Source organism: Bos javanicus, chromosome 18, assembly GCF_032452875.1.
Source record: "Bos javanicus breed banteng chromosome 18, ARS-OSU_banteng_1.0, whole genome shotgun sequence".
In the NCBI taxonomy this organism is placed as follows: Eukaryota; Metazoa; Chordata; class Mammalia; order Artiodactyla; family Bovidae; genus Bos; species Bos javanicus.
Genome location: NC_083885.1, coordinates 25,523,068 through 25,594,040, shown reverse-complemented (window position 1 = coordinate 25,594,040; position 70,973 = coordinate 25,523,068). Strand labels below are relative to the sequence as shown.

Below are 70,973 nucleotides of genomic sequence, written 5' to 3'. Positions count from 1 at the left end.
GGCCTGTGCATAGCATATTCCCTACAAATAGTTGCAGCTCACAGGCTTAGTTGCTCTGCAGCATGTGGGATCTTCCTGGATCAAGGATCGAACCCTTGTCTCCTGCATTGGCAGGCAGATTCTTTACCCCTGAGCCACCAGGGAAACCTTGCAACAGGTTTGAATCGCCATTAAGTCCTAATCTGTAGAGACTGGGAAGCCAAGTTCCCTCAAATGGGGCATCTCACTCTAGGCTGCAGAACGGAAGGGAAGGATCCTTGGGAGAGAATGCCTCCGGCTCCTAGGAGAGTCAAGTCAGCTTGGAACACATGATCAGGGTCTGTCCTCAGCCAGGCCCTGAGCAGACATTCCATGAACCCCGTGGGCTGTGGGTGGGTCTCCTGGCCACCAGAGAAAATGGCCAATTGTCTGCTCAGTGCTCCCCAGGTCAGATTATGGGAGTTCCTTACCTAGAAGGAGAGTCCCATGCCCCTCTCCTCAACCTACATCTCATAGGGCCACCCTGGACTTTGATTCTGACATGCAGGATCTAAGCCTGGCTCCACCCTGTCCCTGAGCAACCAGCAGCAGCTCAGAATAACACACACCCACGTCTGCAATGGGGTGTGAGGTGCATTTGACCCCCTCACAGCCAGCTCTGTGTTACTCACTGAGCCATTACCATCATTTCATTACCAGCGATGAAAACAACAGCAGGCACTATTGTTTTTGTTTCTAACTGAAGGTTGGTTGATCCATATAACACCGTGTGAGTTCCAGGAGCACAACATAGTGATTCAATGTTTCTATGCATTATAAAGTCATCACCATGATAAATCTAGTTACCATTCATTACTGTACAAAGTTATTACAATATTGTTGACTACATTCCCCCACTCTGGACCTTTCGTCCCGGTGACTCATTCATTTGGCAACCTGGAAGGTTGTACCTCTTTATGTCCCTTACCTATTTCACTCCTCCCCCTGCCCCTTCTCCCCTCTAGCTGTCACATGTTTGTTCTCTGTGTCTAAGAGTCTGTCTCTGTTCTGTTTGTCCATTGGTTCTTTGGATTCCACATCTGAGTGAAATCTTATGGTATTTGGCTTTCACTGTCTGACTTATTTCACTTGGTACAATCCCCTCTAGATCCATCTATGTTGTCACAAATGGCAAGGTTTCATTCTTCTTAATGGCTGAGTAATATTCCATTGCATATACAGGGGTGGTGGTGGTGGTGGTGCTGGTTTAGTTGCTAAGTGGTGTCTGACTCTTTGCAACTCCATGGACTGTAGCCCACCAGGCTCCTCTGTCCATGGGATTTCCCAGGCAAAAATACTGGAATGGGTTGCCATTTCCTCTTCCAAGGGATATTCCTGACCCAGGGATTAAACCCAGGTCTCCTGCATTGCAGGCAAATTCTTTACCACTGAGCCACCAGGGAGCCCTCCATTGTTTGTATACCATACCTTTATCTATTCGTCTGTCTACAGACATTTAGGTTGCTTCCGTGTCTTGGCTATAGTAACTAGTGCAGCTACAAACATAAGGGTGAAAATATCTTTTCAAATTAATGTTTTTGTTTCCTTCAGATAAAGTAGAAGAAAGAATTAGAGTTGTTGGATTCCATGGTAGTTCTATTTTGAATTTTTTCAAGAAACTCCAGAATGTTTTCCCCAGTGGCTTCACCAACTTACATTCCCATCAACGGTGCACAAGTGTCCCCTTTCCTCCACACCCTCACCAATACTGTTACTTGCTGTCTTGTTGATAATAACCGTTCTGAGGCCTGAGGTGATGTCTCATTGTGGTTTTGATCTGTATTTTCCTAATGATTAGTGATGCAGAGCAGCTTTTCACGTGCCAAATGGCCATTTGTATGTCTTCTTTGGAAAAATGTCTTTTCAGTTCCTCTACCCATTTTAGGTGGCTTCCCAGGTGGCGCTAGTGGTAAAGAACCCGGCTGCCAATGCAGGAGACAGAAGAGACGTGGGTTCAATCCCTAGGTTAGGAAGATCCCCTGGAAGGAGGGCATGGCAACCCACTCCAGGGAATCCTGCCTGGAGAATCCCGTGGACAGAGAAGCCTGGTGGGCTATAGTCTATAAGGTTGCACAGAGTCGGACATGACTGGCTTGACTTAGCAGGCACACACACACACCCTTTTTTTAATCAGTTATTTTTTTTTTTTTATTGAGTCATATGAGATCTTTGTATATTTTGGATAAAGAAAGAAAGTGAAAGTGAAGTCGCTCAGTCGTGTCTGACTCTGCGACCCCATGGACTGTACCCACCAGGCTCCTCCATCCATGGAATTTTCTAGGCAAGAGTACTGGAATGGGTTGCCAGTTCCTTCTCCAGGGGATCTTCCCGACCCAGGGATTGAACCTGGGTCTGCCACATCTCAGGCAGACACTTTACTATCTGAGCCACCAGGGAATCCCATATATTTTGGAGATGTTAACCCCTAATTAGATATATCAGCTGCAAATATAATCTCCCATTTAGTAGGCTGCCTTTTTGTTTTGTTGATAGTTTCCTTCTCTATGAAAAGATTTCCAGTTTGATGTAGTCCCATTTATTTTTCTCTGTATGTTTATTCTTTAATTCTTCCAGGTCTTTGTTAGTTGATTCTTGCATTTTCTCCATTTTACTATCATTATTCTGACCATTTATTTGTTTTTGATTTTGTTTCCCTTTCCTGAGGAGACATATTAAAAAAAAAATTACTGAGGCCATTGTCAAAAAATGTACTACCTATGTTCTCTTCTAGGATTTTTATGGTTGTAGTTTTACACTTAAGTCTTCAATCCATTTGGAGCTTATTTTTGTATAGGGTGTGAGAGAGTAGTCCATTTTGATTTTTTTTTTTAAACTTTAAACAGTTTGATTTTTTTTTTTTTGCATGTAGTTGTTCAGTTTTCCCAACATCATTTATTGAAGAGGTTGTCTTTTCCTTGTTGCATATTCTTACTGCCTTTGTCATAGATTAATTGCCCACATAAGTCTGAGTTTATTTCTGGGCTCTCTAGTCTGTTTTGTTGATTGATGCATCCATTTTTGTGTGGTATCATAATGCTTTGATTGCTGCAGCTTTTAAAAAATATTATTATCGGTTTGACTATGCTGGGTCTTAGTTGTGGCGTCTAAGGTCTTCGATCTTCATTGTGGCATGCAAATTCTTAGTTGTGGCATATTAGATCTAGTTTCCTGACCAGAGATCAAACCCAGGCCCCCTGCACTGGGAGCCTGGAGTCTTGACCACTGGACCACCAGGGAAGTCTCTACTGCAGCTTTGTAGGGTAGTTTAAAATCAGGGCCATTTGTTGAAACCAACTCTACCAGGAGCAGTGCTCAGACTGTAATCTCATCAGCCCTCATGGCTCACCTGTGAAAGGAACCCATGATGCTCAACTAGACCATAGGATAAGGTCAGGTGCTCCTCCTTCTTCTCCCCCAAGGCCACTTTGGGAGGCTGGACTGCTTCAGTTCCTGGCTGGGGGAGTCCTCCCCTCCATGGCAGAACCACCCTGTGGGCAGGATCCTCTATCATGGCTTTGCTGTGTGACCTCAGGAAGCTCACAGACCCTTTCTGGGCCTGTTTCATTACCTGCAGAGAGGCTCAGGGGCCCCACCAAAATTTTAAATCTGAGAAAGATGGGATCTGCCCTTAGAGAACCTCACACGAGAATCTCTCTGCTTCTTAGAGTCACATCACATGTCAGAGACCCCTTAGCCCCACCCATTCCTCAAGCCACAGACCAGGAGGGTTCTCTCTGCCCCCAGTCTGTCCTGCTGGCTATATCCTCTTATCCCCAGGGCAAACTTTGGCCTGGAGACAGAGCCTGGAGCCCAGAGGAAACACAAAATTCCAGGGTTGCCTGGGGAGGGCCTGCGTCCTAGGAGGAGGCAGAGGGAGCATGTTTGCTGATGCAGGCCCTCCTGGGGGGAAGTCTGTAGACCCAGCATGCCCTCTACCCAGTGGCATCTGCCCACTGTCTCATGGCTGCCCCACCTCCCAATGAGGCCCCCATGCTCTTCTCTGCTGGACAACAGGGAACTGTTACCATGATGATTAGCAGTTTATTAACCATGAGGCTTCCCCAACCCCCACAGCTGGGGAAACTCCCTGAGTGGGTTTCGAGTCCCCTTTGTTTTTGCCACCGACTCAGAACTCTTCTCTGGAACAAGCCAAGTTCCCCTGCCCCTTCCAAGGAACAGGTTACATGAGAAGACACAAAGGATTCTGGACCAGCTCCGGGCGGGTGCAGCTTGCCTCGCTGGGGACAGAGAGCAGAGCAACCAAGGTGCCCCGGAGCCCCTGCCAGGTGCCTGGTGTGTGCTGGGGTCATGGACGGACAGAGTTCAGAGGCCAGCCCTGACCCCGGGGGAGTTCGCAGGAGATGAGGATGGAGAGACAAGGCCCAGCCCCACAGAGGAACATGTAGGTGAGACGCAGGGCCAAGGGGCCTGGAGTGGGGAGATGTTGCTTTTGGTTACCTTGGATGCCACAAGGAGGCTGCAGCCAGTGAGATGGGTCGGGTGGGTGGAAGGATTCATACCAAGGGAAGGAGGAGTGGGCATTTCACACCAGGGAAGCACTGAGCACAGATAAACGGGGGGAAACAGCTTGGGATGCTGCTGGAGCAAATGGCCTGGGTGTGACGCTGAGGCAGTCAGCTCCGTGGGGACGGGAGGGCGTCTGCTTTGCTTACCACTATGTGTGTCCCCAGCGCCAAGCATGGCGCCTACCACCCAGTGGGCTCCACAGTGAGGCTCGACCGAGTGAGCGCAGGCTGGAAAGGGAAGTTGATGACATGGAGCAGAAACGGAGGGAGAAGTCCTGGAGGGCCGAGTGCATCTTTCAGCCTTCCTTGGTAGGCAGAATGGACCAGGGACATTTTTGAGGTGGTTTCCTCACCGGGGATTAACCCGTTTATTCCTCTTTGGTTCTCCCAGCTGTGAGACAAACTCCAAGGGACCTTCCAGATGAGTGTCCTGGAGTCTGGGCCTGTGATCAGGGTCTCAAAAGACCTTTGAGGTGCTCTGAGGACTCTGGGGCTCCAAGGTCTGTCGGGGGCGGTGCTGGGGAACCAGGAATGCTCCCTGGAGGAAGTGACAGGGAGGGGCTGCTGGAGAAGGGGTGCAAGGGAGGGGGTGTAGGGGAGGGGTGCTGCAGCTGGAGGAAGGGAATGGGTACAGGAGGGAAGCAGGCCAGGTGCAGGCCTGTTGGGAGAAGAGCATCAAGGGGGAATCGGATCTGAAGGGGAGGAAGCAGCGATGTGGACTGTCTTAACACCTCTGACCCGAGCTGGCCAGACACCTGCCTGTTCACCTACGGACCCTCCTGCCCTAACACTGCTGCCACGGGGAGTGCCTTGAGGATTAAACCAGCTGGAGGGCTCAGTATCCCCCCAGCTTTAGCCTGAAGGGGTCAGACCGGCCTGATTCTGGTCTTCCACTTGAAAGGTACGGGGGGAGGGGTCCTGCCCCACCTCTGGCTCTACCACAGGCTGGGCGGGGACCATAGATGCAGCTGTCACACCTCCCAAAACTTAGCCCCAAGCCACAGAGCAGGGACCAGGTTGCTGGGGTGTGGAAGCTCTTCATCACCTTCAAATTGCACGTGACAACTGTCACTTGGCTGGCAAAGCTGTCTTGTGGGTTACTTGTGTCAGTTGAGGCTTCAGGAGGTGCGACGACTTGTCTCCTGCAGGACGTGTATGTAGCATTGTACACACTCGGCTCCGTCCTCTGGCAGCGGAAGCGAGGTTCATCCTGCCCCGCCCCTGGGGGCTGAGGTGCTCAGGTCTCCAAATTTATCTCCATCTTCCAATCCCAAGACGTGTCCCACTCCCTTGTCCAGAAAATCTGACCTGCTCACTGATGAATTAATTGTTCCTGATAGGTTATAGGTCTGCTTGATTCCTCAGGTCAGAAATCCAAGGGCAGTCCCTGCCCCAGGCTCTCCTTTCCCTCACCTTACTGAGTCAGCCACCCAGACATGACTTGAATCCATCTCTTTTTCACCATCCACATGGCCAGCCCTCCATTTGTCTCCTAGACCACGGTCCACATCCATCTCCCAGCTCCCAGCCTTGGCCTCCAAGTCCATCCTCACCAAAGCCCAGTCATCTTCCACAAACACAAATCTCAGCAAGGCTCTCCCCTCCCCAAATCCTTCAATGCTTCCTCATCACCTTCAGGATGGAGTCTAGATTCCCACCAACTTTTCAACTTTTGCCCCCAGCCCTGCCACCCATGTCACTTTGTTCCAGTCACATCAATGTTCTTTCAGTTCCTTGAAAAAGGCCAGGCTCTCACTGATACTCCTCAAGCCTTTGGACAAGTCTGCCCTACCCCTGCTTCCTGTCTAGAACACTCTCTTGCTCCCCACACCCTACCTCCATTCATTCCTACGCTCCTTCAGATCACAGCTTAAACCTTCACTTCCTTCAGCCCCAACTTTTCTCTGTGTCCTCAAAGGTCCCTGACTACCCCATTATGCTGTCTTTTCATTGCATTGTTATACCTGGCTTATTCCTGTGAACTCCTTGAAAACAGGAACTCTTTTGTCTTTCAACTTGTACCTCCAGGACATAGCACCCAGCTGATATGCCATAAAATATGTTTATTGTATGGATGAAGGGTTGGTGGTTGGATGGACGGGTGAACAGATGAGTGATTGGATGACGAATGGATGGACAGATGGATGTGTGGCTGGGTAAACGGCTTCATGGATGGATGGATGGATGGACACTTACACAGTTCTGAAGTACAGCTTGGACTCAGCTTCTGTTCTATCCAGCGGCTTCTTCACCCCAGAACAAGTGATTTTTGATCCAGTGTATGTGTCCCCTCAGCTCATGCGATACACCTGAATCCTCTGTTACGAATGAGGTGGAGGAAACCAAACAAGGCACTCTCTTGACTTTTTTTCCACCTAGTTCACAGCTTCCTTGTGGGTTGTGGCCATTTCTTGCTTCCTGCCAAACCTAAATTGCTTCAACTGTGGCTTTGATCTCATTCGTTCTTCGTCCTAGAAGGGTCTTCCTCCCTCCACATGCTCCCACCCCTTGGCTTCTGACACCATCCCACCCCAGGGTCCCCTTCCCCTCTGCCGACGACATGATCCCTTTTGCCTGCTTCCATAAAACCTCTCCTTGACCCCAACTCCCTTCTCCCCTAGCCTCCAGCACTCCAGCATGCTTTCCTCCTATTTCCCCTTTTATTTTTCCCCTTTTACGAATATGACCAAACTTCTCCGATGTGTGGTCTACACCTCCCACTACCAATTTCCTCTCTGTCCACATGTGATTGAATTCTTAGAATGTGGCTTCTGGTACTGACACTCCAGGGATGTGACTCTCTCTGGGCAGCTCAACCCCCACACCCTGAACTTCTCATCCTTTCCCAGAGGACAGAGTGGGGCAGTGGTTACCAGCAGATGCTCTGGGACCAGTGTCTACAGCCCTGGGCCCCAGTCTGTCATCTACCTGTTCCTGGTTATGTGACCCTGTGAACAAGACTAGGAACCTCACTGTCCTTGTCTGTAAAATGAGCATGTGGGTAAGATTCTGCCTCATGGTATTGCTGGGAAAATGAACTGAGATGATGAAGGTAAAGTTCTCAGTCTCCAGCTGGATGGATGAGTCCCCTTGTCATCACTGAGCACCCATTTCCCTTCTTGACATTCCTCCCTGTGGGATTCGGGACATGTTTTTCTCTCGCTTGAGCTCTGTGTGGACTCCTCTCCTCAGTAATGGGCTTCCCAGGTGGCGCTATTGGTAAAGAACACACCTGCCAGTACAGGAGACAGAAGAGACCTGGGTTCCATCCCTGCGGTGGGAAGATCCCCTGGAGGAGGGCATGGCAACCCACTCCAGTGTTCTTGCCTGGAGACTCCCACGGACCAAGGAGCCTGGCGGGCTAGAGTCCATGGGGCCCCAAAGAGTCGGACTTGGCTGAAGCGATTTAGAATGCAGGCACTCACACTCCTCAGTAGTGTGTCTGAGCTCTCACCACGGGCGGGGCAGGGTTCTTAGCAGTTACGCTGATTAGTTTCCATTGTCCTCGCAACAGCCCTAGAAGGTAAGAACTATTTTTATCTACATTTTACGGATGAGGAAACTGGGGACCAACCGCAATAGTTGAGAAACTGGTCCAAGGACACAGAGCTAGCTCGTGGTACAGTGTGCTTGGGACTCTGTCCTAGGATGTGTTTTCACCTCAAGCAACCCTTTCTCCTTCCAAGATGTCTCCACTCAGACCTTTGATCTCAGCACGGATGCTTCCGTAGCATGACAGAACAGACACACAGTCCAGGACCCCGCTGTCTCCTCTGGCGTTCTCCTGCCTGCACTCTCGGATGCCTTAGCTCTCTGCCTTGCCGTCTAGCTGGTTCTGTGTGCGTCTGCCACCCACACTGGACTGGGGGCTCCAGAGAGGCAGAAAACTGTGCCCTCATGGTTCTCGCAGCCTCAGGAACCAGAAAGGCAGAACCGAGTTCCCTCTCAACCGACTTCCTTTTTTTCTGTGTAGGTTAGCCTCATTCCCTACCTCCCCGTATGTCTCACTGGTCTGAAACTTTGCCCTTGACTCATTCCTCGCCTCCAGCCCCCACATTGCATCAGGCACAGACTCCACTCGGCAATGTCTTCAGGCAGCTTTCAGTTTTCTCACTTCCTCCTCATTCCCACTGGCTCAACTCACATCCTTCACACCCAGACAGTATACCAACACTCCCAGTATATTTTCTCCTCTCTGGTCCTGCAGACACCACCCACCTCCCTGCCTGTGTCTGGTGGGTCTTTCTCAAGCGCTGCTCTGACTTCGTACTGCCCACCCTCAAGAACCATCACTGATTCCCTGCTTCCTTCCACCTCCACTGGAAACTCTTCAGGCCAGTCTTTAAGCCCGGGCATCAGTCTGGTCCCTCCCTCCCTGGTCAGTCTCATCTCGAGTTTCCCCAGGGTTCAATTTCTACTCTGTGCCTGGGTTTGCAGCTCCTGTCCTCTCTTTTTCTGGATTTACCCACCTCCTATCCCCAAACCAAATTCTATCCATTTCTTATCTATATGTGTATTAGTCACTGCTGCTGCTGCTGCTGCTGCTAAGTCGCTTCAGTCGTGTCCAACTCTTTGTGACCCCATAGATGGCAGCCCACCAGGCTCCCTTGTCCCTGGGATTCTCCAGGCAAGAACACTGGAGTGGGTGGCCATTTCCTCCCCCAGGGGATCTTCCCGACTTATGCATCAAACCCAGTCTCCTGCATTGTAGGCAGATTCTTTACCATTTCTTATATATGGCATGCCATAAAAGATTAAGCAAGAAGGTTACTGTGGAGCTGAGGGGCTGGCAGTCAGATAACCCAGGTTTAAATTCAGGTCTGCCATCAGCAAGCTGGGGGACTTTCAAGAAGTCACTCCTCTCTGAGCTTGGGTTTCACATCTTTAAAATGAAAATAATAATAGTAACTGCATTAGAAGGTTTGGGTTTGCTTCAGCTGCCTTAGCACTATATCTGGCAAATAGTATGAGTTCCTGACTTTAAATATCATCTATATGCCACCGACTCCCAAATTCCTCCCGCCAACTCCAGACTTGTATTATCAGCTGCCTACTCAACATGTCAAACAGATGTCTCAAACCACCAAGTCTGAAGCTGCATTCCCCATTCCCATTCACCCCCATACCTGCTCCTCTCCTGTTCTTTGCCAACCCCTCCATCCTGTTACTCGGGCCAGAAACCTGGGTGCCATCTTCTACACCTCTTTCTCTCACCCTCTACTTCCCATCTGTCTGGTGATCGCCCAGCTCTGCCTTCAGAATCCAACCAGAGCCCAGCTTCTCTCTCCTGGATTCCTATACTGCCTTCTCCATCATCTCCCCACCTCTCTCCTCACCTCCTACAATCTACTGTCAGCACGGTTGTCAAAGGGAATGAGAGTGTCCTCTGATCAGAGCATCTCCGTGGCTTTCCATCTGACTCTGAGGAAAAACCAAGGACCCCACAGCAGCCAGAAGGTCCTGTGTGCTCTGCCTGCCTCCTGACCCTGTTAACTCTGGTATTTTCTTTCCCTGGATACTTGTGTGACTCATTCCTTCACCTCCTTCAAATTTTATTTAAATGTCACTTTTCAGTGAGGTCTGCCCTGTTTAAAATTGCAACCCACCCCACCTTTTCCTCTGCTCAATTTTTTCTTTTGCTTTTTGCTGTGTATTTAATACTTTCTGCCTTCCAATGCACTATATCCCATTGGCTTACTTATTCTGTCTGCTGCTGTTTGCCTGTCTCCCACTCATATCTCCCTACTCCCATCTCCACTGGAATGTAAGTTCCCAGGGACAAAGGCCTTTCAACAAAGCATATCCCCTGGCACATGGAGGGCCCACCATACATCCTGGTAGAATCCAATGAGAGGATGAATAATGGCTGGTATTGTTCCGGGAAGCACTTCTCATGGTGTCTCGCTCTTCCCTGTGATGAGCGAGGGGAATCTCACTCATGCCTGGAATCTCACTCACTTCATCTGGGCTCCCGCTCCAGCCCTGTAAATCAGTTCCTTTTATTCACTGCTAGAATCCAACTCTCTCTCTCAAGGGAGCACTTATCCCAGTTTCCAAGTATTTTCACAGGCAGGTGTTTGGTCTCCTGAAGGCACTGGGATCATTCTAGTTTGGGCTGCCAGTCCAAGGCACTTAGCCCTCAAGAGCAATGACAGACCTTTCATTTGGATGTCAGAAGTCTGCAGCAGCCTGCTCTGAGCCTGGAAGCCTGCCTGGCAGGGTCCTTCTTATCCAATCTGACACTTGTGCTCCAAAGGTTTGTTCAGCACCAGGGTCAGCTCTCAGAGCCCAGCATCCTGGAAAGAGAACATGGCACCCTGTCTAAGGAGCCTGGTGAACCTGGCCTCTTTGAAAGGCTAGAGGTTTCCCCACATTCCTGAGCAGTCTCAGCCACTGCAGACAAGCCAGCAGGGACAAGGTCAGCAGCACTGGGGTGTATGACACGTGGCATAGACCTACGTGGATTATGGCTCTCCCAGTGGGGGCAGAGGGTTCATAGCAGCTGTGGCCACATCTGAGCAGGACCCAGACCTGAGAAGTATGGGCCCCAGAGGAGGGGGCCCTGTTCCCTTTCTAGAGAGAAGCCAGCACTCTGCAGCACTCCAGGCCTGGCCAGATGGGTTGTGGCTTGTTCTGCCACACACAGGGCTTTCCCCTCAACCCCACTTGTCTCAGCATCCCTCCTCCTTCCTGCCTTGTCTCCGTTCCTTCAACACTCCAGTCTCAATTTTTTTTAAACTAAAACTATCCACACTAACTCCAAAAATAATTTGGCATTTTTATTGGGATCATACTGAAAGTATAGATGTCCTTAGGGAGCTGGGCGTCTGTCCCACCCACTCCCCATCCACTCCCTGAAGCCTCTCTCAGCCTGTCTAACCTCTCCTCCTCCAGCCAGCCCCTCCTCATCCCTGCCCTCCCCATGGGCTGCAGCCTGGGGAGTGGGGTGACTGGCTCTCTTCACTGTCTGTGGTTGGCCTCATTAAAGATGTGCTTCCAGGGTAGATAGGGAAGAGCATGGGAATGAGGGCAGGAAAGGGACAGAAACCCAGAGAAGGTGTGACTCCTCCAGGGAGCTTCTTTTTGGCCCCAGAAAGGCTCTAAAGTGAGAGTTAGAAGTGAAAGTAGCCAAGGTGAGTGGGGCTCGGGGTGGGACACCAGCACAGTTAACCAGGTAAGAGTCAATATTTCTGCTTAGGGAAGCCCCATGCATCTCTCCTAATCCATTCCTCTATGGATTAGAGGACTCTGGATGGGGCACCCACTAGTCCCATGCATTTCTTCCTATTTTACTAATATGTGTGTGTCCCTAAATCATATATATCACTGTTAATGCATGCTTTTATGCTTCATATTAATACTGTCATATGGTATCTGTGCTTTCACCTTTTGCAGTGTTGAACTTGAGAGTCATGTATGTGGACAGGTACCAATGTATTTCTTTGCTTTTACCATTGTATGCTATTCTGTACAATGACTATGCTACAATTGACAAAAAGAAGAGTAGGGTCTTTGAAGTTGGGCTGTCTGCCAGGTTGGTCAAGGTAAGTACCCTTAATCAGTCTGGGCCTCAGCACTGCCATCTCGAAAATGGGACTTCTATGGACCTCCTCTTAGAGCTGGAACAGGGATTAAATCAGAAAATTCATTCAAAGACTCACAGTGGTGTGTGACAGGGATGGTGAACCTCCCACTGAGGAGGCCAGTGTCTTAGTCATCGGTGTCTTCAGCAATAAATAAACTCTTCCTCTTTCCCATGCTACCCACCCTACCTGGGAGCCCCACTGCTTCTAATCCTGACGCCCTGGAAAGGCGACCTGGGGGCTGCCAACTGGGCATCTCAGTGTTCATGCGCATGGAACTCCAACTCTGTCAGGCTAATGGTAGTCATGATGATGTATAAAACCAGGAAACAGGCTGCACAGGTACAGTGAGAGCCAGGGGTGGGGAGGAGAAGGGAAGACCCAGGCAAATGTCCAGGCAGGCAGAAGCCTCCACAATGAGACGCCTGAGATCCCAGGGCTGCTGGATTCCCCTGCTCACTCCTCTGTGGGTCTGCATGACAGTCAGAGCCTTGACCCAGTCCAGGCTTCCTGGGGGCCCTTGTTGGGCCTGAGGAGCAATTTATTGATGAGGATGTGGTGGAGGAGGTTCAGAGGGCTTTTGGGGTGATCACATCTTCATAGAAGGCCACTTTAAGTCTCTGACATCACTTGGAGACAATTAAATATTTTCACCAGGAAAGGCCTTGAAATGTACCTCCCGCCCCCCACCCATGGATGGGTGGGCCTCCATAAATCAGAAGGGGCATGGCACAGGCATCAGGTCAGAGAGTGCCAGTGGACACAGATGGCTGTGGGCCCTGGCTCCACCCCTCTTTCTCTCCTTCCAGGACCTGTGGTGGGTGGTGGTCACTGGAGCACAGACCAACACACACAAATGCCTGCTCTCATGGATCTTACAGAAATTAGCCAGGTCACGTGAGGGTTATAATGAGGATGGGGGAATCAACATCAAGGGAAATGAACTGGAGCCAGCAGGACGGTTGAAATGCTCCGGGAAAACAAAAACACCGAAACGAACTTGTCAGTCCCTAGAACTGTGCCAGATTTCTGTGCCAAGAGGCCAAGGTTACCCTGGTTGGACTTCTGGGTTTTGGAGCTATGTTAGAGACTGGTTAGTCTAGATCATCTGGCAAACAGCTGGTGCTCAATCATTTTAATATTCTTCTCCACATTTACTTCCTTGTCTGCTGCAAGGGATCACCAGCATATCTGAGTCATTAGAACTCCTCAGCATCAGCGCATTTCAGAGGAGCTACAAAACGCTTCTTCTTTCCACGTCCACTCAGTAAGAATTCCAGATTAAATCCATTAATAGCTGACAGGCTAAGGGTGGCCTTCATTTTGTCTGCAAGCAGAGCAAGGATAGAGGGGCAAGTTTGGTCTTGGAAAGCCTGTTTACCCCAGTTAAGGAAATGGTTCAAGTTTTCAATAGTATCATGCAGGTAACTGACAAGTCATTCCTGCTAAGTCCAAGTAATATATTTCTTCTTCCTGACTGCCGCATCAATCAGGATAGGCTAGGTTACGCTGCAATGACAAATAGCGTCAAACTCTCATTGGTTTAAAACTGCAAAGTTCTGTTTCTTCCACATGGAGCTGCTGGGGCTCTTTCTGTGGCTGGAGGTTCTGAGTCACCCTCACTCTGGGAACCAGGGTAATGGATCAGTCAGTCATCATCTGGAATATTGCCAAGTTCTGGCTCCAGGAACTAAAAGTTCTCAAGGGTTTCTCACCAATAATTAAATGTTTGAATCTGGTTTGACAAACTTTACTCCCACTGCCAGCTCAGAATTGATTGTTTGGCACCTCACCAACCCCAAGGGAACAAGAAGAGTGGCCCTCTTGAGTGCTTAGGGGAAGCAAGCCAGAAATGCTCGGAGAAATTGATGTTGAAACTAACTTTCCTTTCTGTCCAAGTCTCAGATTCAGACATCTTGCTAGTCTGGTTCTAATTAGGATGCCAGTATTTTGACCTTGCCAAGTTCAAAAGCAATTTAGAAGGAAAAAAGTTCCATCAACTTGAACAGCATCCATTAGCTTAGGGAAAAAATTATGCAAGTCATAAATTATTTTTATCTGCTTGCTGACACTATATCATGTCTTTATCTTCCTTTACTGAAAACCAAGAAGACTGATATATATCTCTCTCTTATAATTCCACAGTCTTATTTGGGTAACCAATAACAAAACTGAGTAGAAAAAGGACGTTTCAAACTCTTTGATCGTGAATTCTACTTTACTAAAGTAGAACCAAAAGCCTGGAAAGATTAAGCAACTTTCCTAAAGTCACACAGCCAAAGATCACCATGTTACATTCCACTTCTGTATTGCTAAATAGCAAGATGCTCATTAGAAATAATTCTAGTTCTTTCCCCTGGGGACAAAAGATCCCTTGAAGGTAAGAGAGAGGCATCTCTTCCCACAGGTGCCCTGCTCTGGAATCCTCCTAGGTTCAGAGGTACCAGCTCTTCCAGCCAATTTGGTAAGGTTGATGAGATCCTGCGTGTGTCTGGCAGCTGAAGTTTGCGGTCATTTGGGGAAAGGCATTCTGGCCCTAGATCTCTTCTTTAATCCCAGTACACAGGAGCAGCAGGGCATGTGTACACACACACTTCATGGCTCCCAGGCGCTTACTATTCAGCTTCACACTGGAAATTCCCAACCATTCATTTGTGTGTTTCTGCCTGGCCTCACCCTTTTGGGGAATGTACAGAGGACACAGGAGAGGCAAAGGGGAATAACAGCAAAGGGCAGAGGGTGAGAGGGCTGCCGGTAGCTGTCACCCAAAGGACCCTGCACACCTAGGTGGGGTGGAGGCAGGCTGGCCTGGTGCGGAGGGCTCTAAAACTCTGGCTAGGTGCCAAATCCCCTAGTTTGGAAGGCGGGGAGGGAAAGAGAGGAGAGGAAGGCGGGAGGAAAGAGGCAACGGCTTTAAAGTGCAGACTCTCAGCTCTCCCATCCCTGAATTCAGCAGGACTGAAGTGGAGCTCTGGAGTCTCTACTTTTGACAATCTGTGGCTCATAATTTTAGAAACGGTGGTTAAGATTCAAGTCCTGGAGAAAGACTTCAGGTTCCAGTTCTGCTGCTTACAGTCTGTTTGACCTCAGGCAAGTCCTGTGGACTTTGAAAACCTTACTCTCATCATCTGCAAGTGGAAGCCCTGGTACATAAAGAATTTAGTGTATTGCCTGGCATGTGGTAAACATTAAATAAACAATGGCTATTTTAATAACAATAATAATATTACTATTATTATAATATGATATTATAAAAATATTATAACATAATAATATTCCTTGGAAGGGCTGATGCTGAAGCTCTAGTACTTTGGCCACCTGATGGGAAGAACCAACTCATTGGAAAAGACCCTGATGCTGGGAAAGATTGAGAGCAGGAGGAGAAGGGGATGACAGGGGATGAGATGGTTAGATAGCATCACAGACTCAGTGGACATGAATTTGAGCAAACTCCAGGAGATAGTGGAGGACAGAGAAGCCTGGCATGCTCTAGTCCATGGGGTCGCAAAGAGTTGGACACTACTTATCAACTCAACAACAACAGTGATAATAATATAAATAATATTATATTATTAGTAATAGTATATTATATCTCAGAGCCCTGATCACTCTATCAAAGTTTTCAGAGGCCTCAGGTGACTCAGATGGTTAAGAATCCACCTGCAATGCGGGAGACCCGGGTTCAATCCTTGGGTTAGGAAGATCCCCTGAAGAAGCAAACAGCTACCAACTCCAGTATTTTGGCCTCGAGAATTCCATGGACTATATAGTCCATGGGGTCGCAAAGAGTCAGACACGACTGAGTGACTTTCACTTCCACTTTCAAGTCTCCATCAAACTCTGCACTAATTGTGGGGAATCACTTCAGCTAAAGTTGAGCTCCACAACTGAAAGAGAAAAATCAAGCCCCAAATCCCTAGGGAGTTGGTCTGGACTGAAGGAGAATAAAAATTTCTTTTGCTCTCCATTCTCTTCTGGAACATGAAGAGCTTAACCTTATCTGAGAATGTGATGAAAAATCAGGGACAAATATTTTCATTTCAAAGCCACTGCTGGTGTTGCACGTTGCTGAAAGGGCGGTGTTCAGGTGTTGAGGGGTTATGACTTTGCCTCCAGCTCCTTCCTGGGGGTGGGAACGGGCAAAAGCAGGAGGGCCTGGACTTGGAGTGGAACAGGAAAGCTATTGTGTGCTGCTAAGGGCAGTACTAGAATTTGCAGGGACTTCCCTGGTGGTCCAGTAGTTAGGACTCTGGGCTCCCACTGCAGGGGGCATGGGTCCTATCCTGGGTCTGGGAAGTAAGATCCCACAAGCTGAGTGGCGAGGCAGCAATCTCAGATTCTTGCAGAAACTTCAAACCCAAATGTCTATGGGGCTCAGGAGGTGGTGAAGTGAGGGAAGCTGCATGTAAGAAAAATTAAGGGCCCATCATATGCTGTCTTTCCTGGTCCCGCTTTTGATGAAGACTTGGGCTAAGAGAAAAATATCCTCTCTATGAGAAAAACAAGAGAAGGGTGATGATAAATGGCAATTGACATGGCCATTGGAATCCGGAACGCCAAGAAGTGGAAGGGGTGGTAGAGAACTCAGGATTGTCACCCTGGCCTGCTCCATCTCAAGGGTCAGCCATGGCTCAGGCCCTACCCACCATCATCTTGGGGGTGACAGCACACAGTGGGGCTGAGACCTTCCAAATTACTTAAGAGAACCTAGAAAAGTAGGCTGGTGTGTGTAATTTCCTGTTTCTTAAGTGTTGCCTCTAATTAAAAACAAAAATTCCATGTAGACATCAAACCTAAAATGCCTCTAATGCAAAACATTCTGACATTTAATAAACTACTAGTAGAGAACAAAAGACCTGTCAATTAAACTGTGACAAGTCATTGACTGTAAGACACATCTTGATTCCAAAGGTATTACAACGTGAAAAAAGAAGTGTGTGTCTAAGAATCCATGCAATTATTTGTTCATTCGCTCAGTCATGTCCAAATCTTTGAGACCCCATGGACTGCAGCATGCCAGGCTTCCTTGTCCATCACTGTCCCCTGGAGTTTGCCCAAACTCATGTCCACTGAGTCAGTGATGCCACCCAACCATCTTGTTCTCCTTCTCCTCCTGCCAGCATCAGGGTCTTTTCCAATGAGTCAGTTCTTTACATCAGGTGGCCAAAGTATTGGAGCTTCAACTTCAGCATCAGTCCTTCCCATGAATATTCAAGACTGATGCAATACTGTATAATAAGCTGGACTTGGCCTTTGGCACGTTGCAGTTTCCAGTCTACGCAACTGTACAGAGCAGCTCATGATGCCACCTTGGGCACTGGCGGTTCATACTTGAGTCACACCTCTGAGTACCCAAGTCCCTTGAGAAGTAATCCTTCTTTGATCTTTATCTGGACCAGCAGTGAGTTGAGGCTGTAAAGAGGAAAATGTGGCCCAGTTTGCTCCCGTGGGTCACTAGATCCCTAATGGTGATACCAAGGCCCTCAAGATGGTTGTTTAGAGGCCTGCGCAGTGGGAGGGGGCAGGGTGGGGGACTTCATAAGGGAATATAATTCCTGCCAGGGATGGAAGCTGCTGGAAATCTCTCACCTGGTTTTTTAAAATCTTTAAAAAAAAATTTAAATTTCTTATAGTGAAGTATAGTTATTAACAATGTTGTGTTAGTTTCAGGTGTAGAGTGAAGTCTCACCTGATTTTATGCATGCCCAGTGTCACATACCTGGGCAGAGCAGAACTAGGCTAGAGGCTCAGCCGCCCTCACCCCTGTTCCCAGGGCCCCTTCTCCTGCTGCCCCTCTGCCCCAGGGGTCTCCAATGCTTCCATAGAGAGTCTTTTGTTTATTTTGGCCACACCGCCCTGCAGCACGCGGACCCCAGGGCCAGGGATCGAACCAGTATCGTCTGCAGTGGAAGCACAGAGTCATATCCACTGGTGTGCCGGAGAAGTCCCACTTCCCCAGACAGTCTTGGCTCCTCCTTTGTTCCATCTTCCCAGAGGCCTCGGTTGCTGAGTCTGACCCAGGAAAAACAACTATATTGCACACTCAAGACTTTTAAGTTTTATTAGTAAAATACAAAATGACACAGACGTTGGCGATAGGGTTGGAAAAGCAAAAGCATCAACCAACTCCTTCCAAAGCCCTCCCCAAATTGTCTTTGTTCCTGTCCTTCTCAAGAGGACCTCACAAAGTCTGTGGAAGGGGTAACTGTTGTCCCCAGCCGCATTATCACAGGTGGGAGCCCCATCACTTGGGCCCCATCCCTTGAAGGTTCCCCATCAAGAAGAACCCCAAAAGTGCATTCAGATCTGCTGTCCTCCTCTCTGAGTGGTCAGAGTGCCCCCAACCCAAGCCAGACCCTCACGGGCATGGAGGAGGGCCAGGCAGACAGGGAAAGCTGGCTTCCCTCTCTCTGTGGACCAGAGCCGCGTGTGCACTCTCTCAGCATCTGTCTGCAAAGGAGCATGCCACCTGTACATGGAAGAGCCTGGCCCATGGGAGGCTCCTCTGGTGGGGCGCAAAGAACACCTTCAGAGACAGCCAGAGGGAGGTGGGGAGCTGCCACCAGAGACCCTGAGGGGGTGGGACTTGCAGGTCTGGCTCTGATGGTGGGGTGCTGGCCAGTCCAGAAAGCCTTCAGCCCCACCCAGGCCTGCCTGAGTCTTCAGTGCCTAAAAGGGAACCTCTGACGTCATGTCCACAATTTCCCCTCCCCTGCCCATCTCTCCCCACAGGACAGAGTCCCTTTCAGAAATAAACATGGGAACCTCAGGTTTCCATGGTGGATTCTGATATCATGGAAAACATCATGGAAATGCCTGGCCCTGCCTGTGGTGGGGGTGAAGGGGAGGCAGGAAGAGCTCAGAATACAGAGGACAGTGTTTTCAAGGAGTGAGAGGTGGAAGAGGAACCCAGGCTGCGGGAAAGAAAGAGAAAACGCTGGACCTGGGTCCCTCATGAAGGAGTGGAGGAGGAAGGGGTGTGGCTACTGCCTGCAGCTGCTCCCTGGCTCCTTTCTTGGAGCCTGCAGGCCTCTGCTCCTCCCACAGCCTGTCACTTGTGACCTGGTAGGCTGTCACAAGTCGCCGGGGGGCGGGGGGTGGGGGTGGGGGCTGGACCTCCTGGTCACAGCATCCATGGATATGCCTGTCTCATCGATGCTTGAGAGCATCTCTACTGTGAAGGTTGAGAAGCTGCACCCAGGGTCTGCAGAAAGGGGTCTCTGGATCAACTAGTGATGCCTGACAGGGATAGAGGTTATTGCCACATATCTACCATCCCTCTTCCCTTTCACAGATGAGACACCAGAGTGATGAATGTCTTGATGGACTGGTGAGGGCCTGGGACTAAACTCCCAGCCTTTACATTTATAGTCAATGTTCCTTCACAGATGCGGAGGTCGGGGGTGGGGGGTGAGGGGTGCTGAGAGTGGAATCCAAGCCAGCAGATTACTTCATCTCTCATTCCCAAAATGCCTGCCCAAGGGCAGAACCTTCAATGGGAGCAGTCCCGGGAAACACCACACTAACCTCATGCAAGAAAAGACAGGTCCCCTCCTGGGGCATGGGGTCTGTACAGGGGACATGGAAAACTAGCACCGCAGGTGGCCGGGGTGGCTGGCGACCGCAGCGGGACCAAGAGACGCGATGAGGTCTGAGGGAGTGGGCAGGAGAGGCCTGACCTGAGGCTCATTTGTAAGATGGAATGTCCATGGTAACACAGGGGGCTGGGCGTTCAGTAAATAATTGTTCATGGGGGCTGGCATGGTGTCTAAGGGACCCTCTAACCAGCCAACAGCAGAGGGACATTTTTTGTCCTGGGACATTGGAGTGAGCTGGGGAGGCCACCTGTTCTGTCCACAGTAGGTCACAAATGGTCAAGGGTGGCCCCCAGGAGCTGGGAGAAGACCCACCCAGATGACCTTGCCTCCTTGCTCCAATCATCCCAGCTTGGGCCAGACCCTTGGGTGAGGGTGAGTGTGAGGATGGGGGACCCCGGGCCGCTGAGTTGAATGACTGGACAGACGCAGGCAGGAGGGGAGCTCACACTGGCACCAGGACGTACGAGTTACTGCCACAGCTCCGGGGGACATAGCAGATCCCTTCCACCACATCCCCCACCATCTTGTGAGGGCAGCTCTGCAGTCTCTGGTAGGCAAACATGGCCACCCCCAGGCAGAAGAGGAGACCGAGGAAGGCCAACAGCCCTACGGCCTGCCTTCGCGTGGCCACCTGGGAGTCGGGGACAGACGTCATAAGGATGCCCAGACTCCGGGGGCCTGCGGTGGTGAGAATGGGTTCCTTGGCCTTGGGGAGCTCCTCAGTCTCAGGGCCCCAGCTGCCCGAGGCCAGTGCATCCATGCTGGGGGTCCCTTCAGAGGCTACAGTGACCTCGAAGATGCTGGACACCGTGGCCGACCCCAGGAAGGCATCCGTGTGAGCTGAAGAGGGACTCATTTCTTTGGACCCTAGAGAGTTCTTTGAAGAGTCCTGTACCTTGATTCCCACAGTTAGGCTTCCAGGCCCACTGCTGTCCTCTAAGACAGCGTAGGAAAGAGTTGGGGCCTGGGTGGAGGGGTCCGGGGTGGAGGGGACCAGGGAGGGGAGGGTCTGGGTGGAGAGGGTCTTGGTGGGGAGGGTCTGGGTGGAGGAGGCCTGGGTGGAGGGGGCCTGGGTGGAGGGGACTGGGGTGGGGAGAGTCTGGGTGGAGGGGACTGGGGTGGGGAGGGTCTGGGTGGAGGGGGCCTGGGTGGAGGGGACTGGGGTGGGGAGGGTCTGGGTGGAGGGGACCAGGGTGGAGGTGGCCTCAGAGGCTTTCCCCTCAGTCCAGAGGCCTGCCTCAGGTTGGTCGGCAGCAGAACTCTGCCAAGACGTGGCGGTGGTGAAGGCAGCCTCGTTGAAAAGCTCAATTTTCTGAGTCCCTCCATCTGGAGCTTTTGAAGTGGAGGAGGACCTGGTCCCCATGGAACCAGCCACTCCTGGCGAAGTCCCCAAGGCACTCTCTGCCCCCAGACTACTGCTTTCGCCCGTGAAGTTCACCTCTGAGGCAGCAGACCGGTACATCTCCCTGGCGCCCAGGGTGGTCCTGGGCTCGCCCTCACTGGTTTGCCTCTCAAATGTGCCACTCTTTTGAGACACAGAAGCCTTGTGGTCTAGGTGCTTCATGGCTTTCTGGACCCATTCCTCCTTTGGGTCAGCACAGAATGATTTACCCTTCACAGTCTTCAGGCTGCAAGGAAGGAAGACAAGAGAGCCAGTGATGCTTAGATGCCACGTGGAGTAGGAGCATCACACAAAATCTCTGCAGGTGAGCTGACCTGGCTGGAAATCAAGTCCCCACCACTTACTAGCTGTGAGCTGTGAGCTTCTTACCCAAGGCAGCTCAGCTCACAGAACTTCTGTGTTCTCACCTGAGAACTGGAAAGAGAGTCCTGTCTTCTGCAGGGTGACCAACCATCCCAGAAAAACTGGGACTGAAGGGGTCTTTTTGTGACAATTCCAGCAAACCAGGACAAGTTGGTCACCTGCTTCTGTGTTATTGTAAAAAATGAAAAGGATGTGAAGCACCTGGTTCAGAGTGTGTGCATGAAAACTCAGTCGCTCAGCCGTGTCCAGCTCTGTGCAGCCCCATGGACTGATATGCACCAGGCTCCTCTGTCCATGGAATTTCCCAGGCAAGCATACTGGAGTGGGTTGCCATTTCCTACTCCAGGGGATCTTCCTGACCAGAAAGACAATAAAAATGTAAGTCATAACGTCATGAACGTGAAGATGGGGGCTCTTCGCTGTGAGTTTTATGATTGGGAGATATCCCAGGTGTTTTCTGCCACGAGGTGTGTGACTGGCAAGCTTGGTGGTGGAAAAGACTCAATGTCATAACCTCCTCTTCCTCCTCTCCTTCAGTTGAAGGCTGCCCTCTGGACCTCTCTCCTCTCCTAGAGTGTATCCTCAGGCTACAAGGGCCCCTAGGGTGCTACAACTCTCTATATGGTGGCCCTGATGGGGCCCTGAAAGTGAAATGTGAGTGAAAGTGTTAGATGCTCAGTCATGTCTGACTCTTTGCGACCCCATGCACTGTAGCCCACCAGGCTCCTCTGTCCATGGAATTCTCCAGGGAAGAATACTGGGGTGGGTTCCATTCCTTTCTCCAGGGGATCTTCCCAACCCAGGGATCAAACCCAGGTCTCCTGGATTGCAGGCAGATTCTTTACCATCTGAGCCATCAGGGAAGCTCAAAGAATACTGGAGTCGGTGGTCATTCCTTCCTTCAGGACCCTGAGTTCCATCCAAATCTTGAGCTTCCTTTGAAGCCTGCATGTGGCTTAGTACCAAGACTACAGCTCAGAACTGGCTGGGACCCCTGCTCCACACCCTGGCCTGTGCTGGAAATTTTGTCTGGTTAAACTTCATACCCTTTCTGCAAGATGGCTACTATATACATCCCCATTTTACAGATTAGAAAACTGAGGCTTAGAGGGGTAATAAAAATGTGCCTGTCTCCAATATGCTAAGAAGCCAGAGAGGTCCAGAAAGCGAGCATGACCCTGAAGGACCCACAGGCACAGTGCTGTCCCAGTGCTGTCATCCCCTCTCTGGAGCATCCCACTTCCCCTTCGCCTACAAAAGAGAAGCAAACATATAGGGTAGCGTGGGGGAAGTGAGGTTTGACAGATGAGCAGAGAGGTCAGGCTGTAGCACACTTGCCCTCTTAGTAATCAGTGGGAGGAAGTACAATTTTCTTTAGCTGGGCTAAAGAAAGCCTGCTTTAGCTTGGGAAACAGGCTTCGAACAGGCTGTTTCCTGTTGCCAGGAGTCAGGGTCTGGCTGAGACTGCTTTAGGACCCAAAGGTCAGTCCTGGGGAAAGGCCTGAGGGCTGGGCGACTGGGCAGTACCCAAGAGGGACCCCAAATGAGCAAGCAGCCAAGATGGCCAGGAGTCCTAACACCCACAGGTGAAGCCGGCTTGGCTTGACCCCTCCTGGAAGTCTGAAGTCTGGGAGGGATTCTGTTTCCTTATCTGTTCAATGGTGATTATAACCTTGGCCTCTCTTATTGTTAGCAGCTTCCAGGCACACTGCCAAGAGCTTTCATTCTCCTCAAAACTACCCATTTTAACAGATAAGGAAACCAGAGCCCAGAGGGTAGATAAGATCACAGGGGCCACCCAGACTGTAAGCGGTAAAGGCATTATTCACACCAGATCTGCTGGGGTCTAGAGCCTGCACTTTCAGAACACCATGCTTTTCCTCTCCCATGAAACCCAGCAGGTTCCAGTGCTGCATAAAACACCCTTTGGCCCAGTAGGAATTACCACCCCGGATGGCTTCTCCAGGCTATTCAGGAATGTCACGGCTCATGTTTGCTCAGGGCACGGATATTAAGGTCAGCGAGGAGGCCAGCAGGTCAGGAGCAAGAGGAACACTTGCCGAAAGCCCTTGGCCAGGAGCCCAGTTTGGGGTGACAGGATGTGGACATGGATTAGCAGAGACCAGGGGCTGAAAGGAATACAGAGGCTGAGAGGGCAGTACCTACATGACAGCTCCATCATTGCAGGACTCCCGATTTCGTTGGTAGCCGACTAGACGAGACTCGGGAATCTTCTGGGTCATTTTGTTGCAGAAGAGGTTACACTTGTTCACACCGTGTTGCTGCCCTAACCCCACAGAGGCCCCCAGTCAGCGGGACTGTCTGTGGACATCTGGCTTCCCAGCCCCATGCCAGCTTGTCCCAGACGCACCCTCCTAGCCAGAACCAATGCCCCACACCCTTGACCTCAGCCCTCTGTCCCCGGCCAAACTTCTCTAGGCCTCAGTTTCCCTACCTGTAAAATAGGGACAGCAGTAGAATCTACTTCACAGGTTTGTTGTAAGGATGGAGGAAAATGAATTCTTATAAAGCTCTTATTGTCTGGCACATCTTATTTAATTTTAAAATTCAGTTGCTGGAGTGGGTTCACCAGGGGAGAGGAGTGTGAAACTGACAAGGATCTACCTGAGGTTACACAGCCAGCAAGTGACAGAACAGGCTCTCCTGCCAGGCCTGGCTCCCGGCCCATCTGGACCCGTAACCCTGCCATTCCCCGCACCGTGCTCTTACTCTAGTAAGTCACCTGCTCAACTCTCACCCCGTCGCATCGGGATCCCATCCCTCCATCTCAGCCTGATCCATTTCCGCAGCCTCTGAGACACCCCTAGATCTCTGTCCATTCACATCCCATGTGTATTCCCTGTATACATCACGGTCACCGGCAACTACCGTAATGACACATATATATGCCCAACAACAACAACAAAAAACCACATAAAGGCATACATGCCACCAGGCCGAAGTAGCAGGTAACAAAAAATTTAAATATAAAACGATAACCACCTTCTAAGCAGCGTGCTGAGTAGACAATCCTTTGTTCTGCCGTTAAGAGTCAGGATGAGGGTTTCCCTGGTGGCTCAGTGGTAAAGAATCCACCTGCCAAAGCAGGAGTCACGGGTTCAATCCCTGATCTGGAAAGATCCCAGATACTGTGGAGCAACTAAGCCCGTGCAGTAAAACTATTGAGCCTATGCTCTATAGCTGGGGAGCCACAACTACAGAGTCTGAGTGCCCTCTGGCCTGTGCTCAGCGACAAGAGAAGCCACCGAAATGAGAAGCCTGAGCACCATAACGAGAGAGTAGCCCCTGATAGCCTCAACTAGAGAAAGCAGAGTGCAGCAAAGAAGACCCAGCACAGCCAAAAAGTGAATACAGAAATAAATAGTCTATAAAAAGAGCCAGGATGAATTGGGAAGCAGCTCCTGAGAGGAACCAAATGGGCCATTTGGATTCCCAAGACAAGCTGGGGCAGCAGGAGTAGGGAGGAGGGATAGAAATGGGGTTGTGCATGGGGTGAGGGCAGAATGGGATAGGCGGGGCCTTAAGATGGCTGGGTCCCACGTGGAGTCAGACAGAAAGCCCAGGACAGAATGACGGTGACTCAACAGACAGCTGAGAACCCAGATATTTTATATAAACATTCAATGTGGTTTGCACTGCATCTCTACCTTCCCCTAAAATCTCCAGCAAAATCTACTCTGCTTGGTATAAGTTCAAGAGGGGCAGGCCAAAAAATGAAGAGCTTGAGTTTCCGATCAGAGTCAAGGTCATTTGCAGCCAAAGCAAGACCTCAGAGGATTTTGAAAAATCTAGAGGTTAGGACTTCCAGGGCAGTGGAGCCGAAAGAACAAACTTATTTTATTTCTGCAGAGCTTGGGAGGTCCCCAGTGATCCCCGGGGTTCCACCAGAACACACATTGCTCTTGCACAAATACTTAATGCACGAGGACACAGAAACCAAATATGCTCTGCCTTCCCAAATACAGGCATGCACGCACACCTTCTAAAATCTGCCGCCTCTTCTCTCATCATACCCCCTGCCTCAGCCCACCCTGCCTTGTGGGGAGTAGGGGGAGTCAGGGCTTGCAAGGTCAGGGCCAGGCCATCAGGGGGCATCACTAGTAGCCCCCTGAGGGGGGCAGGGGGGCTCCCCGCAGCTGGTCCCTGAATCACCAGCTGCCCTTTCTCTCTGAGGAACCAGGATATGAAAGTTTCCTTGCCTTGTCACCCTACTTTCCCCACAGCAGGACCTCAAAATGACTCAGCAGCAGCCTCCCCCGGTCCTGCTGAGCAGAGTCAAGAGTCAGTCCTCTGGACTGGAGTGGCAGGTGACTTCCGGGGGGAATCCCCAGAAAAATGGTGCCTCTGATGACCTGGAGCCAGGGGGAGGCTGCCCAGTGGGCAGGAGGGACAAACTAGGGAAGCTCAGTGCCCTCTTCTGACTCTGCATCCACTATGCCCACTTCTAGGGCTTAATGAGCCACAAAGGCAGCCTGTCTCACAGTCCCCACCGTCTGCCATGGTGCCTGATGGCCTTGGCCAGGTTCTCTTCTCGCTTTTGCCTGGGAAGGTGGTGTAACTAACCAAGCGGGCTTTCCTTCTAGGAACTGAAGTTTTCTTTTCTGTAACTGGGGATAATGTCTCAACCAGCCAGTCGTCTATTAACTCTCGTGTGAATGCAGGAGGACAGGGACCTTGAATGTCTTGGTGTCACAGTGTTTCTCATCATCAAGCTTAAGGTGGATATAAATATTCATTGAATGAAATAATGTCTCAGTCTACTTACCCCTCCAGCCACCTGCCTACCTGTCTATCCATCCATCCATTTATCTGCCCCCTCTTGTCAATCTGCTACCCATTCCCTGCCACCCACCTGGCTACCTCCCACCCAGCCCTACTCACTCCAGTCCATCAATCTACCCGTGCCCCACTCACCTACCTACCACCTGTCCACCTAGGCACCCTCCACCCCCTTCATCTACCCATCCCTCCATCTCTCTCCAGCCCACTCACATATCCTTCATCCATCCATCCACTCCCTGATTTGGCCAACATCTGTTTGAGTTACTTTTGAGTATCTACAAAGACCCAGGCCCTCTTGTCCTTAACTCTGAACTCCTTCTCCCAGAGGTGCTGATGCTGAGCTCGGAGAGAGTACCTCAATCCCAATAAATGCTATCAGATCACCGTATTCACTTGGTCAACCAACAAATGCTGACTTGCCTCTGACCAGGCCCTGTGAGGAGCAGAGGGATGAAGAAGGCCCATCTCAGCCTCAGAAGTCTCTCAACCTGGTGGACGGCTAAGAGAGAACCACAGAGTATCAGAACTTTTCTTAGTAGACCACCTGTGGTGTATTGGACACTAGGCTCAGCCCACACACATCTGTTGTCATTAATTCCTGCAAAAAGATTACTTTTATCCTCATTTTAAAGATGTGGAAGCTGAGAATCAGAGAGCTTTAATGACTTGCCCAAGGCCACACAGCTGGCAGATGTGGCAGGTCAGGTTTTCCTCCCAGCCCTTAAGACAATCCACTATTCTGCTGCTGCTGCTAAGTCGCATCAGTCGTGTCCGACTCTGTGCAACCCCATAGACGGCAGCCCACCAGGCTCCCCCATCCCTGGGATTCTCCAGGCAAGAACACTGGAGTGGGTTGCCATTTCCTTCTCCAATATCCACTATTCTAGGCTGCCTTAAACGCCAAGAAAAAACACCATGTTCCAGAACAGACCTCAGAGAAGCTGCGGTTTACATGAGGGAGAGACCACCTGCAACTGCAAGTGGTCATGGAGGTTTCTTGGAGGAAGTGTACATTAGGCTGGAGCTCAAGGACTGTTCGGAGGGTTATAGGCAGGAAAAGATGGGAATGTTCTGGGTCTCTGGGAGAGCTTGAGCCATTGCTCAGCTGTGTGTCTCAGACGAGTCACTCAGGTTCTCAGAGCCTCCCATCCCTATAAAATGGACGTGATAATAACTGCTTCATGGGATGGTTATGAGAATAAAGCTTTTAAAATATCTGGACCCTTAGAGCAGAGTTTTCTCAACAGCAAATACCACTGACATTTTGGACCACGTGGTTCTTTGTTGGGGAGGCTGTTCCATGTACTGTAGGGCGCTTGGCATCACCCGTGGCCTCGATGCACTAGGTGCCTGAGTACCTCCCAACCAAAACGTAACAACCAAAAATGTGGCCAGAAATTGCCAAATGTCTCCTTGGGGGCCAACTCCAGCAGTGAGGACCACTGCCCTGGAGATACCCACATGATTCTTTCCCCTGCCCCACTCAATGCCCCCTTCTCCCCTGACTCCCTACATAAAATCTCAACATCTTCCACACCACCCTTCGATCCCTGTTTTTTTTTTTAATCACAGCATTTTTTTTCCCTTCTAACAGACCAAATCCTTTACTAATTCATTTTGAGTATTACCTGTCTTTTCCAGTTGATATTCAGCAACCCCAAGAGCTGGGATCACTGGCAGTTTTATTCACTGATGTGGCCTCAGCACCTAGAATTGTACCTGGCACATAGTAGGGGCTTATCTACCAAATGAATCAACAAAATGCACAAGGAAGCCACTTTGTACATGTAAAATCCCAACCAACAGGAAATAGAGGAATTTTTAATTTAGATTCGACCCAGGCCTGGATCTGACACTCTCAATTTATCCTCCTCTGCCTTTCCCACCCACCCCTACTGCTTAATCAGGGGGGGCAGATGACAGCAGCTTAATTCAGTTTTTTTTTTTCCCTCTTTCTTGTCAGAGCTTGAGTGGGAGTGAATGCGTCAGTGCTCAGGGAGGAAAATTCTCTGTTCTGACTTGTATCTGCAGGTTTGTTATATAAAGCAGAGGCGCCTCCTGCCTGACACAGCCCCGCAAACCCACATTTGGGAACTGACGCAGCCACCCTGCACCAGCCAGGGCGGTAGCCACAAAGTCCCCAGCTCCCCCTCTCTCTCTGCCTCTCCGGCTTGTGGTCCAGTCCCTAAGTCCTGTAGGGGCTCCCAGGGGGTCTCTCTGAGCCACACATGTCAGCATGGCTAAGAATTTTCAAGATGAACCTAGCCACATGCCCAGTTGTAAAACGGGAGAGACGGAGCCTCAGAAAGGTCAGAATAATGGGAATATCTCCCAGAAAAACCAGTGGCCAAGATTAGGGTGGGCCCCTGATGGTTTTGAAGCCTCAGGCTGCCGGATAGAGCTTCCAGAGTGCCCCCCACCCAGGATCCCTCCTCCATCCTAGCAGAGAAGAAACCCACCCCCCAACCCAGCTTAGTAGAAGCGATCCTCCTCTTTCTCCCACTTGCTAAGTGTCCTCAGCCTCACCACGCACATATAGGCAATAGCTATATTTAAAGGTGCAGCAGCTGGGACCAAAGAAGGCAATACTGTACTCAGGGTCACAGCTATGGCCAAGCAACCTCCTCCACCTGACTCCTCATCTTCCAGTCCTCACTGTCCCCATACACCTCAGGGCTCAGAAGTTCAAGCCCAGGAAGCAGGAAGGTCAGCAGCGCTTGGCCAGCACCATCTCCACTCACCTGCTCTCTGCCCCACCAGTGGCTTTTCCCCAAACAGAGGGACTTGGGGGACAGTGCGCTCCATAGAGGTGTCCTGGAAACCAGAGACTGGTGCTCATTTTCCCAGACTGGCTGTGTGCCCTAAGGCAGCCTCCCGCCCTCTCTGAGCCTCAATCTGCCAGATGGCCTGGGTATTACCAGAGGATAGGGCTGGCTCAAATAGCTCTTGAAGGCAGTGAGATCCACAGAAGCGGGCGCGTGCATCCACGCTCCCTCCTGCACCCACTCTTACCCTCTCCTGTCGTACTTGCTGGCTGTGCATCTTCAGGTCAGTTTCTCAACCTCTTTGGGCCTCCATCTTACTCATGTTGGGTGGGATCGATACATCATACCCTCCCAGGTCCCAGGCTCCAGAAAGCAAGTGACTGGAGGTGAAAACATTTTCTAAACTGTGCTTTGGAGGAGAAAGACAGTACCCTGAGGGGGGAGGTGGGGTGGGGACAGACATGGGCAGAGGGATTGGGGGCTAGACCAGAGGCACAGTGATGAGCCCAATTCATGAGCTGCAATGACCTTGACCTCCACTGGTCCTGGGTCCCTTCTCCTGGAGAGGCCTCGAAATTGGGCAGGAGAAAGTCCCAACTGTGGCCTGGGCTGGGGCCAAGCCGAGACTATGGGAATCAGGACCGAGGGTTACATATTAACCCCGGAAAGGGAGATGAGCCCACGGTCTCCCAGGGCTCCATCCGAGTGCCCACCGAGAGGCTCCTCAGGCTTCCCACCACCCCCACTCTCCCGGCACCCCACACCTGGATCGTCTGCTGCCCACACCACCTCCCTGCACTGCCAAGTGGTCACCACCTTGCTCACTGGGCCAGGCAGGGACAGTCTCTGGTTAGAGTAAATTTTTCCAGCCCATGGGCAGACCACACAACCAGAGAGGTGTCGAGCCGCATCCCCCGCCTACCCCCGCACCCAGCTCCTACCTCCCCCACCCGGCATATATGTCAAGAAGGGGCGGCCAGGGATCTCAGCCTTACCCGGGAAGGCTCTGGGGGTCCTGTTGTCAGGCTTGAGGGGCAGAAGTGGGGCTAAGGGTTCCCCTTACCCGGCTCATGGCTGAGTCCACCCCACTTACCGGCTAGCAGCGCAACCAAATGGCAGAGGACAGCCAAGCAGAGCGGCCGCGAGAGAGGCGGAAGACCCATGGCCGGGGCGGGTGGGGGTCCAGGGGCTCCAGGCAGGCGGCAGGGGCCCTTGTCGAAGCTCAGCGCTGGTCCCCTGGCCGCCTGTGCTCTGCTGCGATTTATAATGGGGCTCCTCTGCCTCCGCCTCCGCCTCCAGCCCCCGCAGGCAGCAGGCAGGCTGTGGGAGGGGAGAGGAAGGGAGCGTGTGCAGCAACTGGATTCCTCAGGATGTTGCCAAGGAACCGAGCGAGCAGCTCCCTGGCTCTGGGTGAGCGGCTCGTGGCGGGGGGACTGGGCTGGCTCCGCATATGGGGACCTGCCTGGGAGGCTGGACCCGGCCTGTTAGGGTTCAAAGGGCTTCCTCTCCTCCCATCTGCTGAGGCTGCCTTCCTACTGGGAGCTGGCACATGTCCTAGGGTCTGAGCTGGGGCCCTAGCTCCTAAGTGGGCTGAAAACAAAAGGACAGAGGACTGGAGAGTGCTGGCGGCAGGCAGGCAAGCCAGGAGGACTCTGGGGTCCCGCCGTCTGGGGTCTGACAAACTCTCCCCTGGTCTGGGAGGGAGCTCTCCGATGCCAGGAAGGACCTCTAACCCTTAACCTCTCAACGCCCCAGCACCTGGGGGACCTTGTTCATCAAGGTGTTCCCCGAGGCCAGCATGGAACCTGGCAAACAGTAGGGGCTCAATACAGCAAAAGCTTGCGGAAAGAAAGCGCCAGCCCCACTTCACAGGGCAGATGGGGAAACTGAAGCCCTGAGAGGGGGCCAAGTCACAGAGAGCATCAGAGAGGAGAACCCACCTCCCCCGCCACAGAGAAGAGCAGGCAGGCCCAGTGGGCGGGCTGTTCAGGACACGGCAAAGAGCCCGGCCTCCCCACCTCCATCCCCACTACCTCTCCTTTCCTCTTTTGCACTTTCCTCATCTCCTCCCTCCCATCACCCACTCGCCTGCTGTGAGCCCAGGGGAAACACATGGCTGTCACCCCTGGTAACTTGGGGCCCCTCGGGCAGTCCTGAACTCAGCAGCATGCCCTGAAAGATCCCTGCCCCTCGTGAGGCCTCCGTTCTCCCATCTGTTCAAGGAGGGAGTTGGGTCGATCACTGAGGAGGGGGCTTCCCAGCTCCAACTTCCCAGGCTTTCTCTCTGTCAGAGGCCGTGACAAGAGGTAAAGGCACGACTAGCCATTAGCTCCCACCAAACTGGTCTCAGAGCTTGCTGGTGTGAATGGGCGCTGCACAGCAGCTTTCGAGGCTGCCTTCCCCACAGGCAGTGGCAATAATCCCCAAGACTCCAGGAGACTCTAGCAGGAGCCCAGTCAGTCTGGGGCAGGAGTTAATCGTGAACCCACTCTCACCGAGGCGACTCTGGGCTGCCAGCCAGAGCAAAGCCAGTCTGCCTGTGAGCTACGGCTGCAGGCTATGGAGCCAGTTGGTCTAGGTGGGGCTGGGCAGAGGGGTCATAGGTCCCGGGGCACCTCTCTTTTACCCTAAAGCTGTCTGGGGTATGGAGCTAGAAGGCTGGACCCTCCTTGACAGGGAGGGGCATCCCTGGCACTGGTCAATGTCTACTCAAGCTCAGAGAATCTGTCCAGCCCACTCAGACATGAAGTTGTAACCTTCACATCCCTCAGTGTATAGCTGGGGAAATTGAGGCCCAAAGAGGGACAAGAAGTGATACAAACTGATGTCCCAGGCTCTTTCTGTTCTGCCCATGATGAGAAGTGGGGGGGGCGGGGGGTGGCGGGGAGGAAGGGGAGGAGGAATAGGGAGGGGCCAGGGAAGGGGAGGAGGACATTGTTTAGTTGCTAAGTCCTCTCTGACTCTTTGTGACCCTATGGACTAGCCCGCCAGGCTCCTCTGCCCATGGGATTTGCCAGGCAAGAATACTGGAGTGGGTTGCCATTTCCTCCTCCAGGGGATCTTCCCGACCCAGGGACTGAACCCATGTCTCCTGCATTGGCAGGTGGATTCTTTACCACTGAGCCACTGGGAAAACCCAGAAAGAGGAGGAGGGGGAAAGAAAGGAAGAGGGGAAGGGGAGAGGGGTGAGGGGAGAGGCAAGTCCTGGGAAACCCCACATTTCATAAAGGACAAGAACCAGGTTGGACCAAATATTTGGGGGTAGAGACCCTTGTTCTCTTGGCCCCATACTATGCTCCAAATAAGGATTTAGAAAGCAAGGACTTTGGGGTCAGATGATCCTGGTTCTGGCACTATCTCTATGCTGTCTCGGACAGCTACCCTGCCTCTCTGATTTCACACTTACTCTGAGATGGGCAGTGTTTTAAGTGCTTTCTATGACTAATTCAGCAAATTATGGCACCAAACCCAGGTGTAAGCAAGATGCCATTATCGTGGTCCATTTTATGGATGGGGAAATTGAGGCATGCCAAAGTTAAGGTATTTTCTGAGTATCACCATCCCAGAAGTGGGAAGCCTGGATGTGCCCCAGCCAGCTAACTCTGGAGTCTGAGGTCCTGACTCCAGATTACACTTTTCCCTCCACTCCCACTGCGAGGACTGCTGTGGGAATTGAGTTTGTGCCCTTTAGGTACCGGTTCAGAGTCTGGCATGGAACAGGTATCAAAACACAGAGACAGCACTGCTTTTCTTTGTCCAGCCCTTGGGAATGTCCCCTGTCCTCTTCTGGCCCAGCTTTTGCTCCCACAAATTTGGAATGGTCACCCCACCTGTCTCATCCGGGTGTTAAGAACTGAGTTTAGATTCAATTCAGACACAGTAGCCAGGATTTTAGGTTGGTGGGACCTGAGACAAACATGACTCAACCACGTATAAGGGGTATCACCTTGGACAAGTGACTTAACTGCTCTGAGCCTCAGCTTCCCCATCTGTAAAATGGGATGCTAATAGCCCCCTCACCGAATCACTCACTCCCTGGGGAGTTCACAAATCTAAGGACTTTCACGGTGCCTGACACACAGGAACCATTGGTGCTTGTTATTCAACCCTGATGTGTGCCTGGCACTGTGGTGGACAGGGAGGGGCAGGTGGGGCAGGAGGGGAGGTAGGAAAATAAGTCAAAGTTTTTGCCCTAAGGAGCCCCAGTTCAGTAGTAGAAAGAAGATGCGAGTCCTATCAGAGATTCAAAGGCTGCGGGTCTTGGGGAGAGAGAGAAGCCTTTGTTCTTGTCTGGGAATCAACGAAGGTAGGAATGAGAGACATTTCAGCCAGAAAGTGGGCAGAATTTTGCTTGTCTTTTACATTATTGTTTTGAAAAATTTGTAAACAATAAAAAAGTGATGAAAGAAAAAGCTTTCCTGCGTTTTTCCATATTTGATTCATCTTTCTTCTTTTTGCCAAGCCATCTCAAAGTGGTTGCCTGATACTTTGCCTCTGAATTCTTCAGCATGTACTCCACTGTATAAGGACATTGTCTTACATGAACAGGATACTATTATTGCACTTAGCAAAACTAACGATTCTTATATCTCTTATGACATTTAGTTAATATTCAAATTTCTCCAATTGTCCTGAAATGTATTTTAAGTTTCTTCTCCTGTCTTCCCTCTTTCTCTCTTTCTTCCTTCATATCTATCTATCGACTATTGAGCCATGGTCCCATTTAGGTTCATGCATTGCTTACGGTTGTTTCTATTAACCCTACATTAGACTTCTTTTACATCTTTCATGATTGAATTCCTGAAGAGTCAAGACCACTGTCTCGCTCACTGTTTTTCTCACTGTGTGTTGTCTCTGAGGAAGGAATGGGCAGGAAGTCTGCTGTTAAACACTTTGAAGCTGGAGTGAGAAAAGAGGATGCTATTCAGGGAAAAAAGGAAGCTGGGAATCTTCTGAGCTGAAGAATCGCCAGAGCAGCACTGGGTAGCAGGAAAGAGGGTTTTTGCAGGGTCAGGGGGATGGTAGGGAGAGAGGTATTCTCACCTATATTCTGCAGACCCACTGGTGGCTGGGACCCTCTATGGATGCCCCAAAGAACAGGGAGGCTGCATCACTGTTGTGGAACATCGGGGATTCTCCCAGCATCGGAAGCAGGACAGAAACAAGTGGGGAATGCGGTGGGGAGCCCAGGGCACGCCTGTGGGACCCCAGGATGGTAGGAGGAATGTGGTGGCCAGTGAGCTGTCTCTCCAGGTCCCCCTGGGGGCCGCACTCCCTGCCCTAGCCAGCCTCACCCAGCTCACCTTTTCTGACCTCTAAAGAGGGCAACACACATGCTCCAGACATTTCCCTCTATCTGTGCACATGCCTGGCCACCCCCTCTTTTTATTGTGGTAAAATAAACATCACTTTGCCAACAAAGTTCCATCTAGTCAAAGCTATGTAGTCATATACAAATGTGAGAGTTGAACCATAAAGAAGGCTGAGCGCTGAAGAATTGATACTTTCAAATTGTGGTTCTAGAGAAGACTCTTGAGAGTCCCTTAGACTACAAGGATATAAAACCAGTTCGTTCTAAAGGAAATCAACCCTGAATAGTCATTGGAAGGACTCATGCTGAAGCTCCAATACTTTGGCCACCTGATGCAAAGAGCCTACTCATTGGAAAAGACCCTGATTCTGGGAAAGACTGAGGGCAGGAGGAGAAGGGAATGAGATGAGATGGTTAGATGGCATTACTGACTATTACATTCATTGGGACATGAATCTGAGCAAACTCCAGGAGATGATGAGGGACAGGGAAGCCTGGCGTGCTGTAGTCCATGGGGTTGCAAAGAATTGGATTGGACTTAGTGAACAACCACATATATCACTTAAAAAATTAACATTTTAACCATTTCTAAGTGTTCAGTTCAGTGGCATGAAGTATATTCACATTGCTGTGTACCCATCAGCACAATCTATCTCCAGAATTTTCTCATCTTGCAAAACTGCAAGTTTGGACCCAGTGAACAATAACTCCCATTTCCTCCTGCCACTGCTCCTAGCAACCACCAATCTGCTTTCTGTGTCTAGGAGTCTGACTCCTTGAGGAATCAGACAGTACTTGTCTTCTTGTGACTGCCTTCTTTTGCTTTCAAAGTTCATCCATATTGTAGCAGGTGTCAAAATTTCCTTACTTTTAAGGCTGAATCATATTCCACTGTAGGTTTAGACAACATTCTGCTTATGCATTCATCCATCGATGGGTGCTTGGGTTGTTTCCACCTTCTGGCTATTTCAGAAAATGCTGAAGTGAGTAATGGGTGTATGAATATCTGTTCCGGTCCCTGCTTTCAATTCTTGTGTGTGGATGCCCAGAAGTGGGATTTCTGGATCATATGGTAGTTCTATGTTTAATTTTTTTTTGAGAAACAGCCATAGTGTTTTCTTCAGCGACTGTACCACTTTACACTCCCATCACCAATGCACAAAGGTTCCGATTTCCCTACACCCTCACCAACCTTGCTTTTTCATAATATCCATGTTAATGAATCTGAAGTGGTATCTCATTGTGGTTTTGATTTGCATTTCCCTAAATGGTTAGTGGTGTTAAGCACCTTTTCCTGTCACTGAGGAGGAATAAAAATTTCCTCTACACATCTAGGTTCTTCTGCCCAGTCTAAGAATTAAATTGACATGAAACAGATTAACAGGAGAAAATCAAACAAGAGTTTAATAACATTGTATTCACAGGGGAGACCATGGAAAACTGAGTAACTTGCCAAGAGAGCTGAAGCCCTCATATTAAATACCATCTTCAGCTGACGACAAGAGAATGTTGGGGGTAGCAATTTGAGACTTCAAAGAGGAGGAAGACAATTCACAGGGAGGAAGAAAAAGCGCAAATGTTTGGTAAATAAACGCTTGCTGCATCATGCAGAAACAATGAGACACAGACTGGATGTTGATCTCTAGACCTTCCTCAATTTCCCCGACCATACTTAGCTCCATATTCTTTGCAGATAGCTCTAGTGATAGTTCTATTCCTGTCACAGATTCTTTATCTAAAATCTTTCAGGAAGTCAAGGGGGCAGTAACCAAAAAATTTCCCAGGTCTTCTGTTTCTTAAAAATAATCAGCCTAAGATTTCCCTGGTGGCTCAGTAGATGGGAATTCACCTGCCAATGCAGGAGACACAGATTCGATCCCTGGTCGGAGAAGATTCCACGTGCTGCGGAGCAACTAAGCCAGTGCCCCACAACTACCACGCCTGCGTCTTGCAACCGCTGCAGCCTGAGAGTTCTAAGCTGTGCGCTGCAACTACTGAAGCCCTGGCAACCTAGAGCCCATGCGTCACAAGAAAAGCCACCTCGATGGGAAGCCCACGCATCGCAGCTGGAAAGTAGACACAGCTTCCACAACTAGAGAAAGCCAGTGCAAAGCAACGAAGACCCAGAGCAGCCAAAAATAAAGTAAATAAATCAGCCTATAGGGTATAAAGAATGAATTATATTTTCCAATGAGGTTATGTTATGAGACCATGAAACGTAATGCTCTAGAATTCTTTGAAAAAAAAAATTTCTGTTAAAGGTCAGAGGATATATTAAAGTTGCTATAGGCAAAATATATTAATGATGTATAGTATTTAAATGAATGTTAATACGAAAGATAGAGGCAGTTCTTTACTTTTGTAGATTTGCATATTAGTTCAGTTCAGTCACTCAGGAATGTTCAACTCTTTGCTACCCCATGGACCACAGCACACCAGGCTTCCTTGTCCATCACCAACTCCTGGAGCTTGCTCATCCTCATGTTCATCGAGTCAGTGATGCCATCCAACCATCTCATCCTCTGCCAACCCCTTCTCCTGCCCCCAATCTTTACCAGCATCCAGGTCTTTTCTAATGAGTCAGTTCTTCACATCAGGTGGCCAAAGTATTGGACCAGTTTCAGCATCAGTCCTTCCAGTGAATATTCAGGACTAATTTCCTTTAGGATTGAATGATTTGATCTCCTTGCAGTCCAAGGGACTCTCACGAGTCTTCTCCAACACCACAGTTCAAAAGCATCAATTATTTGGCGCTCAGCCTTTGTTATGGTCCAACTCTCACATCCATACATGACTACTGGAAAAATCATAGCTTTGACTAGACAGACCTTTATTGGCAAAGTAATGTCTCTGCTTTTTTAATATTGTGTCTAGGTTTGTCACAGTTTTTCTTCCAAGGAGCAAGTATCTTTTAATTTCATGGCTGCAGCCACCATCTGCAGTGATTTTGGAGCCCAAGAAAATAAAGTTTGTCACTGTTTCCATTGTTACCCCATGTATTTGCCATGAATTGATGGGGCCAGATGCCATGATCTTCACTTTTTGAATGTTGAATTTTAAGCCAGCTTTTTCACTCTCCTCTTTCACTTTCATCAAGAGGCTCTTTAGCTTCTCTTCATTTTCTGCCATAAAGGTGGTGTCCTCTGCATACCTGAGTTTAATGATATTTTTTCCGGCAGTCTTGATTCCAGCTTGTGCTTCATCCAGCCCAGCATTTTGCATGATGGACTCTGCATATAAGTTAAATAAGCAAGGTGACAATATATAGCCTTGGCATACTCCTTTCCCAATTTGGAACCAGTCCATTGTTCTATGTCTGGTTCTAACTGTTGCTTCTTGACCTGCATACAGATTTCTCAGGAGGCAGGTCAGGTGGTCTGGTATTCCCATCTCTTTAAGAATTTTTCATAGTTTGTTGTGATCCACACAGTCAAACAGTGAAAACAGTGACAGACTCTGCATTCAGATGGATATATCTGTCCTTTTCTCCTTTGCCTTTTGCTTCTCTTCTTTTCTCAGCTATTTGTAAGGCCTCCTCAGACAACCATTTTGCCTTTTTGCATTTCTTTTTCTTGGGCATGGTTTTGATCACTGCCTCATGTATAATTTGTGAACCTCCATCCATAGTTCTTCAAGTACTCTATCTATCAGATCTAATCCCTGGAATCTATTTGTCACTTCCACTGTATAATTGTAAGGGATTTGATTTAGGTCATACCTGAGTGGTTTAGTGGCTTTTCTTACTTTCTTCAATTTAAGTGTGAATTTAGCAATAAGGAGTTCATGATCTGAGCCACACTCAGTTCCTGGTCTTGTTTTTGCTGCTATAGACCTTCTCCATCTTCAGCTACAAAGAATAAAATCAATGTGATTTTGGTATTGACCCTCTGGTGATGTCCAAGTTTAGAGTCGTCTCTTGTGTTGTTAGAAGAGGGTATTTGCTATGACCAGTGTGTTCTCTTGACAAAACTCTGTTAGCCTTTGCCCTTCTTCATTTTATTCTCCAAGGCCAAGCTTGCCAATTACTCCAAGTATCTCTTGACTTCCTACTTTTGCATTCCAATACCCCATGATGAAAAGGACATCCTTTTTTTTTTTTTGGTGTTAGTTCTAGAAGGTCTTGTAGGTCATCATGGAACCATTCAATTTCAGCTTCTTTGGCATTAGTGGTTGGGGCATAGACTTGGATCACTGTGATATTGAATGGTTTACCTTGGAAATGAACAGAGATCATTCTGTTGTTTTTGAGACTGCACCCAAGTACTGCATTTCAGACTCTTTTGTTGACTATGAGGGCTATTCCATTTCTTCTACTCCTGCATATTAGACAAGGAGTATTTTAAAGTGGTTACTTTTTATGAATATGCACAAAACTGAAAATATTTTTATTAGTCCCCAAATAGTAGAATAAAAATGTTTTTAGTGTTAAAAAAATAACCAGCCTGAATTAATCCTCATGTCAAGGAGATACATTTTGGAGCGGCAAATATTGCCCCCACTAAGAATGTGCTTATTAACCAGTTGAGTATCTTCTTTGGAGAACTGTCCATCCAGTCTTTGCCCATTTTGTTACTGGGCTGTCTGCACCTCTTTATGCCATCAGATTCTCATAAATACATGTACCATGGGCTTTCATTGCCCGCTATTCACAGAGGCAGAAACCGAGGCTCAGAGGGACCAAACAACTTGTTCCAGACACACAGCTGCTGAGAGTTCCTATGTCTGTCTGAACCTGTGACCTATGCCCTTCATGATGCTTTTCCACGCCTCTCAGTTAGTGTTTCAGGTGTCTGGAGCCTCAACCCTGGAAATCTCACTGTGAGAGCCAGATCCAAAAGGGAGCAAAGGCCACTTGTGCCAAGATATCCATGGAACAGAATGTACACTGAGGAAATAATGAAGATGCAGCAAGAGCAGAGAAGTCCTTTTTCTGGTCGTTTTTGGCAGAGCAAGCTGTGTCCAGGAACTCCTCCAGGGAAGCACACCCATTTTAGGCCCCAGGGAAGTTCGGCACCAGATGAACCAGATACTCCCCAAATCCACTCCCTCTTCTTCCTGGATATACAGCGTGGCTGTACTTTCCAGCATCCTTTGCTGTCAGGGCGGTCATGTGACTGAGTTCTGCCAATGGCACGTGGGCAGAAGTGATGAGCCCGTTTCTGGCCCAGCTCATGAAGTCTTCCCACAAGCTTCCATTCTCTTTTCCCATCTTCTGGATGATGGATAGGAGACCTGGTCCTGGAGGAGGTTGGAGCCAAGAGTGGGAAGCAGCTCGGGTCTTTGAATGACCACATGGGTGGAAGGTCACCACAGACCAGAAATGCCCGGTCAGACTTCATGTGAGAAGACAAAACCTTGTATGGAGTTGAGCCACTGAGATTCGTGGGGTTGTTTCTGCAAGTAACATTTCCTGACTAATATACTCTCCTCTGTCTCTGTGTTCTCCCTTGAAGGGGGAAGGTTAAGGTTGGGTTATTGAATGAGTGAATGAATATGCTTCTCAAAGATCTACAATTGAGGACTGAATGAATGATTTCATCAACTCCTCCTGTCAAGTGGTCCCAGGGTGGACACATGTCTGGGGTTCCCTGCTGGCACCTGCTCAGCTACTTCCCAGGTCCTGAGGTCTGGCTGAGACTCCCCACCCTCTCACAGGGTGACCTTGTGCAAGCCAGCTCATGTACCAAGGTCAAGGGCTTCTCCGCTGGGAGAGAGGGGGCCGTGGGTCTCCTGCCCCACCTCACAGGAACAGCACATGCCAAGGAACAAAGCAGACACTGTTGCAGAGGATTTATTTTCCAGAAGGCCTGAGGGGCAGGGGCAGGGGCATGGGCGGGACAGGAGGGAGGGAGATCCCAGAACACTTGGAGGCCATGTGCATGGGCAGCGGGCAGGTTAACACTTCTAGTACCTGTAGTGGACAAATGCCCTTGGGCTCTAGGAGGGGACAGAAGCCCTGAAAGACACTGATGTTTATGCCTGGCAAAGCCACATTCCCTGTGGCTTCCACCTGAGCCTAACAGCAAATCCCTTCAGATGGGTATATTCCCATTCTCAGGTGAGGCTCCTAGAGGTTAAATGTTCTCCTCAGGGTCACACAGTGACAACCACCCTGCCATGCTGCATTAGGGTCCCTCAGAAAGGAAAAAGCACAGATACCTGGGGAACCTGTTGTCCCCAAAGAGCTCCAGATGAGTCCCAAATCCCAGTCATTAGCCTGGCCACAGCCACCTGAGAACAACCTCCATTCAAGGCTCTTTCCCTTAACTATACCCCACACATTCACTTCAGGGGTCAGGAAATCACTGCCTTGTTCCCGTCCCACGCATTTCCTAGAAGTTCTTCCCGTCATTTATTTGGCCTTTTAAGCATTTGCCTTCTTTACTTATACAAATATAACTAGAGCTTATAATACCAAGCCAAGTGTAGTCATTCATACTGTAGCATGAATTTCATTATTAGCTATTTGGGAAAGGAGGAAGAAAAAATGAGGGACTCTGAAGAGTCCCTCTGAAGAAATCAGGCCTGGATGTTGGAGGCTGGAGGGGCAGTAAAAACCCAAGGGAAGCAAGAAGGTTAAAGACCTCTAACATGCAGGTAAAATGGGGGAGAAAAGTGATTCTGGGCAAATTTGAGGCTTCCTAATGGACCCCACCAGCCCTTCGCTAGATGACCTTAAGTCTCTGTATTGATGCATGAGAGCCTTTGGGAGGTGGGAGAGAGAAACTACTTTCATTGACTCAGTCTGCAGCCTGTTACTGAGCTCTGATTCTGAACCAGCCCCTGTGCTCTGTGCTGGAGGCCAGGAGACCAAAGTAACTCAGGTGTGGATGTTGGTCTAGCTGATAGGGCTGGAGGACAAGCTCCCAAGTCCTGAGAATTCTGGGAATATGGTGATCAGTGTTGCTAAAGAGAGGCAGAGGGCCCATGGAAATTTAAAAAACTGAATCTCAATTACTGGCTGCTTAGGTCGAGTGATGATGCCCTGGAGGACAGATGGGGTCGGACAGGTGCAGAAAATGGAAAGACATTCTGGGTATCAGGAGCAGCCCAGGAAAAGAGCCAGAAGTGGAAAGGTATGACATGGGTTGGGAGAACAGGGAGCTGGAACCCAACATGCATGAAGGGAAATGAGGCAGGACTGGAGACTGAGGTGCCAAGCTCAGGAGCTCTGACTTCAGCTGAGGGCAATGGGGAGCCATGGAAGGGTTTGGAGCAGAGGAGTGACTAACCAGGATGGTGGATCCTCTGGCTTTGGTGGGGCAGAGGGTGGGTTGGAGGGTAAGAGGGGAGATGAGAGTCACAGCTGGAGGCTTGACTGAGGGTGACAGCTGCAGGGATTAAGCTCTGTCAGCACTGAAAGAGTCGTTGGCACAGGCTCATGTCAGGAAGCCGCTGTAACAGGAGGGAGGTGGGGATCTGTGAGCCTTCCTGGAAGAACCAAGGCCACGGTCATCAGAGCAGGGCCTGCCTCATTGGTTCAGCTTCTGGAGAATCTTCTTCACCCAGTGTTGTTTGGGGTCAGCACAGATCTCTCGGTCCTTCACAGTCAGCAAGCTGGAAGGCAGAAACACCAGGGGGAGAAGAAGCCTCATTAGCATGCAGCAAGGATGCCATGGTCCACTGCAGATGGTTTGCATACAGCAGGTGACTCATAAATGCAGGTGACTCACATGTCTTAAGAAGGACAGGGGGAAATAAACATCAAGGACTTCCCATACCTTCAGCCCCAGCCCCAAGTGCCTGGACAGGCCAGGAAATAGAATGCGCAAGAGGCTCATAATCACTGCTGACACTGTCTTGGGAGAGAGTATCGGGTAGTGGATAGTGGCCAAGAGCATGAACTTTGGAACCAGCTTATCTGGGATTAAAGTTCTAGCTCTGCCACTTGTTAGTGAGTCCCTTAACTTCTCTGAGCTTCTGTTTTCACATTTGTAAAATGGGCGTGATAATTGTGGTCCAACTTCCTGGGAATCTGATGACGATTTGATGAATTAATATATAAACTGGTGTGCTCACGACAGTGCACAGCAGACAGTAGATGCTATATAATTGTGCCACGAGCTGGCCCAAAGGTCTGTTTTTAACTTTTTTTTAAAAGGCAGAGGAACCAGCGATCAAATTGCCAACATCTGCTGAATCATCGAGAAAGCAAGAGAGTTCCAGAAAAACGTCTATTTCTGCTTTATTGACTATGCCAAAGCCTTTGACTGTGTGAATCACAATAAACTGTGGAAAATTCTGAAAGAGATGGGAATACCAGACCACCTGACCTGCCTCTTGAGAAACCTGTATGCAGGTCAGGAAGCAACAGTTAGAACTGGACATGGAACAACACACTGGTTCCAAATAGGAAAGGAGTACATCAAGGCTGTATATTGTCACCCTGCTTATTTAACTTATATGCAGAGTACATCATGAGAAATGCTGGGCTGGAAGAAGCACAAGCTGGAATCAAGATTACTGGGAGAAATATCAATAACCTCAGATATGCAAATAACACCACCCTTAAGGCAGAAAGTGAAGAAGAACTAAAGAGCCTCTTGATGAAAGTGAAAGTGGAGAGTGAAAAAGCTGGCTTAAAGCTCAACATTCAGAAAACTAAGATCATGGCATCCGGTCCCATCACCTCATGGCAAATAGATGGGGAAACAGTGGAAACAGTATCAGACTTTATTTTTTGGGGCTCCAAAATCACTGCAGATGGTGATTGCAGCCATGAAATTAAAAGACGTTTACTCCTTGGAAGGAAAGTTATGACCAACCTAGACAGCATATTAAAAAGCAGAGACATTACTTTGTCAACAAAGGTTTATCTAGTCAAGGCTATGGTTTTTCAAATAGTCATATATGGATGTGAGAGTTGGACTATAAAGAGGGCTGAGCGCTGAAGAATTGATGATTTTGAACTGTGGTGTTGGAGAAGACTCTTGAGAGTCCCTTGGACTGCAAGGAGATCCAAGCAGTCCCTCCTAAAGGAGATCAGTCCTGGGTGTTCATTGGAAGGACTAATGTTGAAGCTGAAACTCCAATACTTTGGCCACCTGATGCAAAGAGCTGACTCATTTGAAAAGACCCTGATGCTGGGAAAGACTGAGGGCAGGAGGAGAAGGGGACGACAGAGGATGAGATGGCTGGATGGCATCACCAACTCAATGGACATGAGTTTGGGTAAACTCCAAGAGTTGGTGATGGACAGGAAGGCCTGGCGTGCTGTGGTACAAAGGGTTGCAAAGAGTTGGACACGACTGAGTGACTGAACTGAACTGAACTAATAAAAGTCACATAATATAAAACATACTATTTTAACCATATTTAACTGGACAGTTCAGTGGCACTAAGTACATTCACATTATTGTGCAACTATTACCACCATCCATCTTCCGAATTTTTCACCTTCTTAAACTGAAAGTCTGTCCCTATTGAACACTATCTCCCCACCCATCCTCCCACTCTCTGATCCCTGTCATCTACCAATGTACTTTCTGACTATCAATTCGACTATTCTTAGGTACCTCCTGGAAGTGGAATCAAACAGGATTTGGCTGCACCTAATGTATATTGAAATGCATTTTTAAGGTTCACTTGGTATATGTTGGCCTGAACTTTTAACATTGATTTTCTTCATAAATCCTTCAACGACCCTGTGAGCCTCCAGTATTCTATCTGCTTCACAGTGAGGAAAGTGAGGCCCAAATGAGGTAAAGGAACTTGCCCAAGGGCCAGAGCTGGTAAGACCTGCCTCATCGTGCTGGCCGTAAACTGGATGCTCTGGGGCAGGGCCTTCAGAGAACTTCCCCATCCGGGCCCGCCCTGGAGAGATCTGAGAGCAGACAAGAGTGGGGAGCAATAGCCCAAGACCACGTGGCAGTTGTGGGCTCGGGCTTCCACTTTTGCCAGAGCTGCAACAAACACCCCTGATCTGCACACGTGTGTGCACACATACACACAGATGACCAATGAACAGAAAGAACAAAGAAGGCAGCAAAGCAGGATTGATCTTGGCCATGGACAGCCTGCCCTGGCTGCTCTGTGGCACCGGACAAGGCCCGGCCATTCATTGAACCACATTCCTTCTAGAATCCCTTCCGGCTCAAGATCCAATAATCATGTGTGTCCCTGGTGGCTCAGTGGTAAAGAATCCATGTGTCAAGGCAGGAGACTCAGGTTCAATCCCTGGGTTGGGAAGATCCCCTGGAGAAGGAAATGGCAACCCACTCCAGTGTTCTTGCTAGAAAATCCCATGGACAGAGGAGCCTGGTGGGCTACAGTCCATGGGGTCACAAAAGAACAACTAAGAAACTGAGCGACTAAACAACAGCAACTGCCTCTCACTGAGCATCTATTATATGCCAGAAATTGAGTCTTACACCTCCCACTTCCTATTATCATGCCCTGCGACGCTCAAAAAGGCCCCATAACTCACTGTGTCCATTTATTCACCTGTAAAAAGGAGATTTCACAGTACCTACTACACTGAGTTGTTTGAAGGACTACTATTTATTAATATTTATAAAGTGTTTATAACAGTAACTGGCACTTAACAAGCACTCTCTACACGTTTGATAAAAATAAATGAAGGTGGTCATTTCCATTATACTGATGGGGAAACTGAGGCCCAGTATTGAAGTAACCAAGACCCTGGCAGGGCTTCCTGCTTCAGTCTTCTTGCCTTTTACCCCTTTGAGGGGTGGAAGATGAATGAGAAGGATGAAGAGGGGACGATGACACAGACCCAAAGGGGCTCATGAATCCCCAGGTTCAAACACCCCACCCCCAGCAGACTCCAGGCCAAGGAAAAGGAACCAAAGAAGCTGAGAGAAAGCAGCAAAGGAGAACAAGGACCCAGGAGTCCTGGTTCCAGCCTGGGCAACCTTGAGCAAGTCATTTCTCCTCATCCCATCCTGAGGCTGTTTCTCTATCTGTGGAATGGAAATAATAGCACCTCCTTGTAGGATCACTATGAGAATGAAACAGTCATGCTCAGAGCAGTGCCTGGCCCAGAGGAAGCACTTAGTGTCAGCTCTTCATATTCTCCTGGTAAGCATGGGTTGCCTCATTGAAAAGGAATGAAATAATGCCATGTTCTGCGATATGGATCGACCTAGATGGCACCCCACTGCAGTGCTCTTGCCTGGAAAACCCCATGGACGGAGGAGCCTGGTAGGCTGCAGACCATGGGGTCACGAAGAGTCGGACATGACTGAGCGACTTCACTTTCCCTTTTCCCTTTCATGCATTGGAGAAGGAAATGGCAACCCACTCCAGTGTTCTTGCCTGGAGAATCCCAGGGACGGGGGAGCCTGGTGGGCCGCTGTCTATGGGGTCGCACAGAGTCGGACACGACTGAAGCGACTTAGCAGCAGCAGCAGAGATTGTCACACTGAGTGAAGTAAGTCAGACAGAGAAGGAGAAATATCATACAACATCCCTTATATGTGGAATCTAAAAAGAAATGATACAAATGAACTTACTTACAAGACAGAAAGAGACTCACAGACTTAGACAACAAACTTATGGCTCCTGGGTGGGCGAAAGGATGGTGGAGGAGGCACGGTTAGGGAGTTTGGGATGGACATGTACACACTGCTATATTTAAAGTGGATAAGCAACAATGGCCTACTATATACAGCACATGGAACTCTGCCCAGTGTTATGTGGCAGCCTGCATGGGAGGGGAGTTTGGGGGAGAATGGATATATGTGTATGTATATCCCTTTACAGGTCCCTTTGCTGTTCATCTGAAATCATCACAACATTATTTGTTAATGGGCTATATCCCAATAAACAAAAAGAAAAAAAATTAGAATGGACTGCCTCAAATAACTAAATCTCAGGGCACTGGGGATCAGCCTGTCCCCTGCACCCTGCGCTCTATAGCAGCTCTACACTACCTATCTCACCATGCCCGCGGATGCACCCTCTGCGATCTCAGAACCAGGCACGTGCTGCCTGGCACAAAGGAAGTGCCCGATAAGATCTGTCGAATGATCACATGGGTTTTTTTTTCTTGGTACACCCAAGCCTCAGCTGAGCTATCTAGTCCAGCCAGGGGCTCCCCCTGGCATCCAGGCGTCCAGCTGCATTCCTCCAGCCCCGGGTAGAGACCACCCACGAGCACCTGGATCCTCCCGGGCAACACCCCTCAGGCTCTTTAGGGCCTTGTCTCCCCAGCTCCCTACTCACACCACGCCAGGTCTCCGGCAGGAATTTGAAGTCCAGTAGTAATATTTCACCAAACGCAGGGGCAGAGGGTAACGGATGTAGTCCCGGCAACAGACGCTGTCCTCCACGTTGGCACCGTAGGGGCCTGGGGGAGAGGGGTGTTCAGGGGCGTCACAGGCTGGTCTCCCTTGGCCCTCACCTCTGTCTTAGCTTTTCTGTTCTCATGCGGAAGGTTGGTGTCCAAAGGATTCTGGGTCCTCAAAACCCCACTCTGGATCTCTAAGAAACCATTAAGCACCCAGAGTCTACACTCTGCATCAGCCAGCTCAGGGGAGAGGGAGTCAGACTCACTGAGCATCAGCAATGCCCTAAGGCGACTTCCCTGATAGTCCAGGGATTAGGACTCTGTGCTTCCACTGTAGGAGGCACAGGTTCAATCCCTAGTCAGGGAACTAAGGTTCTTTAAGTGGTATAGCACTCCTCAAAGAAACAAACAAACAGACAACAAAAAACAATGCCTAGTGTGGCCAAGAATAAAAAACCCACCAAAACTCAACCAAACAAACGGAACAATGCTGAAGCTCTAGATGGGATCCAGAGACTCTGAACAGGAAGGAGCCTTAGAACTTTGCTATTCGAGGTGAGGTCTGTGGACCCTCATCACCATCACCTAAGAGCTTGTCAGAAAAGCTCAGTGCCTCGTCCCAGCCAGGCTGAAACAGATCTGCACTTTGAAGAACTCTCCAGGTCTTTGGAGAATTTCCCTTCAGCTCACATCTACTTTAATCCCCTTCCTGGAGCAAATGGTGAGACTGGGGTCCAGAGAAGGAGGCGGATTTGCCCAGACCACACAGCAGGACCCAGGAGAGTGTCAGGTCAAGGGCTCAGACAGAGTCCAGTCACCGAAGCCCTGGTTCGAGTCTTACTCTACTCTGAGTCACGTAACATCTCTGAGACCTAATTTCCTCCTCAGATCCAGGGGGTAATAATAGTACCTACTCTCTGGGGCCTTAAATGCAGGGAAAAGTGCTCAGGAACCCCCGGTAAATGAGCAGTCATCGTTCCTGACTCCCAGCCCAGTCCTCATTCCCCTACCCAACACAGGGCAGAAGAGCAGACCTTGAGATGGAAAGAGAAATCAACAGCCCAGTGTTGAGGGGAAGTTCCAGAGCAAAAATGGGGCAGTGAGAGGGCAGGACCAGTCTTCCAAGGGAATAGCCCTTACCCCTGCTCCCACCTTTCCCCACCCAGGCGGTCCTCCTTCAGGGGCTCCTTCTCCACACCCCAAGACCCTATTCTTGAGTTCTCTAGGGGGACCCTGGGCCATGCCCACCACCACCCCTAACCCAGCTGAGGCAGATCCTAGACTCCAAGCCTTCAGCGCTGCTCATTTAACAGACGTAAAGACTCAGGTCTGGTAGAAGCAATGGAACTAGCCCAACAGCCAACAGACTGGTGTCTTCGGCTCTCAGTTCAGTACTCTCTCCACCACTACTGTCTGACCTTGACTTCTGCAGAGAGCCCTGCCTCTTCCCAATCTCACCTGCCTCTGTTGCTTGAAGTATCATAGCCAGGAGGATGAGGGCAGCCAGGAGAGGGGTCTGCAGGCTGGCCATCGTTTTGACCTGTGTCCCAGCTCAGGTGTCTACAATCACCAAAGGACAGGGAGGTCTGGTATTTAAGCACTTGCTACACCCACAAGCCTCAGACACTCTTAGTCACCCGTGAGGCCAGAGTCTCTGACATTCACATTATGAAAGAAGAACTCCTGCTTCCTTCAAAGAGGAGGAAATTCTCTGTGGCCAGGAATCACTCAGAGGGGACCCCCACGCTCACCTCTCCCTGAGTCTCAAGAGATGTGAAATCCCCCTTGAGCTGGGCTTCTTGGAGGCCTGTGCTCCCTGGGGTCTGCTGGCTGTGTGGTCTTGGCCATGTCACTGGACGCCTCTGGGTCTCAATTTACCCATCTGGAAATGGGGGAGACGTTTTCAGAGTCCCACCGACTTACCCTAGTGGTTGTTTGTAAATCAAGTGAGAATGGGGACAGGAGACAAACAGCCCCAAGCCCTCACATGGAACTGAGGCCCATCTTGTCCCCTTGGTGACCTTCATCATGGATCTGTCTTCAAAGGGAGAAGCCTATGGACCCCTTGGCTTATTTTCTCTCCCGCATCACCAGCATTCTCCAGGGCTTCTCACAAGGTCTCAACTTGGGCCAGTTCATGGTCATTTACATTTCCAGGTTCCCTTGTGGCTCAGCTGGTAAAGAATCTGCCTGCAATGCAGGAGACCTGGATTCCATCCCTGGGTTGGGAAGATCCCCTGGAGAAGGGAAAGGCTACCCACTCCAGTATTCAGTCTGGAGAATTCAATGAGTCACAGAGTCAGATACAACGGAGTGACTTTCACTTTCTTTCTGTCCTTCTTTCCAGCTGTCTCTACCCTCTTCCTCAGCCAACCCTTCTCAATCTACCACCATGTCCCACTGATCCTACTTCCTAAGTCTCTCTCAGATCTGTCCCCTTATCTCTGTCCCCATTGTCCCTACCCTGTCCTGGCCGCCTCCACCCCAGGCTCAGGTGCTGGCCCCTCATTCCCCACTCCACAATGCAGTGACCAGAGGGAGCAGCCCTGATTCCAACCTCCACACGCCTGCTTCAAAACCCTTCTGCGCCCTCGCTAAACCCATTCTCCTGATTGTGACCTTCAAGACCTCTATTCCAGATACGACCCTCCCCCTAAAACTGGTCTCCCTCCCATGAGGAATCACATCACTCTCCTCACAGTTCCTCAAAGAGGTCTGTGGCCTGTCCCTGGCCATGTATGCCCTTTCCACTTCCCTACTGCATAAACTCCTACTCGTGCACCAAGAGCCATTTGAAATGTCAGCCTCTAGGTAAGCACACCCCCTCAGGACTTAAAATTCTTTGGGGTGACCTAGAACATGGACTCAAACAAATTACATCATATTTTCTCTTTCTTGGGCTCCTCCCAGAAGCCAAATTGATTCATCTCTTGGAAAGCAGGGTCTCCATTTATTTGCTTGGCAGTCCAGGGTCTCCCAAGAGTGGGGTACATTGTGGGTGCTCAGAATACATCTAATGGAGGAGAAAAAAGGGACTTGCCAGTAAGTGGCTGAGCCAGCCTGGAGTTCAGGACTCAGCAGTACTCTACTTGTAAAGGGATCCAGCCATTCATTTATTCATCCGTTCAACAAATACTTATTGAGCCCTTGGTAGACAAAATAATGAACCCCCCAAAACGTCCACATGTAATTCCCTGAACTTGTGAATATGTGACCTTAAATGGTAAAAAAGACTTTGCAGTTGTGTTTAAGTTCAAGCTCTTCAAACAGAGAGACTTCCGGGATTATCTGGATAGACTCAATCCAATTGCAGGGTCATTATAAGAAGGGCCAGCAAATGCATCAGATACAGACAGGATAAGGGATGACATAAGCAGAAGTTTACATGATATGATGCTGTGAGCCCAGGAATGCAGGCAGCCTCGAGGAGGTGGGAAAGGCAAGGAAACAAATTCTCCCCTAGGGATTCCAGAAGGAAAACAGCCCTGCCAACACCTTGATTTCATATCACTGAGACTGATTTAGGACTTCTGACTTTCTAAACTGTGCATGGGTGCGTGCTCAGCTGCTTCAGTAGTGTCTGACTCTTTGCGACCCCACGGACTGTAGCCCACCAGGCTCCTCTATCCATGGGATTCTCCAGGAAAGACTACTGGAATGGGTTGCTGGGCCCTCCTCCAAGGAATCTTCCCCATCCAGTGATCAAATCCATGTCTCCTGCATTGATTGCAGGCAGATTCTTTACCCACTGAGCCACTTCTGAACTGTAAGATAACAAATTTGTGTTGTATTAAACCACCATTTATCACAACACAAGGGGAGACTAATACAAGAACCTGCCGTGTGCAAGGTACACCACCAGGATCTGGGGACACAGCAGTGAACCTTGGAGACAGACAATAAACAGAGGAAGAAAAAAAAAAAAACAAGCAAGGTAATGTCAGGCTGCAGCGAGTGCCGGGAAGGAAATGAAACAGAGCAAAAACAGACGGTGACCATGCGAAAGCAGGCTGTGTAGTCTATGAGGGGTGACATGCAAGCTGAAATTCAGGTGATACTAAGAAGCCCACCAGGGAGGAAAGGGCAAGGGTTAAGTGTGAAAGGGCTGAGAAGCTGGGGCAGAGTGCGTGCGGGAACAGAGGGCAGCCAGCTGGGAGAGGCAGGCGGGCAGAGGCGGGCGGGGCTTGTTCAACTACGATTCCGATGGGCCTCCTGATGGATCTGCCCTGGAAGGGCATAGCATTGCTTTGGAAGACCTCGTCAAAAGCCACTCACAGAAGGACAAATACTGCATGATTACCATTCTGTGGGGTTCCTGGAGGAGTCAAATTCATAAAGACAGGAACTAAAACGGTGGTTACCAGGGGCTGGAGGGCAGAGGGAATGAGGAGTTAGTCTTTAATGGATACAGAGTTTCAGTTTGGGAAGACGGAAAAGTTGTGGAGATGGATGGTGCGGATGGTTGCACAACTTGGTGGTCCAGTGGTCAAGAATCCACCTACCAGTGCAGAGGACACAGGTTCCATCCATGATCCAAAAAACTCCACATGCCGCACGGGGCAACGAAACCTGGCTGCTGCAACTACCGAGCCTCAAACAAGAGAAGCCACCGACTGCAACGAGAAGCCTGAGCACTGCAACCAGGGAGCAGCCCCCGCTGACAGCAACTAGAGAAAGCCTGCCTGCAGCAGTGGAGACCCAGCACAGCCAAACTAAATAAAGAATTTAAAAAGTGAATGTATTTAATGCCACTGAACTGTATACTTAAAAAGTGATTACAACGGTAAATTTTACATTATGTATATATTATCAATTAAAAGTAAGAAAACAAAAGCATATGAAAAGATATTTCACATCTTATGTCATCAAGGAAATGCAAATTAAAGCAATGAGGAGATACCACTACACACCTATGAGAATGGCCAAAGTCTGGGGCACTGACAACAGTGATGCTGTGGAGCAACAGGGACCCATTCGTTGCTGGTGGGATGTTAAACAGCACAGCCACTTCGAAAGTCTGGAGGTTTCCTACAAAACTGAGTATGCTTTTACTGTCTGGTCCAATGATCACAACCCTTGGTATCTACCCAAAGGAAAACTGAAAACTTATGTCCTCACAAAAGCCTATAGTTTAGCAACTTTATTCCTAATTGTCAAAAATTTAGGAGCAACCAAAATGTCCTTCAGTAGGTGAATGGATAAAATGTGGTACTTCAGACAATGGAATTATTCAGTTCAGTTCAGTCGCTCAGTCGTGTCTGACTCTTTTCGACCCCATGAACCGCAGCATGCCAGGCCTCCCTGTCCATCACCAACTCCCAGAGTTCACTCAAACTCATGCCCATTGAGTTGGTGATGCCATCCAGCCATCTCATCCTCTGTCATCCCCTTCTCCTGCCCCCAATCCCTCCCAGCATCAGGGTCTTTTCCAATGAGCCAGCTCTTTGCATGAGGTGGCCAAAGTACTGGAGTTTCAGCTTTAGCATCATACCTTCCAAAGAACACCCAGGACTGATCTCCTTTAGAATGGACTGGTTGAATCTCCTTGCAGTATTCACTGCTAAAAAGAAAAGAGCTATCAAAGTGTGAAAAGACACGGAGGAAACTTAAATGCATATCACGGTTACTGTTGTTTAGTCGCTAAGTCATATAGTCCACCAGGCAGCCCTGTCCATGGGATTTCCCAGACAAGAATACTGGAGTGGGTTGCCATTTCCTTTTCCAATGACTAGCTAAGTGAGAGAAGCCAATTTGAAAAGGCTAACTACTGCATGACTTCAACTATATGACCTTTCGGAAAAGGCAAAACTATGATAAAAAATTAGTGGTTACCAGGGGTTAGAGGGAAGAAAAGATGAATAAGTGGAGTGCAGAGGAGTGTTAGGGCAGTGAAAATATTCCATACAATACCATAACGATGGATACACATCATTGTATTTTGGTCCAAACCCATACACCACACACCAAGAGAGAATAAGCCATAGTATTATAAACTATAGACTTTTGGTGGTTACAATGTGTCAAAGTAGGCTCATCAGTTGTCACAAATGCACAGTCTGGAGGGGGATGTTAATAGCGAGGGAGCCACCCATGTGTGGCGGCAGGGAGTACACAGGAAATTTCTCTACCCCCTTTCAGTGTTGCTGTGAACCCAACTACTCCAGAAAATTATCTTGAAAGAAAAAAGAAAGGTGTTACCCAGAGTCTAATCAAGCTCTAGCCCTGAATCCCGTTTTATAAGAAATACAGGGTCTAGAGGAAGATGAATGATCCCACGAGAAGGCAGATAACTGCAGAAGGTGGAACCTTCCAGGCCTCCAAAAAGACAGCTGTCCGGGGATCAACACATAGTCAATGTTCTTTTTTTTACAAAATGTGGATTAGGGACATTGAAAATTAAAAGTGATTTAAGAGACAGTCAGATATGTACAATACATAGACTAGTTGAATCCTAATTTTGAGAAACAGTTATAAAAGATCTTTTGAGGACAAACACGGAAATTTATTTATTTTTCTTTTTCTTTTCTTTTTTAAATTTTATTTTTAATCAGAGGATAATTGGTTAACAGTGTTGTGTTAGTTTCTGATGTACAACCACATGAATTATCCATATGTATACATACATCCAGGCATCCCCAGTGGCTCAGCAGTAAAGAGTCCACCTGCAATGCAGGAGATACAGGAGATGTGGGTTCAATCCCTGGGTCAGGAAAATTCCCCTGGAGGAGGAGATGGCAACCCACTCCAGTATTCTTGCCTGGAAAATCCCATGGACAGAGGAGCCTGGCAGGAAGCAGTCCATGGGTTGGCAAAGAGTCGACACAACTGAAGTGACTGAGCACACAGGAATACATATTTCCCTTCCCTCGTGAGCCTCCTCCCCACCTCACCCCATCATACCCGTCTAGGTTACCATAGAGCACAGAGCTAAGCTCCCTGAAACCAGGAAATTTAAATGTAATATGATATTAGGGCTTTATTGTTGATTTTCTTAGGTAAGATAAAGACTATAAAGGTGTGTAGGAGGATGTCCTTGTTTTTAAGAGATGCACCTGAAGTTTTTAGGGGTGAAATTCATGATGATCTTATTTTCAAAGAGTTCAGTTCAGGTGAGGTATTCATGTATATGAGCACATATTGATGTGTGTATAGACAGAGGCGTGTGGATATGTGAATGTGCATATATGCATATGTATGTATGTACCGCATATACATATAGGTGACGTGCATTCAAGTGTGCATATGCCTACATCTGTGTGTTGTATACATATACATGTGAGTATGTACACTTGCTATGTGTGTGTACGCATGCATGTATATGTGCAAATGTGTGTTACGTGTGTGTGTGTATATGGATATACCCGTACAATATCCCAAAGAAAGCAAACACAGCTAGATGTTAACCATGTTACAGTGAGGTGGTAGATACACTGGTGATCTTTAAACTGCTCTAACAACTTTCCTGAAAATGTTAAATGTTTCATAAGAAAACACGGGGAGAAAAGAAGAAATATTTTTTAGATGTGGAAGTGATCTTGTGAAAAGTGGACTGTCACTGGAGGGAGAGGCACAGAACTGGTCTAATGGCTTTTCATCTGAACTCGGGGTTTCCTTCCACAGGGCCTCAGGGGGTGGGATCAGGGGCTGCCCACTGGAGAGCACCTTTGTCCCCAGCAACGAGGCAGGGCCCCCAGCCTTTCCTGCTGACTCAGCCTCTGCTCCCCAGTGCCCCATTTCCCTGGGGCTCGGAAAGACGGTGAGCCTCACCTGTGCCAGCCAGCCTGCGCTCCCCCAGCCTGCTCCCCCTGTGCAGGAGGAGAGCCCTGAGTTCACAGACAGGGCTCAGGGGACCAGCCGTCAGAAAAAGGCAAGGGGAGTTTCTCTAGGGCTGAGGGTGGGGAATCCCCGGCACTTACCAAGGAAGGGGATGTTTTCCCTCTTCATGTGAAGAAGTAGAGCTGCCCTGTGCTTCTGTCCTTCCACAGTGCTGGCAATGCATGGGAGGCTCCCAGATCAAACTCTCCTTTCCCCAAATGTCCTTCTTCTTCTGTTTAAATTTTTTTTTGCTTATTAAAAAAAAAATACATAAAAGTGGAAACCACCCATATGTCCATCAGTGGATGAATGGAAACACACACACACAATGGAATATTACTCACCTGAAAAAGGAAGGAAATTGTGAGCTGTGCGACAACATGGATAAACCTCGAAGACATTAATGCTAGGGGAAATAAGCCAGTCACAAAAAGACACGTGCTGGAGGATTCCCGGAGGTATCTATGAGGTACCTAGAGGTGGTCAAATCCATAGGCACAAGAAGTAGAATGGTGATTGCCAGGGGCTGGAGGAGGAGGGAATGGCGAGTTATTATTTGATGGGACAGAGCTTCTCTTTGGGAAGATGAGAGAGTTCTAGAGGTGGAATGCGGCGACAGAAGCACAATGTAAATGTGCTTAATGCCACTGAACTGTGCACCTTAAAATGGTTTAAATCTTTAAAATGACTTAAAGCTTCTGATGTATTGCTGTTTAGTTGCAGAGTCATGCTGGACTCTTTTGTGACTCCGTGGACTGTAGCCTTCCTGGCTCCTCTGTCCATGGGATTCTCTAGGCAAGAATACTGGAGTGAGTTGCCATTTCCTTCTCCAGAGGATCTTCCTGACCCAGGGGTCAAACTCTCTTCTGCTTGGCAGGCAGATTCTTTACCACTGTGTCATCTGGGAAACCCCTATGTATATATTATCTCTACAAAAATATTATATGTAAATACGTATTTACACAAATGCTTAGCTTACATCTGAAAAGATATACAACCGAGTCATCACGTGAGCTGCCCCTAAGGAGGGAACTGGGATAGTGGATGGGGGCAGCTGTTTAGAGGAGGAAAGGTTTGCTTTCCACCAAATACCCTTTTGAGTGATTTGAAGTGTTTTCCATGTGCATGATTGACCTATTCAGAAAGAAAAAAATGTAAATTCATGCAGCCAAAAAAAAGAAAAAGGTAGGCTGAAAAGCAATTTTCTCACCTCTGACTTCCCCTCCACATTTCATTTCCCTTTCTCAGAAGAAAAAAGCTTGATGATTTCTTATTTGTCCTTCAAAAACAGTCTATGTAAGCATATATACAAAGGCATTTCTTTGAAAGAAATGGGAGAAAGGCCTAAATAAGGAAGGGAGGAAGGGTGGGAAGGAGGGCAGCATATGTGTGTGTTAAGTTGCTTCAGTCGTGTCCGTCTCTTTGTGACCCCGTGGACTGTAGCCTGCCAGGCTCCTCTGTCCATGGGATTCTCCTGGCAAGAATACTGGAGTGGGTTGCCATGCCCTCCTGCAGGGGATCTTCCCGACTCAGGGATCGAACTTACGTCTGTTACGTCTCCTGCATTGGCAAGCAGCTTCTTTACCACTAATACTGTTCTATTCCTTGCTTCTCTCACCTGAAATGCATCTTGGAAAAGTCCCTATCTGTAGTCTAGATCAGCCTCGTTCTTTCCAGTAGCCATCTGGTTTTTTGCTGTATGGACCTACCAAAATTAATATAGCTGGTCTGCTTATTGATGGACGTTTTGGGGGTTTTCCAGTCTTTTGCATTTACATGCTGTTTGCTGTTCATGAAAGGGAACACATCTGGTAGATAAATTCCTAGAAGTAGTGTCTGGACTTTTGCTTCCACTGAGAGGCAAAGAGAAAGTCCCTGCCCTGAAGAGCTGCTGCCTCAGAGCTTCCTCTTTTCAGCAAAGCCGGAGGGGCCCTGGAGAGGGCTCCTCGTGGAGCTCTGAGGACCACTCCAGGCTTCTGATTTCTGAGTGGCTGGGATCCCCACCCTGAAATTTTCTGGGGGAACAGCCTGTCACCCCTTTACATGGCAGGGAGGAGATGAGCACCCCCAGACTGTCCCACAAACAGAAGGAAGGATATGCACATTTATCTGAGGGCCTGGGGCAGCAGGTGGACAAGCCTGGGACTTTGTGAACAAAGAGAATTGGACAAGAGCCTGGCCAAGAGGTGACTTGAGTCCAGAACTCCACCTGGGCCAGACAAGTGGACTGAGAAGCAAGAGGGAAATGGAGAAGGAAGGGTGAGGAAGAAGAAGTAAAAGATTTGGGGATTAATTGGCACAGTGGCAACCACTACAGTAATAAGAGGAAGAAGGAGGAGAAGGAGGAAGAAGGAGGAAAAGGCAAAAAAAAGATGAAGACAGCCCATCGTGAGTGCCAGATGCACTGTGCCTTGTTTTTCATACCAACTGTCTCATCATCCCCCTGCTGAGAAGGGGCCACCATCCTCAGCCCCAGTTCTCAGATAAGGAACCTGAGACTCAGAGTCCACAGCCAGTGAGTGGTGAGGCCTGAATTCACACTCAGGTCTGAGGCCAGAGTGTAGGCGCATTCTAATCACTCATCGCTGTAGCCAGACAAGACCGAAGGCACTAGTGAGAGTGAGGAGCCCCATTAGAAGGGCTCAGATGGTGAGAGTCCCTCTCAGGCCAGTGCAGCCAGGGTTACCGGAAGTGCCCTAAGATGAGGAACCAAGGCTTAAAGAATGGAAGCCTGCTGCTAGGGCTACATGGAGTCTGGATTTGATCCTTTCTGTCGTTGTGGTTGTGCAGCCTCCACGTCGTGTCTGACTCATAGCGACCCCATGGACTGCAGCACACCAGGCTTCCCGGCCCCTCGCCGTCTCCCCGAATTTGCCCAAGTTCGTGTCCACTGAAGCGGTGATGCCGTCCAACCATCTTGTCCTCTGTCGCCCTAAGCTTTTTATTTTGTTTTTTGAGATATAATTTATGTACTCTAAAATTCACCCTTTTAAATAGTATAAAGGAAATATATAATTCAGTGGGTTTTTTTAATATATTCACAAGGTGTGTGTATCCATTTCCACTAATTCCACAACATTTTCATCACCTCAAAAAGAAGCATAGCGCCCATCAGCAGTCACTCTCCATTTTTCCCCCTCCCCAGACCCTACTTTCTGCTTCTATGAGTTTGCCTTTTATGGACATTTCATATAGATGAAATCAGGCAATAGGTGGCATTTTGTGTGTTTCATTTTAAGTTTTCAAGTTGTATCCATGTTGTAGCATTATCAGCACTTTATTCTTTTTATGACTGAGTAATACTTCCTTATGGATATAACATATTCTGTTTATCCATTTGAATCCTTTCAAATACTTTTGGGCTATTATGAATAATGCTACTATAAACATCTGTGTACAGGCTTTTGTATAAATCTATGTTATATGTGTATCTAAGGAATACACATATTCCTTAGGAAATGAATTCCATAGGAAAAGAATTTCTGGCTCACATAGTAATTTTATGTTTAACTTTTTGAGGACCTGCCGGAGGGGCCTGGTGGGCGACTATACATGAGGCAGAGAAAGAGTCAGACACGACTTAGTGACTAAAGAGCAGCAACAGCAGAGTGTTTCCAAGGGGGATCTAACATTTTACACTCCCACCAACAATGTGTGAGGGTTCCAATTTTCAATTTTCTTGTGAACTCTTGTTATCATCTTCCCGTTTGGTTATAGCCATCCTGGTGGGTGTGAAGTGGTATATCATTGTGATTTCAATTCACATTTTTCCTAATGACTAATGATGCTGAGTATCTGATCATGTGAATATTGGCTATTTGTATATCTTCTTTGGAAAAATGTTTATTCATATCCTTTGCTTATGTTTTTGTTGTTGAATTGTAACAGTTTTCTATGTATCCTAATATTTGATCTTTATTTTCTTCCATTCTTTGGCTTGTCTTTTCATTTTATTGATAGTGTCCTTTGGAGCACAAAAGTTGTAAATTTTGATGATACTAATTTATTTTTTATTTGGTTGCTTATAACAAGGAAAGAGTCATATCTAAGAAACCATTACCTAATCCAAGGGCATGAAGACTTAGCCTTATGTTTTCTTCTTGGTACTTTTAGCTCTTACATTCCCATCTTTGCTTCATTTGGGGGTAATCTTTGTATGTGATGTGAGGTAGGGGTCCAACTATATTCATTTGCATGTGGCTATCCAGTCCCAGCATTCCTTGCTGAAAAGAATCTTCTTTCTTCATGGACTTATCTTGGCACCCTTGTCATAAATCAGTTGCCCCTAAATGGATGCTGTCATTTCTGGACTCTCAGTTCTAATCCATTGATCTGTATGCCCATCCTTGTGCCAATACTACTCTACTATGACTACCATATTTTCTAATATCCTCAGAGGTTTTTTTAACTTTCAAATGAAATATTTCAAACACAGATAAAATTAAAATAAACTTGGGAACCTACAACCTAGATTTAATAGCAGTTGACATTTTGCTGTGTTTTGGTTCACTTTTTTTTTTCATTAAGAAGTAAAATAGTTTAGGGCTTCCCTGGTGGTTCAATGACAAAGAATCCACCTGCCAATGCAGGAGACACGGGTTTAATCCCTGATCCGGGAAGATCCCACATGCCGCGGAGCAACTAAGTCTGTGTGCCTTAACTATTGAGCCTGTGCTCTAGAGCCCAGGAACTGCAACTACTGAGCCCTCAAGCTACAGCTGCTGAAGTCCACCCACTCCACAATAAGCTGCCGCTTCTAAAGAGCAGCCCCAGCTCACCACAACCAGAGAAAAGCAAGCACAGCAATGACGACCCAGCAGAGCTAATGCTGCTGCTGCTGCTGCTGCTAAGTCACTTCAGTCGTGTCCAACTCTGTGCGACCCCATAGACGGCAGCCCACCAGGCTCCCCGGTCCCTGGGCTTCTCCAGGCAAGAACACTGGAGTGGGTTGCCATTTCCTTCTCCAATGCATGAAAGTGAAAAGTGAAAGTGAAGTCACTCAGTCGTGTCCGACCCTCAGTGACCCCATAGACTGCAGGCTTCCAGGCTCCTCCATCCATGGGATTTTCCAGGCAAGAGTACTGGAGTGGGGTGCCATTGCCTTCTCCAGCAGAGCCTATAAATAAACAAATAAAATTATTCTTTAAAAAGAAATAAAATAGTTTAGATATAACTAAAGTTATCTTATTCCTACCCCCAGTCATTTCCCCTCCCTCTGTCTCCACAGGTAACCACAAACCACCACTCTGAAGTTGCTGGGGTTCCTTTCTGAGGATGCCATTATCCTTTTATAGCCTTTTATTATGGTATTATTTTGGGGTCTTAATATTTTACGTAAGTAGCATCATACTGAACATAACCTTTTACAACTGGCTTATTTCACTCAAGTTTATGTCTGTAAGCTTTTTTTCCGTGTTGATCCATGTGGATCTAGTACATTGATTTTCATTGTTGTATATAGCAAATTCAACATAGAACTAATCTATTGTGTGTTTCATCCACTCGCCTGGCAGTGGACATTTAGGTTTTTTCCAGATGTTGACTATTACTGAGAGTTCTGTAATGAGTGGACATCCTTGCCGGTGTCTTTCTGTTCTCTTCATCTTTTCGCTCACTTTTTGCTCTAAGCTGGGTTCTCCCCTGAGGACTCTGATTCCCCTGTAGCCTTCTTAGCAAGCCACAGTTCTCTCCCTGAGCACCGCATACCACATGACTGGCACAGGAGAGGATCCTCTTCACTCTTCATAGCTCCTCCCAAGCCAGCCATTCTTCCCATCTTCCCCATAAAACTCCCAGATTCTTTGACATGCATGTCAGCAGACTCTCCATCCATTACCCACCCTTTGTTGCAGCCTTGTACACCACTAGTCACTCCCCGTCCCACAGATAATACTAGCTACCAGCTCATTGTCATTCCCTCCAGCATGATCCTGTCATAGTCATGATGATTTCAATAACCAGCCTCTCAGTTCCACGGCCTTCTCTGCTCCAATAAGCTTATCTTCCACCTACTTCAGCCCCTTGCTCCTAAGATACATGTTGACCATATCATTACCAGTAACTGCAGCTGTATAATTTCAGTTTCACATACCCCACTCTCCAACTACCATCACCTCTCAGCCCAGCTCGTCAGCTTGAATATACCATTCCAACAATCCTTCCACCACACTCAAACCAATCCCATCCCTTTCCCCTGTCCCTTGCTCTCCACTCAGGTCTTTGCTTCTCTCCTTATTCAACTCAACTTCCTTGGTCTTTCATTTACAAACATCATTTACCTCAACTCTCTTTCCCAAATAACTTCAACTATCTGCTACCCATTCTTGCTACATCCTAGCAAATCCATGACTGGGTGGAAACAACTCTTCACTCGTTGCACTTGCACCAGTGTAGCCGAACGAGGCTGGAGAAAAGCATCCAGTCATGCCAACCAAAAATTCAAGATCTCCCATGGTCCTTCCATTTGCCCCCAAAGTCCTGCTGTATATTCCTGGCTTGTTTGCTTTTGCATCCTCCTAGACTACTTCATCCTTTCTTCCCTTCACTCAAACCTTTAATCCCTCCTCCCTGATCCTACTCTCAACTGATGACCCTGATTCCTCTTTTCCTGAGAAAAGGGAAGTTATCAGAAGAGCACACCCACCTGCAAGTACGGCATCTACCCATGGATTTCCATCTTCCTTGCTTCTGACTAATCCCCTCTCCTACTCAAGGACGTTACTCCTCAGTTCTCCCGTTCTTTCCAGCATCATCAATTTCCCCCTCTCTACTGTATCTTGCTCATCTGAATGCAACGTACCGTTACTTCCTGCATCTTAAGAAAACGGTGCCTTGACCCCACATCTGCCTCGAAATACTGTCCATTTATAGCAAACCTCAAGAAGCATCTATCCTTGCAGTTTTCAAGTCCCCTTGTCCTTGCCTCGCTATTCCCATGCTGATTCCAAAGATTCCTTTGGCATTCCCTGTGATGGAAGATTCGTGAGAGAAGATCCTTCAGAGAGGGGAGGAGGAGAAGAAACTCTGGAGCACATTGTATTTCAAAGGTATTGGCAGAGGTAAAAGAAGATATTTTTGGTCTGTGTAGGATGTAGAAATTGTTAAACACATGAAGGATATAAAATGTCTTTCGTGGTTTTAAAAAACTATTGGAATTAGGTAAACTAACATGTAGTAAATAATGGAATACTAGATGTGGTAACAAACAACCCCCAAATTATATAATGGCTCCGATATGATTAAAAGTTGACTTCCCATCATGTGAAGTCCAAAATAGGTGTTCCTGGTTAATGGGCAGCTCTTCTCCAAGTGGGGGCAGGTGACTCAGTGATAGAGAATCTGCCTGCCAATGCAGGAGACACAGGTTTGATCCCTGGGTCAGGAAGATCCCCTGGAAAAGGAAACAGCAACCCACTCCAGTATTCTTGCCTAGGAAATTCCATGGACAGAAGAGCCTAGCAGGCTACAGTCCATGGGGTCCCAAAGAGTCCAACGAGACTAAATAACAACTTCTCCAATTGATGACTCAGGGCCCAGGCTCCTTCCATCTGTGGGTCTACTGTAGTTAATAGAGTGCTGTGCTCACCTGCAGGAAGCCAAAGAAGGGAAAACAGAGCAGGGAATGAAGCATGGGAGGCTTTTATGTCCAGACCTGGAAGTTGGGGTGCATCTGCTCTGCTCACATTCAGAATTCAGACACATGGCCTTGCTTAACCACAAGGAAGGCTGAGAAATTATCTAGCTGACTGCCCAAGAAGGAAAGAAAACAGGCTTGATGAAGAGCCAGCCAGTCTTTGCAAACAGTGGAAGTCCTCCAAGGACTTCCAATGAGCAGGCAAGAAGAAGATGATTCATCCTCTAGCATCTTATCCTGAATGAACAGCTTGCTCTGGCCTGGATTCAGAGAGCAAGTCCCATTGTAAAACCACATTTGTTTTTTTCTGGGAAGAAATCCCTTAGAAAAGCAAACAATTCTAACATTCCTTTTATCTCTGCTGCCATTTGATATGTTTTATGGATTTCCAAATATGGTTTTTCAGTGTTGCATAAAAACAAGGGCACCTTAAAGCCTGTAGAGTGTGACTAGTGTGGCTGTACCCTAAGACTAGGACTATGGCATAGCTTCACTTCCAGCTGGCAGCAAGAGCTTGGCTAACAAACTTCACACTCCTGGGACTCAAGCTCCAATTCTGTGGAATGAGTAACCCTTGCCACGGCCATGTTGTTGGGGAATCAAAGACTTGCTCATTCTCTGCTCCCAGGGATCCTTACAAGAGCCCTTTGGAGCTGAAAGGGCATGAATGGTTATTGCTTATTTCACAGTTGGGGAAAGTCTGAGCTGGAGAGGTGACATGCCTGACTCAGGGAAACCCCACTTCAGTCCCCAGGCAAGAGGTGGTGACTTAAGTTATGAGAGGAGGTAACATCAGAAGAGGGAAGCAGAAAAGCATAAGGAATGGTGTGGAAGGAGGAATGAAGAAAACCCACGAAAGTACATCCCCAAGCCCAGGGTTCTTTCCATACTGCCTCCTAACCCTCACTTTCTTGTGATTTGTTTTCTGTGATGCCTGGTGGTCTAGTCAAAGAGGGAGGACTATAGAGAAGTAGAGTGGGAACTCAGGGCATCTGGAATCCCCAGAAGCCTTCAGATAGGAGGCAGATGTAGATCAATATTGCTCCCATGGTCAAAAGCTGCCTGTTTGAGGAAAGGATCCTAAAGGAGGAACCATGAAGTAAAGGAACCCTCCTTTTGCATCCTTTTATTCTGAGCTCCAGGGAGTTGCTGCCCAGGGATGCTGTATCTTCTGCCTAAGCCTGTACCTCTTATCTGAAAAGGGAAGATGATTTAAAAAAAAAATAAGTGACAAAACATTAATCATGAATCAAGGTGATGGGAATATAGGAATTCTTCATACTATTTTTACAAGATTGCTATAAGTTTAAAATCACTTCAAAAACAAATCAGAAGATTATAAGCACCTAGAAGCCCCCTTATGACCTCTTCCAATCAGTACTCCTTCAAGGGATGCCCCCATTCTGACTCCTAATATCTAGACAGTTTTTCTATTTGAATCATGTAGAAATCATAATTTTGTGTCTGAGTTCTTTCTTTTAAAACTGTGTTGATGGGGGAACTTCCCAGGTGGTCCAGAGGTTGAGACTCCCAGCTTCCACTGTGGAGGGTGAGGGGAGTGAGTATTCGATCCCTGATCAGGGAAGCTCCTCGTGCCACATGTTGAGGCAAAAAAAAAAAAAAAGTGTGAGTGAGATTCAGCTATGCTGTTTGCTTTTTTTCAATTCACTCATTCTCATTTCTCTCTAGCATTCCATCGTAAGAATTCATCATATAGGGGTGGGATTTCCAGAATGACTGAGAACCTCTGAAAACCCTCACTCCAAAAGATCAATGGTAAAGCTATGCAAAATAGCCAAAAGCAATCATTTGAAAACTGGAAATTTATCAAAATCATCCATGGTAGGCAGAATAATGACCTCACAAAGATGTTCATGTCCGAATCCCCAGAAACTCTGAATACATTGTTACACGGCAAAGGGGAATTAAGATTGCAGATGGAATTAAGTTTGTTAATTAGCTGACATAAGATAAAGCTCTTCCTTCACTGGAAGGACTGATGCTGAAGCTTGAAGCTCCAATACTTTGGCCACCCGATGGGAAGAACTGACTCACTGAAAAAGATCCTGATGCTGGGAAAGATTGAAGCCAGGAGGATAAGGGGATGACAGAGGATGAGATGGTTGGATGGAATCACTGTCTCAATGGGCATGAGTTTGAGCAAGCTCTGGGAGTTGGTGATGGACAGGGAGGCCTGGGGTGCTGCAGTCCATGGGGTCACAAAGAGTTGGACATGACTGAGTGACTGAACTGAATTGAACTGACTGATAAGATAAATGTGGGCAGTCTCTAGAAGCCGGAAAAGGTAAAGAAATGCATTCTCCTCTAGGGTCTCCAGAAGAAAGTAGCCTTGTTGATACCTTGATTTTCTTTTATTTTTTTCCCAAAGATATTTATTTATTTATTTGGCTGCTTTGGGTCTTGATTGTGGCATTCAAGATCTTTGTTGCATCACGAGGAATGTTCTGTTGCGGAGCTCAAATTCTCTAGTTGTAGCTCAAGGGTTTAGTTACTCTGAGGCAATGGGGATCTTGGTTTCCGAGTCAGGGATCAAACCCATGTCCCCTGCATTGGAAAGCAGATTCTTAACCACTGAACCACCAGAGAAGTCCCATTTTGATTTTAATGAGACCTATTTTATATTTCCGACCCATAGAACCATAAGGTAATATACTTTTATAATTTTAAGCCACAAAGTTTGTGATAATTTGATATAGAAGCAACAGAAAACTAATATAGCATACAAGAAATTGAGAAACATTTACTTAAGAAAATCAACTAAACTTCAGTTAGGAGAGTATACATCCGTGGTGTTCAGCCTGAGGCTATGTCCATATTTCTCCTCCCTCAGCTTCATGATATATTAATAGAAGGTCTATCAGAGTGATGGTAAAGAGGTGACTGTATTGGAGCAGAGTGCAGAAAATTCCATGCCCAGAGGCATTATCAAAAGCAATAGTGATCTCAGTGTCATGCAATCAGAGAGACAAATATCAAAGTTAGTCTAAGGTCTCTGTACTGGTTAGGAAAAGCAATAGACCAACAGGTCAGCCAAAAGTTTTAACAGGGATATCTGGAGAACAAGACAGCCAAAGTTCTCAGTAAGATTTTACTGGCAGGTGATGTGCATACGAAAGACTGAACAAATCTCAGGAGATATTGGAGGTTAGAGCGAGCTACTCAGCATGAGCCTTGAAAACACACGAATTAAAATCTGGAATAAACTTGTAAACTAGCTGTACCCTGAATATATACCTCAAAACACAAATAGATCATTCAGCAAATGGTAGAAGTCTTATTGGCTCAAGAGATTTAAGCACAACTTATGGCCAATCATTGGATAACCATCAAAGAATGCTGACCCAGAGGCAACCCCTAGTACTAGGTTTATAAAAACAAGAATAAAAAATAACTGAGCAGAGACATCAGCAGCCACATGCTTGGAGGAAACAAAATCCATAAAATTAGTCCAGAGAAGTCACCAAAAAAACAGAAAAGAAACTAACAAAAAACAGACAACAATAAACAGCCCCAGTGATAGGGAAGGGGTAACAGAAACCAGAGCTGCTGCAATATATGGTCTAAAACAGCTAGCTGTCAGCAAAAAGCAAAACAGTCAACAGAAACTGTCTTTGGGGGGATCCATATGTTAGAAGACAAAGTCCTCAAAGGAGCTATTATAAACATATTCAAAAAACTAAAAGATCATGTTTAAATAAAGGAAAGTATGCTGACAAAGATTTATCAAGTAGAAAATAATAACAAAGACAAAGAAATTATTTATTTACTTTATTTTTGGTTGTGCTGGGTCTTCACTGCTGCATGGCCTTCTCTAGCTGCTGTGAGCAGGGACTACTCTTTGCTGGGGAAGGTAGGTTTCTCATCATGGTGGTTTCTCCAATTAAAAGCGGAGTTTGAAGAGTGGATTTTTAAAAGTATGATCCCACTATATTATGTATACAAGAGATACCCTTTCCAGCCAAAGATACAGATATTTTGAAAGTAAAAGGATGAAAAAGATACAAAATGCAAAAGAGATATAAATGTTAAAGAAAGCTGGGGTATCTATAAAATCAGGTAACGTAGACTTTGAGGCAGAATTTGTTACTAAAGTCAAATAAGAGTATTTTATAGTGATAAAAGGGTCAATCAATCAGGAGGACAATCATTATAAACATATATTCACCTAACAGTACTTCAAAATACACAGATCAAAAATTGACAGAATCCAAGGGATAACTCAACAATAATAGAGACTTCAATGCCCCATTTTCAATAATGAATATAAACAGGTAGAAGATCAATAAGAATATAGAAGACCTGAACAATACTATAAAATAACTGAAACTTACAGACATCTATAGAACATTCTACCCAACAACAGGAGAATAAAGATTCTTCTCAAGTGTATGTAGAACATTCTTCAGGATACCATATGTTAAGCCATAAGACAAGCCTCAACAAATTTTAAAAGACTGAAATGATCCAAAGTATGTTTTCCAACCACCATTAAATATAATAACAGAAGGAATTTTTGGAAATTCAGAAACTTAAAATTTAAACAACAAATTCCTAAATAACCAGTGAGTAAAAAAGAAATCACAAGAGGAAATTAGAAAATACCTTGAGTTGAATGAAAACAAAAGCACAAAACATCAAAACTTAGGAGAACTTCCCTGGCGGTCCAGTGGTTAAGAATTCGCCTGCCAATGCAGGGGACAGAGGTTCGGTCTCTGGTCTGGGAAGATTTCACATTCCTCAGGGCAGCTAAACCCATGTGCCACAGCTACCTAAGCCCCCGCTCCACAAGGCAATGAGAAGTTATGCACCATAACTAGAGAGAAGCCCTCACTGGCCACAACTAGAGAAAGCCTGAAGACCCACCACAGCCAAAAGGAAATAAATAAATACTAAAATATTTACAAAGAAACTTGGAGAATACTGCTAAAACAGTGCATAGAGGGAAATTTAAAGATGTAAATGCCTATTTTTAAAATGGAGAACGATCTCATCAATAACCTAAACTTACATCATGAGAAACTAATTTAAAAAAAAAGAAAACTAAATCCAAAGCAAGCTGCAGGAATGAAGTAACATAGATTGAAGGGAAATAAATAGAAAAACAACAGAGAAAATCAATAAAACCAAAGGTTGGTTCTTTGAAAATATTAACAAAAGTGACAAACCTTTAGCCAGGCTGACCAAGGAGAAAAGAGAAGACATAAATTAACAAAATCAGGGATGAAACAGGAGGTATTCCTACCTAGAAAATACAGTCAGCAATTGTATGACAATAAATTAGATAACCTAGATGAAATGGACAAATTCCTAGAAAGACACAAAACTGACTAAGAAAGAAATAGAAAGTCTAAACAGATAAATAACAACAAGCCAAAAGACTGGATTAGTAATCAAAAAGTTTCCCACAACGAAGAGGCCTGGCCCAGGTAGCTTCACTGGTGAATTCTGACAAAAGTTTAAGGAAGATTGAACACCAATCCTCATATTTTCCAAAAATAGAAGGGAATACTTCCCAACTTATTCTATTGAGATAGTCTGGGACTTGGGAACCTGGCATTCAGGGCCCTTCCCTGGAGTGCTTGCACCTGGACAAATGCCTCCTGAAGCAACAGAATACCAAGAAAAAATGAGGGGCTAAAAATAGCTGCATACATGCACAAGGAGGGCAAATTATGTATAAGATACAAGAAAGCCAAAAACCAACTGCCGTTTCTGAGGTGCCAGGAGCAAAAGCAGGGTACTGCACATGATCCCTGCACACAGCACCACCAAGACAGCACACCGAAGCCATCCCTCTGATGACCACTGATCACCCCACTACCCTCACCCCATTGAGGAATCAGCCCGCCCTCCTCAGACAGCAGGCAAGGACACTTGTTTCTTGTTTTCACTCCCTTGTGCTGCAGCCCATAAAGCCTTGCCTGAGTTTCTCGTCTGGCCTCTTACCAACTTCCACTGATTGAAGAGTTCAAGTACCCGGCTCAATAACAAAGGGAAGCCAACACTGTGCTTGTGTGTGCTCAGTTGTGTCTGACTCACTGTGATCCCATGAAATGTAGCCTGCCAGGCTTCTCTGTCCACAGGATTACACAGGCAAGAATATTGGAGTGGGCTGCCATTTCCTCCTCCAGGGCATCCTCCCAACCCAGGGATCAAACTCACGTCTCCTCAGTCTCCGGCTTTGCAGCTGTATTCTTTACCACCAACTTACCTGGTAAGCCAGAAGCCAATATTACTCTGATAGTAAAACCGGAAAGACAGAGCACACCCCCAAAAATTAAGGAATAAATAAAACTAAGAAAACCAACATCCCTTATGAATCTAAACGCAAAAAAATCCTAACATTAAAAAAAATTAGCCAACCAAATTCAGCAAAACACAAAAAGAGTTAACTATGATCAAGTGGAATTTACGTCAGGGATACGTGGTTAGTTTAACATACAAAAGCAATCAATGCAATATGCCATATTAACAGAATAAAGAACAAAAACCACATAATCATCTCAGTGGATCCAGAGGAGGAATTTGATAACATTCCACACCCTTTAATAACAAAAAATTATTCAACAAACTAAAAACGGAAGGGAACTTCCTCAATCTAATAGAGGGCAACCATGAAAAACCCACAGCCAAAAAAAAAAAAAAAAAAACCCCACAGCCAACACACACTTAATGGTGAAAAATCGAATGCTTTCCCCCTGAGATTTGGAACAAGACAAGGATATTTCTTGTCAAGAAATTAAGCAACAAAAAGAAATAAGAGGCACTCATACTGGAAGGGAAGAAGTAAACATAATCATATATACAAAAAATTCTAAGGGGATTACAAAAACACCCAAAACAAATAAAACTACAAAACCATAGCAGAAACAGTAGTAATCCTGTTGACTGCAGTGTAGAAGATCAACATATGAAAATCACCTGCATTTCCATATGCTTATGAACAACCCACAAATGAACAATTCCATTCACAGCAGTATCAAAAGAATAAAATACGTCAGAATAAATTTAACAAATACAGTGCCAGATTTCAAAAGTGAAAATTATATCTTTGCCAAGACGGGTAGAAATCTAAATAGAGAGATATTCTACGTCTATGGATTGGAAGGCTCATTATTTACGGGAAATCCTCTTCTATTTGATCAATAGATCTAACTCAATCCTTATCAAAATTCAAGCAAGTCTGTTTCCTTTCCACACAGATTGACTGTGGCTGCTTCTAAAGTTTATATTAAAAGGCAAAGGGCCTAGAATAACAAAAACAATCTTGAAAAAGAAAAACAAAGTTAGAGGACATAACCTTCCAATTTCCAAACTTGCTACAGCAATAAAGAGAGTGTAGAACTGAATAAGGCTAGACAGATCAATGACACACAAGTGAGAACCCAGAAATAAACTCTGACATTTACAATCAGTTGGTTCACAACCAAGGAGCCAAGAGGCAACTGGCTACCTGCAAAGAAAAGAACGAAGCTGGACTCCCTACATCACACCATTCACAAAATTTAACTCAAAATGAATGAGACCTAACGTAGAGTTAGAACCATAAAACCCTTAGGACAAAATCTTGGTGACCTTGGGTTAGGCAAACATTTTGTCACCAGCAAAATCCACTGGGGTCCCAGGGAAAAATAAGAGAATTTAGGTGATCAGGTCTCATTTCTTTTGTGCTTAGTTTCCAATTGCCTGTAAATGGTCTTGCCCTTAACACAAGGGACTAGAGTTTCCACCATAGAATGGCTGTGCCCAACACCTCCAGCTTGGCAGGGCTGTATGAAGAGCATGCACAGGGCGCTTCAATTCAAGATGGTGGGGGGTGGGGCAGCGTGTGCATAGACCCTTCACCAGGCACTGCAATCTGGAGCCTGAGCAACACTCCTGTGCCAGACCCAGAAGAACTGCCGCCTTCTGCACTTGAGCATAACCCTATAAGGCAGCCCTCCCACAGCCTTTCAGTGGGAAAGGGAGCTGTGTACTCTAGAGTCAGGGCTTACACCTGTCCCTTCTTTGATTTGATCAAAGCCTAAAACATCCCTTTGCTTCTATTGGCACAACAAACATGGGGAAGGAGAAGCCTTGTTGGGGCTCTCCTCGGAAGGGGTGGTAACAGTTTCTTAGATACAACAGCAAAAGCACAATCCACAAAATTAAAAATTAATTGAATTTCATCAAAATGTAAAACTGTATGAGTCACCATCACTGGAAGAAAATATTGGCAAATTATACATCTGCTTGAAGATGTGTATCCAAAATATAAAGAACACTTTATAGAATACCACTCAAGAACACAAGTAACCCAATTTAAAAAATTGGCAAAGCAACTGAACAGATATTTCATTTAAAAAGCTATATGAGCATCCAATAAGCATATATTAAGATGTTCAATGGGGTTTACCCAGTGGCTCATTGGTAGAGAATCCACCTGCCAAGGCAGGAGACTTGGGTTCCTGAGTCAGGAAGATTCCCTGGAGAAGGAAATGGCAACTCACTCCAGTATTCTTGCCTGGGAAATCCCATGGACAGAGAAACATGGCAGGCTACAATCCATGGGGTCAAAAAAGAGTCAGACACAGCTTAGTGGCTAAGCAACAACAAGGTGTTCAATATCATCAGTCATTAGAGAAGTATAAGCTTCAATGAGATACTACTTCATACCACAAGAATGATGAAAATTAAAAAAAGACAGATAATAACAAGTGATAGCAAGGATGAAACTAGAGTCCTCAATAATTTGGAGGAAATGTAAAATGGTACATTCAGTTTAAAAAACAGTTTGGCAGTTTCTTAAGAAGTTAAATATATGTGTTTTTCTATATGACCCAACAATTCACTCCTCGGAACATTTACCCAAGAGAAAGGAAAATTATATGTCCACACAAAGCTTA

The 70,973-nt window shown here is 47.6% G+C and overlaps 2 protein-coding genes across 4 annotated transcripts; both read right to left on the bottom strand.

Moving 5' to 3' along the window:
• Positions 1 to 18,162: 18,162 nt before the first annotated feature.
• Positions 18,163 to 30,520, bottom strand: CX3CL1 (C-X3-C motif chemokine ligand 1). Of its 3 annotated transcripts, XM_061387299.1 has the most exons (3): positions 30,152 to 30,520; positions 23,657 to 23,777; positions 18,163 to 21,353 (listed from the first exon to the last, which is right to left on the bottom strand). In XM_061387299.1, exons 1-3 carry the CDS (start codon positions 30,219 to 30,221, stop codon positions 20,168 to 20,170), a joined length of 1,377 nt encoding a protein of 458 aa, XP_061243283.1. In that variant the 5' UTR covers positions 30,222 to 30,520; the 3' UTR covers positions 18,163 to 20,167. The 3 variants fall into 3 exon arrangements, with proteins under 3 accessions (XP_061243283.1, XP_061243285.1, XP_061243284.1); XM_061387301.1 differs by lacking the exon at positions 23,657 to 23,777 and having other exon boundaries at positions 30,152 to 30,417; XM_061387300.1 differs by lacking the exon at positions 30,152 to 30,520 and having other exon boundaries at positions 23,653 to 23,769.
• Positions 30,521 to 40,144: 9,624 nt separating this feature from the next.
• Positions 40,145 to 48,200, bottom strand: CCL22 (C-C motif chemokine ligand 22). Its single transcript, XM_061387298.1, has 3 exons — positions 48,078 to 48,200; positions 46,556 to 46,679; positions 40,145 to 41,926 (listed from the first exon to the last, which is right to left on the bottom strand). The coding sequence occupies exons 1-3, from the start codon at positions 48,148 to 48,150 to the stop codon at positions 41,842 to 41,844; spliced, it is 282 nt and encodes a 93-aa protein (XP_061243282.1). The 5' UTR covers positions 48,151 to 48,200; the 3' UTR covers positions 40,145 to 41,841.
• Between the last annotated feature and the right edge of the window lie 22,773 nt (positions 48,201 to 70,973).

What these genes read in the sequence shown, in the direction of transcription:
- CCL22 (XM_061387298.1), bottom strand. Translation starts at nt 48,150, where the DNA reads ATGGCCAGCCTGCAGACCCCTCTCCTGGCTGCCCTCATCCTCCTGGCT. An exon ending in ACTTCAAGCAACAGAGGCAG is followed by an intron (nt 46,680 to 48,077) that starts GTGAGATTGGGA and finishes CCTCTCCCCCAG; the next exon opens with GCCCCTACGGTGCCAACGTG. An exon ending in TGCCGGAGACCTGGCGTGGT is followed by an intron (nt 41,927 to 46,555) that starts GTGAGTAGGGAG and finishes TCTGCCTTCCAG; the next exon opens with CTTGCTGACTGTGAAGGACC.
- CX3CL1 (XM_061387299.1), bottom strand. Translation starts at nt 30,221, where the DNA reads ATGGGTCTTCCGCCTCTCTCGCGGCCGCTCTGCTTGGCTGTCCTCTGC. An exon ending in TTTGGTTGCGCTGCTAGCCG is followed by an intron (nt 23,778 to 30,151) that starts GTAAGTGGGGTG and finishes CTGTGGGGTTAG; the next exon opens with GGCAGCAACACGGTGTGAAC. An exon ending in TGCAATGATGGAGCTGTCAT is followed by an intron (nt 21,354 to 23,656) that starts GTAGGTACTGCC and finishes CCTTCCTTGCAG; the next exon opens with CCTGAAGACTGTGAAGGGTA.